The sequence below is a fragment of the Carcharodon carcharias genome, chromosome 19, assembly GCF_017639515.1.
Source record: "Carcharodon carcharias isolate sCarCar2 chromosome 19, sCarCar2.pri, whole genome shotgun sequence".
NCBI lineage: Eukaryota > Metazoa > Chordata > Chondrichthyes > Lamniformes > Lamnidae > Carcharodon > Carcharodon carcharias.
In genome coordinates, this window is record NC_054485.1 from 95,191,846 (window position 1) to 95,263,934 (window position 72,089).

Sequence of the window (72,089 nt, forward strand, 5' to 3'; positions counted from 1 at the left end):
CCTTTATCCACCAGGATGATCTTTACATTGTGGACAGATTCCACAGAGTAAAGCTCAATATGTTTCAGGCAGATCAAATCATATAGCGCAGAGAAGGAGGCCATCTATTTTTTTCCTGTGCCTGTGCTGGCTCTTTGCAGAACTATCCAATTCGTCCCACTCCCTTGCTCTTCCACATAGCACTGCATTTCATTCCATTTGAGTATTTATTCCATTCTCCTTTGAATGTTACAATGGATCAGGAAGACAGTGCCGGAGTGGTAATGCCGCTGGACTAGTAATCCAGAGATCCAGGTTAATGCTTTGGGAAGATGAGAGCACATCCCAATGTGGCAGATGATGGTTATTTAAATTTAATTAATTAATTATTCTGGAGTTGAAAGTTAATCTCAGTAATGGTGCCATGAAACTATCATTGATCATCATAAAAACCCATGTGGTTCGCCCTTTATAGAAGAAAATCCTTACCTGGTCTGGCCTACATGTGACTCCAAACCCACAGAAATGTGATTGACTCTTAACTGCCCTCTGAAATTGCCTAGTAAACCACTCAGTTTACCAAACTGCTGCAGATACCAGTCCTCTGGTGCTCCTGGGCATTGTGGTAACTTTGTGTGCCATCCTCCAGCGCCTCACAGCCATTGAAGCACAGGCCATGGAGCTGGGCAGGAGGCAAGAGGCCAGAACGGCTGGGGTTGGCACAGCTGGGGCCCAGCGGGCAGGTATTTGAGGTCCACAGTCCCATCCACTCTGTCTGCCCACCATCCAAAGCACTGATGGTTGCTGCAATCGTTAATACTGAAACACTGCTCACCCACAGACTGAGACATTCTGACGTGTGGGTCATACAGAAGGGACCCTCATCCCCTTGAGGAATCGCGTCTCCAACACCTTCCAAAGTCACCTTATCCCATTTGGGACCACTATCACCATGGTCTAACATGCCATTGGATCGCTGCTGCACAGCCAAAGAGTTATTGCACCTTAGGGGGTTTGGGACCTCCAGCACCCTTTCAGCCAGTGTGTCCCACATTACTCTGTCCAAAAGGTCCTCAGCACCTCACCAGTCAACCTCATGGCACTCAACCTAGATGAATGAAACAATGTTACTCATCCCTGTGCCAAGGGGAAATGTTGCCTTCTGCCCACCCGGTCTAGACCCCTCCTTACAGAATGAAGGCCAATAATGTGACCTCTCAAACTCCTGTGATCGACGACAAATGTCGCTACTGTTTGCAATGTTTCCTCAGCCCCGCAACTATCCAGGCCACAATGCATCCAGGTCAGGTACCTCTGCACTCTCCCCACTCCTATGGTTCATAACATGCCATGTGGCATTCCTGAGACCATCTGACCAGCCTGTCTACATGTGGGTTTAATGGTTGGGGGCTCATCTTGACTCGTTTCCACCCCACCAATGTTCTTCTCCTTAGCGTCTTGAAGGGTGAGCGACTTATGAGGCTGGGGAGGGGGAAAGGGATGACAGGTTGAACTGAATGTACGCTAACTGATGCACTGTCCTTGTTGTTAATTTCAGCATCACCACCAGAGTGAGCCGCACCTCGACCCCGCGACCACCCCCCCCCCCACCCCCCTCCACACCTGAGGGCCAACAAGTACAAGTTGCAGCACATCATTTCAGCCAGCCAGGCACCAGCGCAGCCACACACACCTCGGTGGGGACTTTATGACCCGGGACACTAGCTGACGGTAGAGGAGAGGGCACACCACGATCGCTGGAGGAGGGGCAGAGAGTGCCGATAGTGCCAGCAGCCGGAGGGCTGCAGGGGACAAGGCACATGCTGAGTCCAGCACTGATGACGTGCCTCTGGAGCTGTCCCCAATGCAGCAGCTGCAGGACAAGCGCCAGAAGTGCATTTGCATCTGGCAGGGTTGCACAAGGGAATGCTTCAGTTGCTCTCTGCGACGGAGGAGTCCAGGCAGAGTGCACGTGAAGGTTTGGCCCTCAGGGCAGAGCTTCAGCCTTCCTCCAATGAGAGATTGGCGACTCATATAGAGAGGGGCTTCAATCGAATGGAACATTTAATGATTGGGATATGCTCTGACCTGCAAGCCCTCGTAGCGGTACTGGCCACGGGTGGTCATTCCCAATGTGGGAGATGTTGTGGACACCAAGCATTGGCACTCGGTGTCCATGCATCTGCGGTGAGCAGGGAGGTCGAAAGGGACCTCACATCGGCGCAGCAGCTGCCTGTTGTCGCTGCGAGCTCCTCTCAGGGCGCTCCGGATGAGGGCAGCAGCTCCTCCGCCCCTCTGCCAGTCAACGTTTCTTCCGTTGAGGCTGCGACAACTGGGGAGGTGCCAGTTCAGGAACTGGCCACTCCCTCCCAGGCGGGGCCAGCACAGGCTCCACGGGCCAGAGGACGCCCGCCAAGGTCATCGAGGTCAACAGGACAGCAGAGACAGCAGGCTGTCTCACAACCCACTCCGAGCGATGGGGCGGCACCTAGACGTACCACCCAAAAACGTAAGCATAAGGCACCTTAGGCACTCCACGGGTATGTCACTGGTGATTGTGTTGGCCTTAGAATAGGGACCCATATTTTTGTGATCGCTAACAAGTGGTGTGTGTTTTTGTTTTGGACAAAATAAAGTCCATCTTTGTAACCATGGCTGAGGGTCTTTTGTTTGTGGTGTATTTTTCTTTTTCACATATTTATCATGAGTGTTTGAGTGGACACTAATGTTTCTGTCCTAAGCCCTTATTTACAGCTGAACAGGTGGAAGATGTGCCACATGTGGAAGTGCCAGGCAATGCTGCTCCTGCAGACTCACGAGTGTGGAGCTAGCTGAAGATTCGTTGGATTAATGCGTCCCGGGTGTCCCTGCCTCCTTGGTGTAGTAGTGCGTCAGTGTGCTGCCCCTTATCATTGCCCTGTGCTTCCTCATCCTCTGAGCCACTGCTGGATTCAGCACGTGCAGCCTTATCCACTGCGTCAAGGTCTTCATCGTCAACTGCATCCCCCCCTTTCCAGAGTGCAGCATGCTACCACTGTCACAGAGACGCGATCTGGGGGGCACTGGAGTGTGCCCCCTGAGCAGTCCAGGCAACGGAAGCGCATCTTGAGAAGACCTATGGCTCTGTCCACCACAGCCCTTGTGGTGCCCTGGCTCCTATTGTACCGCTGCTCAGCTTCTGTTCTTGGACTGCGTACTGGCGTCATGAGCCACCTTCTGAGGGGATAGCCCTTGTCACCCAGCAGCCAAACATCCAGCCAAGCCGAAGCACTGAAGAGCCCCGGCACCTGGGAGTGTCTGAGGATGCAGGTGTCATGGGAACTGCCTGGGTACCTTGCACAGACTTGTAGAATCAGTATCCTGTGATCACACACTATCAGCACATTCATGGAGTGGAAGCCCTTCCTGTTGACAAAGGCACCGGGCTCACCTGCTGGTGCCTTGATGGCCACATGTGTGCGGCCTGTAGCACCCTGGACGCGGGGGAAGCCAGCAATGGCCGCGAAGTGTCTGGCTTGCCTGGTCCCAGCGGGAAATGGATGAAGGTGGAAAGCCGTCTGAACAGAGTGTCTGTAACCTGCTTGATACAAGCGTGGACAGCTGATTGGGAGACACCGCAAAGATCACCCACCGAGCCCTGGACCGAGCCAGAGGCATAGAAGTGGAGGGCAACTCTGAGCTTCAGAGCCACTGGCATGGGGTGTCCACCCGCACAGTTAGGAGCGATCTCAGGGCTTATCATCTGACTGATATTGTTCACTGTCCCCCTTGAGAGTCGGAGCCTCCTTCAACACTGCACCTCAGACATATTGAGGTAGCTGCTTTGCCGCCTGTATACCCTGGCAGCAGGATAGTGGCATCTTCTGCAGCCCCTTCCACCTAGGACAACCTCTTGGCCCTGCGCCCCTTGTGCCTGCGCCTGGCCTCCCAAAGGTGGCTCCCCTGGAGGCTGATTGTCTAGTCCTGGCCTCCTCCTTATTCTATCCCTCCCTTCCTCCTCAGGGGAGCTGCCTCCAGTGGAGAGGTCAGAACCCGTACCCAGGCTAAATGGAGGCCTCCAGAAAGCCGCAGGCCCGAGAAAGATTACTATCTGCAGCTGGTTTCAAAGTACACAAAAAGCTCTTGGAAATCGATGAGAACTGCTAACAATCACACAGGCAACTTTTAAACACTTTCAGCAATTAAAACTTGGTGTAAAACAGGAACAACCCCTCTGAGTCCACATATCCCGACATTGCAAAAGTTTTCTTAAATAATCTCCAACCTGCCTTCCCGTTGGGTCCGTGCGCCGACCTGAAGTTCACACCGGCCCCTCAAAATCATACACAATTGGCAAGTTACGTGCCTTAACAAGCCCTTCAATTCATGGCAGGCGAACTGAGCCACCGAAGTATCGCGATGGGGTGCGCTAACGTCAGCGTGCGTCATTTTACACGCCGATGTTCGGGCTACGCCATCTGCACATCAGCCAGAAAATTCTGGCCATTGTTTCCAAAAGGCAATCATCATAAACCTGAGACTGTTATATTCAGCAGAACACTGTTAGATTGAGGGTGTGAGCTTGTGTTTGTGTACTTGACAAAAACACACAAGGGAAACTGCACAATCCTGTTATTGCAGGAATTCACCAAGGCTCCTTAGACAGCACCTTCCAAACCCACGACTACTGCCATCTAGAAGGACAGGGGCAGCAGATACATGGGAACACCACCACCTGGACATTCCCCTCCAAGTCACTCACCATCCTGACTTGGAAACGTATAGGCTGTTTCTTCACTGTCGCTGGGTCAAAATCCTGGAACTCCCTTCCTAAGAGCACTGTGGACCTACATACCCCATATGGACTGTAGCGGTTCAAGAAGGCAGCTCATCACCACCTTCTCACAGGTAACTCCGGTTGGGCAATAAATGCTGGCCCCGCCAACGAAGCCTTCATCCCATGATTGAATTTTTAAAAACAATTTCACCCTTTAAAATTAGAGGGCTAAAAATAATAAGCTGGGTGCTCATAGTTTCTAGGTATTCAAACTCTAAACTTGAGATAGTTCTTCACTGGTAGCAGAGTTCCCTCAATTTAAGCCAATTCTTCCATAATAGCTGTGCTCCTGAATTTAAAGTTGTTCTTCATTAGTAACTGTGGTTTTTAAGAAGTGTCCCTTCAGCTCCTACAGAAAGAAAGATAAAAATGTGAATTGAAATGTCTTCAAATAGCTGAAGAAAAGTTTATTTTCATTAAATGTACAAAAATGAATAAACAAATCAGTAACAATCAGTAGCCTGAATTTGATTTGCCTCTTTTTAAAATTATGCTTTCAGTTGAGTTCTTGCCTTTTAAACAGAAATATCCTGTCAAAGTCTAATAAATATGCTTACAATGGGTCATGCAGCAATATTTAGTATTTTATACATCAAATTAGATCATTACTAAACACATATCTTTCTCTACTTTCTAAAGTTTAGGTTCTTTCCAATAGGTCATTTACTGCAATTTTCAGACCATAAATTTCAACTTTCTGGTGTTAAACAATAAATATTAATTAATGTTTCATTTCCCTATTAAATGTTCAGCAGAACATAATTTAGGAGAAATAATCCCCTTTATCTGTGTATCACTGCAATTAAACACCTCCACTTGCAGTAAGAATAGTGGCATACAGCATTTTGCTCAGTAGACACAGGAATCCCTCATTCTCCACAGTAATTATTCTTGAACAGAGAATGAAACAAAATCCTCCATTTCTGATGACAAAAATGTGTGACAACTACAGGATTGTCCATTTACAGAAAACTTGAGAGCAAAGGCTAATCTGTCACTTGCATTTTGTCCAAGTACTTACAGAATGATAAAGTCCATCAGGATCTTTTACACTGGGGGCTATAAGTGGCGTTCCAGCTATTCGTTTATTCAATTTTCTATCTGTTAATGTAAACATACAACGTATTATGTTGAATGAAAGGTGAACTGAGCAAGGGCTTCACTAAATATATGATTAGAATATTAATCAGTAATATCTTTCCCAAAGCACTTTCTCCATCAATTTTTACCATGCAACCTACTAAGCTTTAGCAGCTCATATGAAATTCCCTTGCCCATTATATTATTGGCCAACTTATTTTAATGACTCTGCTAAATCCATTTCACGGGAGTATTACACTCAAAGAGCACATCCTAGTGACCACAGGTGAGTGCCAAGGTGGGCTGGTTAGGCCTGTCCCAGTTCTGTGGGACTTCATCTCAGTTGTAATAAAAGCAGTAGGCCCATTTGCTCTCACCCCACACATCCTCTCACCCTTTCCACACACTCCTATGCCCCCTGCACAGGCCTCAGTGCCAACTCAATGCTAACTCATGCCCCCACCCATGCTACTGGCTCCTCACATCACGCCAACTCGATGTCAACTCATGCTTCCATTCGACCCCATGGCCCCTCATACCCACCATGCCAACTCTGTGCCAACACCTAGTATGCACCATGGGCAGACCTTAGGAACTACGTGGAGATGAAATAAAATACATTTCTAGAAATCCAAGAGAGCTTTCACTCTACATACTTGATAGTGAAAAAAACTCCCATTCATGAAGCCATTCAGATCTTCTAAATATCAAGTCATTAGTCTCTTACAAAATCAAATACACTTCTATTCATACCCCACATCAAACTTCTATTCATACCCCGTATCAAACATAGCTAATATATTAATAGACTCTTTAAGCTGTTAATCAAACCATGAACTCAGAACCCCACCCCCCCCGACCCCCTACTGAGATAATTGTAACTTTCTAAAGTCATAATGACATAATAATAGCCCTTAAGGAATGTGAAAAATACTGCATGATGAGATGCTACACCAACTGGCCTGTTAATCAAATTAATTCAACAAAGGTAATTTTTAACAGCCACTAACAGCTGCAGCCAGTTGTTGTTTACAGTTTAAAGAGTGGAAGATTTAAAAAAATACTTCAGATCATGATAATTATACAAACATTATCTGTCTTGAAGAGCGTTTATACTTATAGCAATTTGTGACTCCCACATTGCAGATTAAGGCCCTTACAACAGCCAAAAGTGAATTCCGCACTGAGTTCAAATGGCTTTGCTGAGTTTAGGTTTCGCTGCTGTGTAAATCATGCCCTGCCCCATTTCCCCAACCACTAAAATTGGACCTGTTGGAAATGGGGCGGAGCTTCCACATCCAGGTCCCACCTGCCATTTTTAAAGGTCCAATGAGTCTTCCCAACTCCATGAAAACCAAGCATCTTGTATCCATTACAATCATTTGTAAACAACCTCTAACTGTATTAACATTACTTACATATGATGTGATGTGCAAAGAGTATAACAAAGGACACCAACAGTATCCCCACTGCAGGAATTATATTTCTTTGTAGATTGGCTGCTGGCTCACATCCTTCAGCTGCAATAGATGTTTTCATGTAACTACGTGGTTATTAAAATTATACAGAGTAACTGAAATATTATTAGAGGCCTCCTGGTTTTATCACCAGCATTAGAAATCCTTGGGTCCCAAATTCTGCTGCTTGGATTATTATTTCCAGCACAGTTGGTATGATAGGCATCTCCTTTATTTTAATAAAATGACTGGCCAGGACATTGTCCTTTAGCGCTCTAGTCTTAACTGGAAGCATGCATCATGAAGTCATGCATTTCCTGCTCCTGGTTTCCGATCGTCAATTTTAATTATCTGAAAATAATGGACAGAATTTCCCAACGTTCACTTCCAAGGCGACAAGAAACACTGAAAACTCCAGCCGCCAGGAGGCATTTCTTGCTCATCATGCTTCACATGTTTCTTTCACCCTTCCAAAAAAGACACAATATAAAGGCACTTATCCCCCATTTTAGTTGACGGTTCCTTCAGCTGCCAAGGCCCTAATCTCTGGAATTTATTCCCTAAATCTCTTTGCCTCTCTTTCCTCCTTTATGACACTCCATAAAGCCTGCCTCTTTGACCAAGCTTTGGATCATCCAATAACTCCTTACATGGCTCCATGTCCTATTTTGTTTCACAATGTCTCTTCTAGACAGTAAAGTGGAACGCAGCAGGAAAAGGTTGATCTAGGTGTAGTCGGACACTGGACATCATGGAGCTGTTGCAGGTGAACTAAAGTTGGTGTGTAAGGGTGGCACAAGCCAGATGAGTGTGACATATCATGACACCAGATCTCCTGGTAGGAGCAGCCACAAGCAGCAGCAGGAGCAGTGTCTCTGTGAAGTGCCTTGAGATGTTTACTACGCTAAAGCGCTATATAAATGTAGGGAGGAGATTGTCCAGGGAGCAAATCTGCCAGAGTCAGATTATCTGAACTTTCTTGTTTGGCTTTTGTATGAACACACCAGGCCTTTATTTGACAGCAATGAAGATGTCATGATCTAAAAACTTTAGCTCCACAGTGTAATTGTATCCACTGTCCTTGTAAGAAAAAAACACATCATCTGACATTGTACTGTGAGCAGCAGCATGGAAGGAACATCTGCTTTAATTAATACGTCTTTGACTCCCAGTGACTGTGATATAACTTTGGAAATGATAGCTGCTGATACACTTAACCATTCAGAATGTCCAAGCGCAAAAGAGTCGCTCACTGGGAACGCTCTTTGTAAATCCAGGCAGATGCTGCCAAATTTTCTGCCCATTCATTTTAATTGATGGACAGCGCATTCTTGAAATTTCCATTGAGACTTTGTGAACCAAGTTTCAATACTCTGGACTGAAACAAAAAATCGGTGTTGTGTTTGTAGAGCATTCCATCTTCTGCTATTTTAAGCGTGTGGTGGTGGGGGATTGTGGAGTGAACAAAATAATTATCTTTACACTGGATTCCCTGAAGCACTTACAATCCAGGCACTCCTAATCAGACAAGCTAAGGTGCTCAATTTACATCATTGTAGGAATTTACATACTACTTTTAATTAATTGAAGTAACCACAATTAAAAGTTTAATAACTCTTACCCTATATTTGAATAGAATGCATCATCCAAAACTCACAGCATCAAAAATAGAAATTCAAAATAGAAATTTAACCCGGTGAGGGAAGCAACAAGAGGGAAAAACATTCTTGACCTCATCCTCACCACCCTGCCTGTCGCAGTTGCATCTGTCCATGACAGTATCGGTAGGAATAACCACCATGGGGACTGCAGTGGTTCAAGAAGGCAGCTCACCACCACCATCTCAACAGCAGCTAGGAATGGACAATAAATCCTGGCCCAGCCAGTGAAGCCCACATCCCATGAATGAATTTTTAAAGGAGTGAGAGGTAATGCACTTGGTGAGGGTTAACAAGGCAAGGGTACACTATGAATGGTAGGACCATGGAAAGTACTGAAGATCAGAGGGAACTTGGCATGCATATCCACAGATCCATGAAGGTAGCAGGGAGGTAGATAAGGTGGCTAGGAAGGCTTATGGGATACTTGCCTTTATTAGCCGAGGCATAGAATACAAGAGCAGGGAGGTTATGCTGGAACTGTATAAAACATGGTTAGGTCACAACTGGTACTGCATGCATTTCTGGAATCCGCATTATAGATAGGATGTGATTGCACTGGATAGGGTGAAGAGGAGATTTACCAGGATGCTGGCTGGACTGGAGGTTCTGAGCTACGAGGAAAGATTGGATAAGTTGGGGTTGTTTTCCTTCGAGCAACGAAGGTTGAGAGGGGACCTGATAGAGGTGTATAAGATTATGTGGGACATAGATAGGGTGGATAGGAAGGTACAAGAAGGCACTTTTTCCATTAGTAGAGGGGTCAATAACCAGGGGTCATAGACTTAAGGGAAGAGGTAGAGGGCTAAGAGGGGAGTTGAGGAGAAATATTTTCACCCAGAGGGTGGTGGGAGTCTGGAACTCACTGCCTGAAAGGGTGGTTGAGTCAGAAACTCTCATAACATTTAAGAAGTATTTAGATATTCACTTGCATTGCCATAGCCTCCAGGGCTATGGGCCAAGCGCTGGAAAAAGGGATTAGTGTAGTCAGGTCTTTGTTGACTGGCGTGGACACGATGGGCCGAATAGCCTCCTTCTGTGCTGTAAATGTCTGTGAGTCTATGACAGAGTAATTCTGATAGATTAGACCATAAGACCATAAGACATAGGAGCAGAAATTAGGCCATTCAGCCCATCGAGTCTGGTCCGCCATTCAATCATGGCTGATAGGTTTCTCAACCCCATTCTTCCGCCTTCTCCCCGTAACCTTTGTTCCCCTTACCAATCAAGAGCCCATCTATCTCCATCTTAAATACACTCAATGACCTGGCCTCCACAACCTTCTGTGGAAATGAATTCCATAGATTCACCACTCTCTGGCTAAAGAAATTTCTCCTCATCTCTTTTCTAAAAGGTCTTTCCTTTACTCTGAGGCTGTGCCCGCGGGTCCTAGTCTCTCCTACTAATGGAAACATCTTCCCCACGTCCACTCTATCCAGGCCTTTCAGTATTCTGTAAGTTTCATTCAGATCCCCCCTCATCCTTCTAAACTCCATCGAGTATAGACCCAGAGTCCTCAAACGTTCCTCATATGTTAAGCCTTTCATTCCTGGGATCATTCTCATGAACCTCCTCTGGACCCTCTCCAGGGCCAGCACCTCCTTCCTGAGATACGGGGCCCAAAATTGCTTACAGTATTCTAAGTGTGGTCTGACCAGAGCCTTATAAAGCCACAGCAGCACATCCCTGCTTTTATATTCTAGTCCTCTCGAAATAAATGCCAACATTGCATTTGCCTTCCTAACTACTGACTCAACATGCAAGTTAACCTTAAGAGAATCCTGGACTAGGACTCCCAAGTCCCTTTGCACCCAAGATTTCTGAATTCTCTCCCCATTTAGAAAATAGTCTATGCCTCTATTCTTCCTACCAAAGTGCATGACCTCACCCTTGATCACGTTATATTCCATCTGCCATTCTTTGCCCATTCTCCTAACCTGTCCAAATCCTTCTGCAGCCTCCCCGCCTCCTCAATACTACCTGTCCCTCCACCTATCTTTGTATCATCTGCAAATTTAGCCAGGATACCCTCAGTTCCTTCATCTAGATCATTAATAAATTATAAAGTGAAAATTTGTGATCCCAACACTGACAACTGCAGAACTCCACTAGTCACCGGCCGCCATCCTGAGAAGGACCCCCTTATCCCCACTCTCTGCCTCCTGCTAGACAGCCAATCTTCTATCCATGCTAGTATCTTGCCTCTAACACCATGGGCTCTTATCTTACTGAGCAGCCTCTTGTGCGGCACCTTGTCAAAGGCCTTCTGGAAGTCCAAGTAGATAACATCCATTGACTCTCCTTTGTCTAACCTACTCGTTACCTCCTCAAAGAATTCTAACAGATTTGTCAGGCATGACCTCCCCTTGATGAAACCGTGCTGACTTTGCCCGATTTTACCATGCACTTCCAAGTATTCTGAAATCTCATCCTTAATAATGGACTCTAAAATCTTACCAACAACCGAGGTCAGGCTTATCGGCCTGTAATTTCCCATCTTTTGCCTCACTCCCTTCTTAAACAGGGGGTTACATTAGCGATTTTCCAGTCCTCTGGGACCCTCCCTGACTCCAGTGATTCCTGAAAGATCACCATTAATGCCTCCACTATCTCTTCAGCTATCTCCTTCAGAACTCTGAGTTAAAATCCATCTGGTCCAGGTGATTTATCCACCTTCAGACCTTTCAGTTTTCCTAGCACCTTCTTCTTAGTAATGGCCACCATACTAACCTCTGCCCCCCGACTCTCTTGAACTTTGGGGATGTCACTCGTGTCTTCCACTGTGAAGACTGACGCAACGTACCTATTCAGTTCCTCCGCCATTTCTTTGTTCCCCACCACTACTTCTCCAGCGTCATTTTCCAGCGGCCCAATGTCCACTTATGCCTCTCTCTTACACTTTATATATCTAAAAAAAACCTCTTGCAATCTTCTTTTATATTACTGGCTAGTTTACCCTCATATTTAATCTTCTCCCTCCTTATTTCTTTTTTAGTTGTCCTCTGATGGTCTTTGTAGGCTTCCCAGTCCCCTGGCTTCCCACTGCTCTTCGCCGCATTGTATGCTTTCTCTTTAGCTTTTATGCTGTCCCTGACTTGCCTTGTCAGCCATGGTTGCCTTGTCCTCCCTTTAGTATGCTTCTTCTTCCTAGGGATGAATTTTTGCTGTGTCTCCTAAATTACTCCCAGAAACTCCTGCCATTGCTGTTCCACTGTCTTTCCTGCTAGGCTCATCTCCCAGTCAATTCTGGCCAGCTCCTCCCTCATGCCTCTGTAGTTGCCTTTATTCAACTGTAATACCGTTACATCTGATTCCAGCTTTTTCCTCGCAAATTGCAGGGTAAATTCTATCATATTATGGTCACTTCCTCCTAAGGGTTCCTTCACCTTAAGCTCCCTTATCAAATCTGCCTCATTACACATCACTAAATCTAGAATTGCCTGTTCCCTAGTGGGCTCCACCACAAGCTGCTCCAAAAAGCCATCTCGTAGACATTCCACAAATTCCTTTTCTTGGGATCCACAACCAACCTGATTTTCCCATTCTACCTGCATATCGAAATCCCCCATGATTACTGTAACCTTGCCCTTCTTACACGCCTTTTCTATCTCCTGGTGTATCTTGTGCCCCACATCCTGACTACTGTTCGGAGGCCTGTACATAACTCCCATTATGTTTTTTTTTTACCTTTGCGGTTCCTCAACTCTACCCACACAGATCCTACATCATCTGACCCTACATCATTTCTTGCCAACGATTTAATTTCATTTCTTACTAACAAAGCAACCCCACCCCCTCTGCCAATCTGCATATCTTTTCGATAGGATGCATATCCTTGGATATTTAGCTCCCAGTCCTGATCCCCTTGCAGCCCTGTATCCGTAATGCCCACCACATCATACCTGCCAATCCCATAAGATTGCTTCCTAGTCTGGGAAAACAACACAAGCTCCAAGCGTTTTAAACAAATTCTTCCTCTTTTTATTTGAAGAATCGAACTACATTCAAATATTTCCCCTACTCAATGTCCTCCACACCATACATCAGCCATGGCCTAAAATGGTGAAGTGCCAACTTGATCCTGGGTGTCCAACCACTGGCGTGACCACCAATAGTGGCCCAGAATCAACAGAACTTCCCCCAGTGTCCCTCCTGTGGTGGACACTAGCTCTCAGACTGATGCATCCATTCTCTGACCTTGCTGCTCTCAATTTCCTATATTCACTGAACCCAAATAATCCAATAGTCTGAAATGCAGGAGTTGAAATCTCAAGCTCCAGATCCATCCAAATTTCATTTGGGAAGTCAGTATTGTTGATCTCTTTTTCCCTCAGAAAGGAATTATTGAACAGGTTACCTAATAGAGGTATTAAAAGTGGTGCTAGATTTTGATACGAAACACATAAGAAGTGCTTCCTTTCGTGGAAAAGGGACTAGAGGCCATCAATATGAGATAGCCACCAAGAAATCAAATAAGGACCTCAAAAGAGCCTTCTTTACCCACAGGCAGAATATAGAATGTGCTACCATGAGCAGCCGTTGAAGTGAATCATATAGATGCATTTCAGAGGAAGCTAGTGGAGAAGGAAACAGAGGGTATTGTCAATAAGATTTAGATGAGGATGGATGGGGAGATGACTTGAGTCGAGGATAAACACCAGCATGAACTGCTGGCCCATATGGTCTGTTTCTGCTCTGTAAATTGTGTCATCACTTCCAGACTATCATGGGTAAAAAGATTGTTTAGGAGTGATTTCTTTACATAAGAGTTTTTGAAGCATAAAATACTTTACTACAGGGAATTATTGAGCTGAGAACCATTACATCATTCGAGGAAAAGTGAATAAATATTTGAAGCAAATGGCATTGAGTCGAGGGCCAAGCAGTGGGATTAAAATTGGATTAGTCTTGCAAAAGCTGGTACAGACACAATGGGCCAAATAGTCTTCTGCAATGTAAACTTCAATAATTCAACAGTTTCCAGTGAAAGCCTTGGCAAAAATGACTGCATAGTTAGCTCTCCTGATCAGACTATTCCTGACGGGATGTTGCTTCTAGAATTAGTTTGTTGGCGACAATTTTATCATTAAACACTCACCAGCTCGTTTCACTGTTTCTGCAATCAGGCTCACTGACAGACCCATCACAATGATTCCACCCAGTGGACTTACTGCAACCATTAAGATCAGATGACAAGCTGAAAACAAACAAAATAGAGTCACAGAGCGCACAAATATCACACACACACACACACACACACACATACACACACGACATAGGTCCTGGTCCGTCTGCCTCCTGCTGTACCTTAGGAAATGCAACTGGTCGAGAAAAGTACAGGGATAATTTTCCTGGTCCTGAGCTTGGGATTATTGGATCACCTGGATCCAGCGAACGCAGGACAATCGGGAGGGGAGAACCGCACCTCCCTAGCAGTCTGCCAGATAGCCCATCCATTTGCAGTCAACAAATAGAAAATCAAGCGGCCACTATTATGGACATGTGCGCCTCTCTGTCTGAATGCCCTGTATTTGCTGTGACCAGGCGATCCAATAGGCCCAGGGGCAGAAACATTTGCCCCATTATCTTCCTCCACTGTGGCTGTGTTCCTGTATGCTGGACAGATTTCTCTCAGGGAATCAGGGGATATGGGGAGCAGCCACAATCAGACTTGAAAGGCGGAGCAGGATTGAGAGGCCAAATGGTCTTCTCCAGCTCCTATTTCTCCTGCTCCTGGGTTCTTGAGCATGTGCAGGTGTCAGCCATGGCTCAGCTGGGACCACTTTTGCCTCGGAATCAGAAGGTTGTGGGATCAAACCCGCTACAGAGACATGAGCACATAATCTAGGCTAGTGTGTCAATGTCAGTGGCGCTGTGTTTTGAATGAGACGTTAAACTGAGGTCCCTTACTCTCCATCAGCTAGATATAAAAAGTCCCATGGCACTATGCTAAAAGAAGGACCAGGAGGTCTCCTGGTGTCCTGGTCATCATTAATCCTTCAAACATCAAACACAATTACCTGGTCATTTATTTCATTGGTGCTTGTGGGAGCTTGCTGTGCTCAATCCAGCTACTGCTTCCTACACTACAACAGTAACGAGGCTTCAGGGGGTAATTTGTTGGCTGTGAACTGCTTGAGGTTGTGGGAGGTGCTATGAAAATGCAAGTCTTTTTATACAATTTAGAGTGCACAACATTTTCAGCCTAGTTCTGCTGGGATCACAAATACGCCCCATGAGATTCACAAACCATGTTCCAGAGAGTCGGAATCTCCTACAATGCTGGTTCTCGGTCCTTTCAAGGTAACTCCATTTAAAATTGCAAAAGCAGGGAAGAACTCGAGAAACCTCATGTTATTTTTGTCAGCCCTCGCTCTTAGTTTGTTCCTGGTCACTCAGGTGGTGAAATAAAAAAGTGATTTATGTCACCATTTTGGGTTTTTTCATTTCTGTATACTTCAGTCATTATTTATTTCACAATAACTACAACGTAGACAGAGGCCATTCAACCCATCATGCCTCTGCTGGTGATGACCTCATCATCTAGAGCGAGCAATGGAGAAACTCTATCCATCACTCATTCCTGACCTGTGCCTCCAATCCAGGGCAAGTGATGGGTCATGGCTTTATTGAGGACTGGAAGCAGTGATTTTCACCCAGAAATGAAATTTGACAGCAGCAGACTGATGCTCCAGTCGGAGAACCACAGGTTGTCCTGACTAATGATTCAAATCAAATCGGATATTCTAACACATGATGTGGGCCACATTCAGCAGAAGGTATTTGGAAACACTGGGGTAGAAATGTGTGCGCGTTGTCTGCTTCTTGGTCATGAAAACATTGCAGTGTATGCCAGTTTCTGGGCACCTGGTTCTGCTCCTAATCCACTTCTGGTTGCATGGCCACTTTCCTATTGGTCCTCTCTGTTTTTAGGCTTCCCTGCCAAATGCCTGCAATCAGCGATGGATCAACTTAAATATGAAGTGAAGGATCCAGCACCTGTTTCGGGACCCTTCCATGAAATACGCAAAATAATGGGATGGAGTAGCTGCTATGCAATTTCCTTCCAGCTTCTTTTAATAAAAGACCAGACGGTCAGCCAGCCCACACTCGGGGTCCTCCTGGACTTTCCTCTGCCCAGCTTCCAAGACTTACTGGGACTCAGCAGATCCACATCCGAGCCAGTGCATGTGCAGGCTGCCTCGTTACCCTCTCAACTCGCTCCCCACTACAGAATCTGAATCTCACTAACCTCCACACACCCCCTCCCACCCCCCACCCCCCACATTAACCATGAGGGTTTTGATAGTGTCATGTGCGTATAAAACTTGTGTCTGAACTTACGTTTGACAATCCAAATCTTATTTAACCTTGTGTCACAGGCCTTCATACGACAAGACGAAAATAAGAGAACTATCAGCAGGAGACACAAAAACACCAACGTGCACACTGTCATTTCAGAAGCTCCTGTTGAAAGAACAAAAAAAGTGAACACCATTATAAACATTCATAGATTAGAAAGTAAATGCCATTGCTATTTAATTCGCCACTGTGCCTTTCATAATGAGACCACAAGAATGTGCAGCAGCAAACGACTGTTCATGATGACGTGTAAGGCATTATCAAGGATAATGCAGAAGGTATATTCCCATTTCTAAAAAGCCTTTGATAAGGCTCCTGATTAAGGTCAAAGCATGTGGAGTCACGGAACAAGTAACAGAATGTTTGGAAAGCTGCTTGGTTTTGGCAGGAAGAATAAGGAGGTTACATACTGCTTGGAAAATAAAAACTTAAATGGGATGGAGGAGCAAGGGGAGCCAGGGGTACAGATACACAAGTTATTAAAACTCATGACAAATAAGTCCTTTAAAAAGTGCACTGGGTCCATTTCCAGAGGAATGGAAACTCTGAGAAGTTACACTAAATTTGTACTGAATTTCGGGTAGACCGCATTTGATAGAAACGCTTGTGAAGGAGCAAAAGAGATTCATAAGAATTATACCGGAACTGAAAGGTGATAACTGTCAGGACAGGCTGGGATCTTTGATAAGGCAGACACAACGACAATATTTCCACTTGTGGGGAGACAAAAACTGGGATCATAAATATAAGATAATCATGAATAAATCCAATAAGGATTCAGGTGAAACTTTGTTTTTTACCCAGAGAGTGATTAGAATGTGGATTCTCTACCACATGGAGTGCTTGAGGGAAATAGTGTAGATTCAACTCCAGCAAAGCATATGAGGGAGAAAGGAATAGAAGGGGGTGGAAATTGGATAAGTTGAAGAGGGTTGAGAAGAGGTTCATGTGAAGCATAAGTGCTAGCATAGACCATTTGGGCCAAATGGTCTGTTTCTAGGTTGGTCCTCACTTTAATCACAGTAAATTATTTCCTCAGAGGAGCCAATGGGCAATGTTCCTAGTGTACAGACAATGTAGAGAAGTAGAATTGGACTACACTCCATGCCAGCATTCCCGATTTCAGACCATGCAGTCCCCAACAGGCGGTAATTTATAGTACAAGTACTATAACTCTGCTAATGCTAACACCAATGGGCATAGAAAACACATTTCTATCCTGTTGACTGGTTAGGACGGTCTGTTCTTATCTTTCTTTATCGAGGAGGAAGCTGAATGAGGTTATGCTGAACTCCGTTAATCTTTCTCCAACTGTTATTGGTCAGTATCAGCACGCTGCTGCATTGGCAGAACATCTCAGACAGACCTGAAATTTGTACTATGGAGGACAGAACATTGACCAGCCATCTTGTGAACTCCAGAAGAGTCTCAGTAGCTGATAACATCATACAGGCATGGGGCCAATAGATGGTAACATTGCCTTCTACTTCCCAATTTTTAATAAATTATGTACTTTTTGAAACAAAACTTAATAGATAGGGTTTTACCGTCTGCGAGCAGGGGAGCGGGGCCCGCTCGCCGACACATAAAATGACGCGGGATGATGTCGGGCGGAACCCCCAATGTCACCGCGCCCCATTTAAATTTTCAGGAAGGCCGCGGCGCAGCAAAATCAGCTGCGGGCCCGCCGGCCTGTCAATGGCCAATTGAGGCGATTGACAGCATCGATTAACCAATTAAAGGACCTGCCTGTCCAACCTTAAGGTTGGCGGGTCAGCCAGGAGCCCCGGCGGCATCTAGAAAAAACATGAAACCTCGTCCAGCGGCCGGATGAAGTTTCACGTAAGGTTTTAAAAATTGTAATAAAGTTGTTATTGAAATTATGAACATGTCCCAACTCATGTGACATTGTCACATGAGGGGACATGTAAAGGATTTTTCTCTTCTCTATTTTTAATATTTTTAAAACTCAAGGCAATCTCCCTGAGGCTGCACTTAGCCTCAGGGAGATGAGAGCGCTTTTTCGTGCGCATGCGCAAAAGAGCGCACTCACGGTTTTAGGGATTCCACCCCCCCCCCCCCCCCCACCCGCACAGGGAGTGCATAGCACTTCCCGGTGGACGCCATGCTGGGCGGGCCTTAACTGGCCCACCCACGTAAAATGGCGGCGCGGCCCCAATCACTTGCCATGATTAGGTCAGGCCCGCCCACCCGATGAACGGAAAATTCAGCCCAATGTTTACCCCATTGAAGTTATGTCCCATATAATTTTAAACAAAGGTCAGGCAAACTCAATCACAAAGCTCGAGGGATTATAAGTGACTGATTTACTGCTGTAGTACAGAACAGCACTGGATAATCTCACAACAACTCTGAAAACCCTTACATAAAACTAGTGCACAGATTAAGAGTTAAGAAATCTGTTATTTTTCCTCAAAAATGTCTAAAGGAAATCTTTTAACCACTTCATTGATAATTTACTGTACAAAACAGGTCTTGGTAAGCTAATACAAAAACAGAATTACCTGGAAAAACTGGTCTGGCAGCATCGGTGGAGAAGAACAGAGTTGACGTTTTGAGTCCTCATGACCCTTCGACAGAACTTGAGTTCAAGTCCAAGAAAGAGTTGAAATATAAGCTGGTTTAAGGTGTGGTGGGGGGGGATCGGGGGAGAGAGAGAGAGAGAGAGAGAGAAGTGGAGGGGTTTGGTGTGGTTGTAGGCAAAAGCAGTGATAAAAGCAGATCATCAAAAGATGTCGCAAACAACTGGACAAAAGAACACATAGGTGTTAAAGTTGGTGATTTTATCTAAACGAATGTGCTAATTAAGAATGGATGGTAGGGCACTCAAGGTATAGCTCTAGTGGGGGTGAGGGGAGCAAAAAAGATTTTAAATATTTAAAAATAATGGAAATAGGTGGGAAAAGAAAAATCTATATAATTTATTGGAAAAAAACAAAAGGAAGGGGGAAACAGAAAGGGGGTGGGGATGGAGGGGGAAGCTCAAGACCTAAAGTTGTTGAATTCAATATTCAGTCCAGAAGGCTGTAAAGTGCCTAGTCGGAAGATGAGGTGTTGTTCCTCCAGTTTGCGTTGGGCTTCACTGGAACAATGCAGCAAGCCAAGGACAGACATGTGGGCAAGAGAGCAGTGTGGAGTGTTAAAATGGCAAGCGACAGGGAGGTTTGGGTCATTCTTGCGGACAGACCGCAGGTGTTCTGCAAAGCGGTCGCCCAGTTTACATTTGGTCTCTCCAATGTAGAGGAGACCACATTGGGAGCAACGAATGCAGTAGACTAAGTTGGGGGAAATGCAAGTGAAATGCTGCTTCACTTGAAAAGAGTGTTTGGGCCCTTGGACAGTGAGGAGAGAGGAAGTGAAGGGGCAGGGGTTGCATCTTTTGCGTGGGCATGGGGTGGTTCCATAGGAGGGGGTTGAGGAGTAGGGGGTGATGGAGGAGTGGACCAGGGTGTCCCGGAGGGAGCGATCCCTACGGAATGCCGATAGGGGGGGTGAAGGGAAGATGTGTTTGGTGGTGGCATCATGCTGGAGTTGGCGGAAATGGCGGAGGCTGATCCTTTGAATGCGGAGGCTGGTGGGGTGATAAGTGAGGATAAGGGGAACCCTATCATGTTTCTGGGAGGGAGGAGAAGGCGTGAGGGCGGATGCACGGGGAGATGGGCCGGACACGGTTGAGGGCCCTGTCAACGACCGTGGGTGGAAAACCTCAGTTAAGGAAGAAGGAGGACATGTCAGAGGAACTGTTTTTGAAGGCAGCATCATCGGAACAGATGCGATGGAGGCGAAGGAACTGAGAGAATGGGATGGAGTCCTTACAGGAAGCGGGGTGTGAGGAGCTGTAGTCGAGGTAGCTGAGGGAGTCGGTGGGTTTGTAATGGATATTGGTGGACAGTCTATCACCAGAGATTGAGACAGAGAGGTCAAGGAAGGGAAGGGAAGTGTCAGAGATGGACCACGTGAAAATGATGGAGGGGTGGAGATTGGAAGCAGAATTAATAAATTTTTCCAAGTCCCGACAAGAGCATGAAGCAGCACCGAAGTAATCATCGATGTACCGGAGAAAGAGTTGTGGAAGGGGGCCGGAGTAGGACTGGAACAAGGAATGTTCCACATACCCCATAAAGAGACAGGCATAGCTGGGGCCCATGCGGGTACCCATAGCTACACCTTTTATTTGGAGGAAGTGAGAGGAGTTGAAGGAGAAATTGTTCAGTGTGAGAACAAGTTCAGCCAGACGGAGGAGAATAGTGGTGGATGGGGATTGTTCGGACCTCTGTTTGAGGAAGAAGCTAAGGGCCCTCAGACCATCCTGGTGGGGGATGGAGGTGTAGAGGGATTGGACGTCCATGGTGAAGAGGAAGCGGTTGGGGCCAGGGAACTGGAAATTGTTGATGTGACGTAAGGTGTCAGAGGAATCACGGATGTAGGTGGGAAGGGACTGGACAAGGGGAGAGAGAAGGGATTCAAGATAACGAGAAATGAGTTCTGTGGGGCAGGAGCAAGCTGAGACGATCGGTCTACCGGGGCAGTTCTGTTTGTGGATTTTGGGTAGGATATAGAAGCGGACCGTCCGAGGTTGGGCGACTATCAGGTTGGAAGATCCCCAGAGGAGATGAGGTCAGTGACAGTCCTGGAAACAATGGCTTGATGTATTATTTCCATTATTTTCAAATATTTTTAAATCTTTTATGCTCTCCCCACCCCCACTAGAGCTATATCTTGAGTGCCCTACCATCCATTCTTAATTAGCACATTCGTTTAGATAATATCACCAACTTTAACACCTATGTGTTCTTTTGTCCTGTTGTTTGTGACATCTTTTGATGATCTGCTTTTATCACTGCTTTTGTCTACAACCACACCACCCCCCTCCACTTCTCTCTCTCTCTCTCTCTCTCTCTCTCCCCCCCCACCACCCCACCTCCCCCCCACCCCCCCAAACCCCCACACCTTAAACCAGCTTATATTTCAACTCTTTCTTGGACTCAAACTCAAGTTCTGTCGAAGGGTCATGAGGACTCGAAACGTCAACTCTTTTCTTCTCCACCGATGCTGCCAGACCTGCTGAGTTTTTCCAGGTAATTCTGTTTTTGTTTTGGATTTCCAGCATCCGCAGTTTTTTGTTTTTATCTTGGTAAGTTAATGCTATTTTTCATTTTCTGCCCACTTATGGAGGTTTTTAATTTAAAAAAAAACAAATATTTAGGTTAATAGAGGTTAGTCTAGACTAATAAAAATAGAAAACATTTGTTTTTCTCTCTCTACATATGTGGCCTGACTTGCTGAGAGCATTGGTGTTAATATTTCAGGTCAACGACCTTTCACCAGAGCTTAGGCTATGTAGTGTCCAGCTATGCAACGATTTTTCATCTTATTAATGCTGAAGTGTTTTACTGGCTGCCTTTGTTGGCCAATCCATCTTTTGTGAGCTGTGGAGAATGCAGTGATATCGTAGTCTCGCCCTTGCCTATGTCTGTTAACTACCCCAGCCCTATATTCCTCCAAGATCTCTGCGCTTCTCTGATTCTGGTCTTCTAGGCATCTCTGATTTAATCCCTCCACCACTAGTAGCCATGCCTTCCACTGCCTAGGCTCTAAGCTCTGGAATTCCTCCCTGATTTCTCCTCTTCCCTACCTCCTCCTGGATACTCCTTAGAATCTCTCTCTTTGGTGTCATATTTTGTTTGGTAACCCTATGAAGTGCCTTGGGACATCTTACTCTGTTGAAGGTGCCATATAAATACAAGCAGTTGTTACTGAGCCTAGATAACATTGAGTCTGGGGTTGACAAGTAATGGGCAACATTCATACCACATAACTGGCAAGTAACATCACTGAGGAACAGGAGGGAGCTCGGTCACCAACCCCTTTGTTCATGGTTTAAATCAGGAAATTTCAAACAGTGCACAATGTGCTGTCGATCAGGTAGAATGACCAACATTTTTTGTTACTCGTTCTTGGGATGTTGGCGAGGCCAGTATTTATTGCCGATCCTTAATTGCCCTTGAGGAGGTGGTGGTGGGGCCACCTTCCTGACAACTGAACGGCTTGCTAGGTAGTTTCAGAGGGGAGCCGACCACATTGTTTGGGTCTGCAGTCACATATAGAGCAGTCTGTTCAAAGGTAGCAGGTTTCATTCCCTTAAGGACATTAGTGAGCCAGATAGCTTTTTATAACAATTTAATAGTTTCATGGTCACCATTACTGAAACAAGCTTTTCATTCCTACTTTATTGAATTCAAATTCAATTGTCATATTGGGATTTGAACTCATGTCCTCAGGTAATTGGTCCAGGCTTCTGGATTATGTATCCAGTAACAAGCACTCTGCCTGATCTCTCCTTCTCAGGGTTCACAATGAATTGCACCTCGCCTGGCCAACTACTCCCTCAAATCACTGGACACGAAGCCAATTTGGCTTTGTTAAAGGGAACGCATCCTCAACCTGTCGGTGGTTTACTGATGTGCGACTGGCCAGATAAAGGGAATCATGAAGATTGAAGTTTGTACCGATTCTCTGTGGAATGAGGCTAATGTGTCTCCCAGGTGGAGGGAGCGAGGAGTACAGTCACAAGAATTACTGGGCATGGGACCAATAGTGAGGATCTCAGCATGCCACTGAGAGAAATGGACAAGTTGTCAAAGTTGATGGACAACTGTATGATGCACATTAACATGGGCTGAGTTTGCAAACTCTGAAGGTCATGAGGAGCTGATGACATGGGGCTACCATGGCTTCGTCACATTTAACAGGTGTAATGTCTGAGAAATCCAAGTTACTCAGCCTGAGTTTGAACATAAATGCAGAGGGGTTACAAGAAGCTGCTGACACAATTTAATGAAGGGCTAGCAAGTAGCACGTGGCCAGGCTGGCAAAGTGTGCAGAAACATTACCTTAGCTTACAAAGATCAGGATGGTGTGATGCTTGGGGATGATAGGCCAGAGAGAGCTGATGCGGCCAGACCAATCAGTTACACATACGTTTTGCAGGGATTGCTGTTGTCAGAAGACTGAGGGCAGATGGGCAATACTCATTACAGCTGATTCCAACATCTCCGGAGCTGTGGTGAAGTTATGGGAATCAATGGCTGCAGCTCCGAGTAAATTCCCAACCTTAGTGAGCTGGTTCGGTTTTACAATGAAGTGTAAATTTTTTGATGCCAGCCACTTAGATTGGCAAATTTATCGAACTTAAATTCACAATTTGAGGGTCCCAAATTAGAACTCATCCGAGTTCTCCACCCAATAATGGATTAAACTGGAATTTAATTTGTCAGAGGTACTGCATTGTAGAAATACAATTACCAACTGGGAGTAAAGAAACAGGAACACATGCAGTACCTTCACCCCATATCCAACACACAAACGCACCGATAAGAAAGATAAACTGCAAGGCTCGTAGCTCAAGTTGAAGAAACTGAAGACCTGGAACAATAAACAAATTCATGAAGGAGGGTCATACGGACTCAAAACGTTAAATCTGTTTCCCTCTCCCCAGATGCTGCTAGACCTGCTGAGTTTTTCCAGCATTTTCTGCTTTTGTTTCATATCAACATTACCCCAGCAACTAATAGTCTCACATTCAAATCAAGCACACCATACAAAGAACCAGAATTTAAAATGACATCGGTGTCACATTTAAATGTTTCACAGAGTCTCTAACATTAAACCACAACAGCTTAAAATTTTCAACACTAAAGTTGCACAAATAATATGTTTTTCTTACTTATTATTTTGGCCAGAAACCAGGATGATATTATTTTACAAGCCAAGGCAGCAGCAGCAGTGATCAGCGCAGTGATGGATAATATCTTTGTGTAGCGATGCAGCAGGGCAGCACCTGAAATAGAAAATTTATTTCAAACTTATGCTACTTTGAAAGCAGTAAACAAATTGCAAACAGGTTCGTCTTTGCCTGAAAGTGTTGTTATCAAGGATCTTGCAAGTTGGAAATAGAAACTTCCCACCAGACACCCTCACCCCTTCAAGGTGAAATACCATGTGCTTAGATGCCAGTGAAAAGTACTCTCTGTTCTGCCCCAACCTCGAATCTATGAGTGAATCAGAATGCAGTGTTTCGTTTCCCACATCTGGTAAACTGGCTGCACTCTTCAGGAGAATGCAGACTTAAACTGTGATTTTCCACTTTGACCCTCTCAGTAAATGCTGGGAAGGTACATAAGAACATTAGAAAAAGGAGCACCAGTAGGCCATTCAGCCCCTCAAGCCTGCCCCGCCATTCAATAAGATCACGGCTAATCTGCCCCAGGCCTCAACTCCTCTTTTATGCCAGTTCCTCATAGACATCAACTCGCTGATATTTCAAAAATCCATCTCCGTCCTCAATAAATACGTTCAGTGATCTAGCCTCCACAACTCTCTGAGGGAGAGAATTCCAGATATTCATACCCACTGAGGGAAGAAATTCCTTCACATCTCAGTTTTAAATGAGTGCCCCCTTATTCTGTAACTGTGTCCCCTAGTTTGAGATTCCTCCCCTAGTGGAAACATCTTCTCAACATCTACCCTGTCAAGTACATCAGGAAATTGTACACTACCAGTCTACAGTTTTCTACTCTACTCCTCCTTCCTGCCATGAAAAATATATAATGTTATTCCTATGTTAACATCTTTGGATAGACTAAGTGTGAGGCACTCCAGTGGAATATAGATTTTAACTAATCAATGGAATTGACTGACAGGCATGACTCACCGTAAATAGTAAGAGAATATGAATAGTTTTTCTTGCTAACAGGGTTCTCCACGGTGCAAGTATAGATTCCACAGTCTGATTTGCTGGCTTCAGAAATAATCAACTTGCTGTTGTTTCGCACCAACTGATAATGTTGACCATTCCTTATCACTTCAGCATCTTTCCTCCACAGAATGGAACTCGCTTTCCCCACAGACACTTTACAGGTTAGTTCAATGGTGGTATCCACAAAGGTAACATTGATCAAAGGTTCTGCCAGTGGCTCTGTGGAAGAGAAAAAATGGTCAGATAAGTAGGTCTGAATGTGAGGATGTTATTGCTACACATTATGTTGGTGTAGTTAATTAACGGGAGCTCTGTCCTTCACAGGGTTTTTTTCTTGTATTCATTCCTGAGATGTGGGCATCGCTGGCTAGGCCAGCATTTATTGCCCATCCCCAGCTGCCCTTAAGAAGGCGGTGGTGAGCTGCCTCCTTGAACCTCTGCTTTCCATGTTCTGTAGGTACACCCACAGTGCTGTTAGGCAGGGAGTTCCAGGATTTTGGCCCAGCGACAGTGAAGAAACAGCAATATGGTTCCAAGTCAGGATGGTGAGTGGCTTGGAGGGGAACTTCCAAGTGGTGGTGTTCCCATGTGTTCTCTGCCCTTATCCTTCTAGTTGACAGAGGGCATGGGTTTGGAAGGTGCTGTCTCAGGAGGCTTGGGGAGTTCCTGCAGTGCATCTGTAGATGGTACACACTGCTGTCACTCTGCGTTGCTGGCAGAGGGAGTGAATGTTTGCGGATGGGGTGCCAATCAAGCGGGGCTGCTTTGTCCTGGATGGTGTCAAGCTTCTTGAGTGTTGTTGGAGCTGCATCAGGTACATCATAATATTTCAATCCTAAACTGAATTTCCTGACACCTTAATCCGATCACAAAGGCTGTCTACCTCCAACAGCACCTGACTCTGCCTCTACTTCAATCCAGCTGCTGCTGAGAATCTCACCCATCACCCGTCTCACCCCCAGACTCCACTATTCCAATGCTCTCCTGGCTGCCTCCCATCCTCCAACTTCAGCTCATCTATACCTCTGCTGCCTGCATCCTGTCCTGTACCATGTCCCAGTCCCAACACCCCTGTCCTCGCTGGCCTGCATTGGCTCCTGTCCATCAATGCCTTAAATTTAAAATTCTTGCCACATGTGGAAATCTCATCATTTTTTTGACTCTCTGTATCTCTGTAAACTCCCCCAATTCTTCAAAACTCTTCTTCCACCCCAGCTCCTCCCACTAAAATCATTCCTCCCGCTCTGGCCTCTTACACATTTCATCATTGGCGGCTGAGATTTCAGCCACCAATGCCCCATGCTCTGGAATCACTCCCTTGATAGAATGGCAGAATAGGTTTGAGAGGCTGAATAGCCTATTTCTATTCTTATTCTACGACAGAGTTCGCAAGTAGTAAACAGTACACGAGCTGAAATGTACATCAAATGTATTTCAAAGTAATAAAGTATTGAAATCACTTACCAATAAGACTCAAATCTGTAATCCTTATCAATTTGTCATCTAGAATGATGGTATAAACTCCTTGGTCACTAGGATTTAAATGATTTAATATCAGTGACCCAGTCGATGAATTGAAATGTAAGCGAGATTTGAAATGGTTATTTGGCTCCTCCATTGGGTGGTTTGGTACATAATCCAAGATCGTCACAAGGTTCCCATTGCTGCCAGTGAAATTCCAAATAATTTCACTGTTGCTGAGATTAGCTTCATGTTCAGGATCCAGTAAAACCGATGAACCAATGGCAGCAAACACTTCTCGTCTTCCAACTGGTTAACATAAAACAATCAATTTATTCCTTTAAAGTGTGACAGTGAAGCAGTGAAATTCAGCAGTGATTACGAAGAAAATTGTACACATTATGCCAACAGATATCTAGAGGGAATGAGAGGCAGATTCTCATTTATGTAAGTGTCCTTCACCACCTCAGAGCACCCAACTCCCTTTCAGAGCCAATGAAACCCTTTTTTGAAATGCGGTCATTGTTGTATTTGTGCACAGCAAGCTTCCATAAACAGCAATGTGACAATGACCAGATGACCTGTTTTTGTGATGAATAAGTGGGATAAATACTAGTCATGACACGATTGACTACCCACCGCCCCCCACACTTCTACTGCCATGAGATCTTTTACATCCACCTAAGAGGGCTTAACATCTGATCTGAAAGCATCTTTGGCAGTGCAGCACTCCATCGGGAGAAAGAAGAGACGAGGTGAAGTTGGGGGAGGGTTTGCTGAGGGGCTGGAGGGATGGTGGGGGAAGCTAGGTAGGGACGGGAGAGAAAGAGCCCAGAGGAAAGGGGAGATGGGGCGGCAGAGAAAGAGACTGAAGTAAAGGTGGTGGTGGGGGGGGGGTGGCGGCGGGGAGAGAGAGAAGAATCCCAAAGCAACGTAGTGAGTCAGAAAGAGCTCAGGCTGAAAGGGGGGGGAAAGAAAGTGCCCAGAAGGAAGAAAGGAGAAAAATACCCCAGAGAGAAGGGGGGGAGAGAAAGAGCCCAGGGAGAGGGGAGTGGGAAATGGGGGGAAGATCAAAGGGGAGGGCAGGGATTAGGGGCATGGAAGGAGTTGGGGGAACTGGTGGAGAGGGGATGCAGGAGCTGGGGCGATAATGGGAACATTCTGTACCTGCAGCATGTGGGATCCAGAACAACCACATCTGTGATAAGTGTCTGCAGCCCAAAGTTGCTGCATAAATTGTCAGGCATCATAGAGAGGGAGAGTTACTTGGACACTTAGTGTCAAGCAGTCACACCCATATGATTAAGTAGGACTTTGGTCAGTGGTCAGGGGCAGGAGGGTGTGACTGCATATCAGGCAGGATTCAGAGACACTGGCACCTGTGCTGGGCAGAGAGGGAGTTCTTCCGTTGGGATGAGCTCCACTTAAACCGGGCTGGGGCCAGCATCCTGGAGAACTGTATAACTGAGGCTGCAGATAGGACTTTAAACTAAAAGGTGCAGGAAGGGTAGGGTGACTGGAAATGTAGAAATCTAAAGAGAAAAGTCAAGGCAATAAAACAGTGTAGCAATCTGAGTAAAGACAAGCTGACCTGGGACAGAAAAGGACGGAAAGTTTAACAGAATAGCGCATCAGCGAATAAGGTCCATGCAAAGAATATTGGCGAAAAAAAATTCAAGCTTCCTTAACTGAATATACGAAGAATGAGTAATAAAATAACAGCACAATAAACCAGCAGCACAAATAGAGATAAATGGATTTGACCTAATCTCCATTACAGAGACATTATTATAAAGTGACCAAGGGTGAGAAATAAATATTCCAAGGTACACAACATTTCAAAAGACAGACAGAATGGAAAAGGAGGAGTGGCCTTGATAATAATGATAATAATGGTAAATAATGGTATAAGGACAACAGTAAGAAAGCATTGTGGTTTGGGGGGCCATGAAGTAGAATCATTATGGGCAGAAATTAGGAATATTAAAGGTTCAGAAAATGCTTGTGGGAGTGGTTTATAGGCCTTTTAACAGTAGTTGTAATCTGGGCACACAATGTGACTCACTTACACTTGCTGGAAGCTGCATATATTCACACACAGAGCCCGGTCCTCTGCAGGCAAAAGGAATTTGTCCAGGCATTGAGCCTTTTTCAATTAAACAAAAGCTTGGGGGATAATTATTCCCTGGTGCATTCTCCATGGCAATGCCTCGACCAATCAGGGTCAATCTGCCTTGTTTAAATTTAAACAAAAGCTTGGAGGATAAACATTCCCTATTGCTTTCTCCATGGCAACACCCTGACCAGTCAGAGCCCACTTGGCAACCAATCAGCACCCTTTTTTTTCCATTGAGTATAAACTTTTGTTCCATTTGAAATTTGAGTATTGCTGAAAAAATAGACTTTTTTGTCGAAACAACACAAGTAACAATCATCACTAACAGGATGCTGCTGTCAAGCCAAAAAGACGCTATGCCTATTACACGAATGTGTAATGCGGTATATGAATTTCAGTGACAGTCTGATGCCAGGTATGTAGGCCGTATGTCCCAAAGACTGGCGGATCATATCAAACAGCACGTTCCTTCTGCTTTTTCCAATGGGCAAGGTGCAGCCCCTGCTTGCAAAACTCAAAACACAATGTCCAACATTAGATGTGATTCCGTGATTGGACCATATTCGCTAAATAATCCTCAGTGTGCTAAGAAATGCACTGACAACCAATTTAAGATTGTCCATCAGGCTCGCTGTGTGGCACATTTGCATGTACTGGAAGCTACATATGTTAACACACAGGGCCCTGTTCTTTGCGGACAGAAAGAACAGCTACACACATTGTGCCTGTTTCAGCTAAGCATAATAAGTGACAGCTAGTTCATCCGCAGGGCAATGCCTTGACCAATCAGAGTCATGCTGCCTGGTTTAAATTTCAAACAATGCTTGGCAGTTAACTATCAGTCACCATCAACTGGTGCATCCACCATGGCAATGACTCTACCAGAGTCCACTTGCCAACCAATCAGCACTCTCTTCTCACTCAGTGTAAATTTGTTGGTTTCCCTGACATTGGTATTCTTGTGAATTGTCCTGATGAGTGCAAAACAAAAAGCTTCAACAAAAAAATATCCATTTTTTCAGTAATTCACAAGGGTGGTATTTTATGGCCCCTTCCACCAGTGGGAATTTCTGGTGCCGCTGAAGCCAACAGACTTTTGAATGGCTTGCCACATTTTACAGCCCCACCCATGCCATGACGTAGCCATAAAACTCTGCCCCTGGAAAAGCTCTGAACTGGAAAACAACCACTTGAAATTTGGTATTCTTGCATTTGTCCTGATAAGTGCAAGTTAATAAGCTTTAACAGCATGTCTCTTTTTACAGCCACACTCAATTTAGCAAGAGTAACGCTGTAACTCAAGAAAGGAGAGAGAGAGAGAAAGCAGGGAATGACAGGCCACTTAGCCTGATATCAGTCACAGAAAGTTAGTATGCTGGTGCTGCATGCAACTGGGGAAGCAAACCACATGCTGCAAGGGAGTTGGGATACAAGAATAAGGAAGTATTATTATTATTTTTGTTGAGAGCACATTTGGACTACCATGTGCAGTTTTGGTGTCCATACCTAAGGAAGGATACACTCGCTTTGGAGACAGTACGATGAAGGTTCTCAGGATTGATTCCCGGGATGAAAGGGTTTTCCTATGATTGGGGGCCAAATGTCCTACTCCTGTTCCTATTTCTTAAAAAACGCTAGATGCTGAGTAAATCGAGCCTATATTCTCAGGAATTCAGAAGAATGGGAAGTGATCTCATTGAAATATATAAGATTCTGAAGGGGCTTGATAGACTAAACATAGAAGATCTATTCTCTGCCCGGGGAATCTGGAAAGTGGGGGCACAGCCTCGGGATAAGGGGCCGATCATTTAGGGCTGAGATGAAAAGAATTTTCTTCACTCAAAGCGAATCTTTAAAATTTGATACCCCAGAGGGTTGTGGATGAACCATTGTTACGTACATTTAAGGTTGGGATAGACAGATTTTCAACGCAATAAAGGAATGGAGAGCAGACGAGAAATTGGAGTTTGGGCAGAAGATCAACCATGAACATGCTGGGTGACAGAGAAGACTCAAGGGACAGTAGGTTCTACGCCTGCTCTTATTTCATCCAGCTCTTATCCGGGGTGGGGGTGCTGGTTGTAGGGAAGGAGGAACGGGAGAATGGAAGTAGCACGGGGGTGTGGGAGTGATGAAGGGGGAGAGGAGAAGGGGCTACGGGAGAGGAAGGATCTGGGGGTGGAAAGTGAGGGGTGGCAGAAAGGGCAGGGGGCACAGAAGGGGTAGAAAGGACAGGGGTGCAGAATGGCTGGGGGGCAGGGGGTGGGGGGCAGAAAGGATTAATAATCCACGGGCTACTAATGCTTTGGCACCATGAGTTCAAGTCTCATTCCAGCAGCTGGCGGAATTTAAATTCAATTAATAAGTAAACCTGGAATTAAAAACTAGTCTCATCAATGATGATCATGAAACTGCTGGATTTTCGTAAAAACTCATTAGGTTCATTAATGCCCTACAGGGGAGGAGATCTGGGGATGGGCGTGGAGGGGTGTAGGAGGAGAGGTTGGCCACGGCGGAGTGGAGTCAGGTAAGGGATTGGAGGGGAGGGAGAAAGAACACAGAGGGAGTGGTGGAGAGGGGTGAGAATGAGCAGACAGGAACTGACACTGAGCCGTATGGAGACTGGGACATGATTTTTTTTTCATGATGAAGGTAACGTCAGGCAGAAATTTACTTGTTGCCCCACTGATGGATTTGTAAACAGCGGGGGGAAGGGGGGGACTTAAACATAAAATTTCCCGTGTAGCCTTCCCACTGGAATCCCAACCTCACCATAATTTTACACTTGGATGGTCGAGGCATAGGCCAGCCCTGCCTGCCCTTGCCCCAATTGAGGGCCTTAAGTGGCTAATTATTGGGGGCACTTCAATAAGCACCCTCCTTTTAACATTGGCTGGCTCCACCCACCAAACCCCGCCCCCCCACACCACCTCAAAAGGTCTGGCCCCTGCAGGTGCCCCCTGCCTTCTCCACCAACACCTCCATCCCCTCTCTGGCCACCACCACCCCACCCCGGAGCTCACCTCCCCAAGCCGCCCAAGAGCCTGAAAATCTACCTGTCTACCTGGGTGCTGGCTCCTGGGACGTAGGATGGAATTTTATGGCCCCAGTGTGCCGGGGGCGGTGTCAATAAATGCAGCGAGCTGTTCACATGCAGCAAGTAGTGAAGAAGGGTAATGGAACGCTTTCCTTTATTGCAAAAGGAATTGAACATGAAATTAAAGATGTTATACTTCAGTTATACAGGACATTGGTGAGGCCACATCTCAAATACTGTGAGCAGTTTTGGTCTCCTTATTTAAGGAAGGATGTAAATGCTTTGGAGGTGGTTCAGAGGAGGTTTACTAGATTGATACCTGGAATGAATGGGTTGTCTTATGAGGAAAGGTTGGACAGGCTGGGCTTGTTTCCATTGGAGTTTAGAAGAGTGAGGGGTGATTTGGTTGAAGTATACAAGATCCTGAATGGTCTCAACAAGGTGGATGTAGAAAAGGATGTTTCCTCTTGCGGATGAGTCAAGAGCTGGGGACACTGCTTTAAAATTAGGGGTCGCCCTTTTAAGACAGAGATGAGGAGAAAGTTTTTCTCTCAGAGGTGAGGTCATAATATTTTTAAGGTGGAGGTGGATAGATTCTGCCTACCTCTTTAAAGAAGTTCTGTTCCTCTCTGCGCTCTCTCCGCCCCCCCCACACACACACCTTAAACCAGCTTATATTTCAACTCTTTCTTGAACTCGAACTCAAGTTCTGTCGAAGGGTCATGAGGACTCGAAACGTCAACTCTTTTCTTCTCCGCCGACGCTGCCAGACCTGCTGAGTTTTTCCAAGTAATTCTGTTTTTGTTTTTGTTTTGGATAGATTCTTGTTAGGCAAGGGAATCAAAGGTTACCTGAGGTTATATGTGGGATTCAAAACACAAACAGATCAGCCATGATCATGCTGAATGGTGGAGCAGGCTCAAGGGTCCGATTGTCCTATTCCTGCTCCTATTTCCAATGTATGCTTGACCCTGGCGTCTTGACCATTGCAACCCCTAGCAGGGACTAGGGAGATATGAGCCAATCGGATTGGCCAGCAGGTCTCTAAGGTGCAACTTCCTCAGCCAGTGAGGGGGCAGCAACCCCACCTCCAGCCAATTAAGGCGTGTTGAGGGAAAAACAGAAAATGCTGGAAAAACTCAGGAGACCTGACAGCATCTGTGGAGAGAGAAACAGAGTGGAAGTTTGGAGTCCATATGACCCTTCTTCAGAGCTAAAGAGAAGTAGTAATGTGATGAAATTTATACTGTTTAGGAGGGAGGAGAGGAGCAGGTGAAGCTGGATAGAAGGCCAGAGATAGGTGGGGGCAAAGGAGAGATTGACCAAGGTGCCATTGACAAAATGACAAAGGGAGTGTTAAAGGTAGTGGCAACCGCTAAAGAAGGTGCTGATAACTGCAAAGGTAAGAAGGCAGAATGTGATAATAGCAGAGTTGGAGCATGAAGTGACTGTGGGGCAGGCAGGCAGAATCAGCAGGATATATTCTGGTCCAACTCCTCGGATAGCAGGAGTGGAAAACCAACCATCCTAAAAATCCCGGCCATCCTTTGCAGTGGTGAAGGAATGAAATCTTTGCAACAATAACTTCCAACCCTGAACTTGCCCGAGAGATCCCTCTTCTCAGTTACTCTGATATCCCCCTGCAGGGGTGGAATGTGACCAACCCCCCGCTCCCATTCCCCATCCCCTTTCCCAGACCCTGCGGGAATCCCTCTGTTTCCCCACTCAGTCCCTCACCTTCCGCATGGAGCGGCCGCAGCAGGAAGAGGCCGAGCAGCAACAGGGGAGGCAACGTTCGACCCATCCACAATTCAAACTTTCAGCCCCCGGCCAGTGATCCGCCTGGATCCGCCCGTCAGACTCTTCAGACCCGGGAGTCTGCTTCAGGTTCAATCCCTCCAGCAGCGACTCTACCACAAACAAAACAAAAACACCCGCTCTCAATGCGCCCCAGGAGCAGCCTGACACTTCCTGCTCTGTGAACACGGGGATAGGGTGAGGGGCGGAATGAGCGAATCTGCATCAAACCCGGAAAAACTCTGATCAGACTCAGCCTCTTTCACAACATCTCGCGGAGAGAGTTAGCGTTTCAGCTCAGACTCAGAACTCAGTAGCCAAGGAGACCAGTCAGCCCATCTCTCTAAGCAGCAATCCACTCCCATTGCCCTCCCACACCCACACCCACACCCCCTCTATTCCTGTAACTCTGCAAGTTTATTTCTCTCAAGCGTCCAACCAATTTTCTTTCTCCCCTGCTTCCAACATCCTGGTGAGCAGCCTCATTCCCTCCGGCTGCATTCAAAAAAATTCTTCCACACAGCACCACCGCCGCCCCACCCCCCCCCCAAACGCCTTTCCCAATCCCCCTATCCCTTGCCCAAAACCTGAAGTCTGTGCCCAATTTAAACAGAGGGGAGGGGGTGCGTGGAACTGAGTCTATGTTCACCTGTAAACAGGGGGGATGGAGCTGAGTCTCTGTTCACCTGTAAACAGGGGCTTGAGTGAGTGTTCACCTATAAACAGGGGGTGGGGCCAAGACTGAATCAGTCTCTTCATCTGTAAACATGGGCTGGCTCAGCCTCTGCTCACTTGTACAAAAACTTTGCAGCACTAAAACCTGAACTCATTCTGAGGCTATCCTGGGTCTTGAGAGACAATTTTAAGCTGACTCATGCGTCCCCGTGTCAAAGCAGCATCACACCCAACCGATGGATTTCCAGTCCAGAGAGTGAAATTAAAATTACCCCATTCCCGCTACAGGAAGCAACTTGCGGCTCACAGAATGGGAGCAAGTGTTTTCGATTTGTCAGATCCAGCCTCAACAGTTGTCGCAGCCCAGAGGAGCCAGCAGTGCCTGTTGGTGGGTTAGTATTTCTGAAGGTGACCACTCATGAATTGTTGTGCTGGTCTGAACTGGAGGGCTTTCAGAGTCAAAGCAAGGTGAGAGTCCGCTCACTGCGGGGGCCATGTTCCCACAGTAGCCTGGGTTTTTTTTTGATAGCTCTTGCAGGTCCATTTTTTCCCCCTGAAATCTGGAGTCTCACATGGCGCTATAAGGGTGCCACATACTGGTACCATGCAGTTCTCTATGGAGTGGTGTCTGGCAGAACGGACTGGACAGTCCACCACCTGCTTAATTCGGCTGCATGAGCATTTGGTCAGCTTTAACCACTGTGCTGCACCTACACGTGCCTCTACATTGAATTCTAGACAACAGCATGGATGCCTATAGCGCCGTTAATGCAAAAATTTCCCAAGGCACTTTAAAGAGGCGTTATCAAGAAAGGACACTAGGCCAGATAAGAAACTCGGCTAAAGAGGTAGGTTTGATGGAGCGTCTTAAAGGAGAAAAGAGAAGTACAGAGATAGAAGCTTCATTTAAGTGTGTGGTATCTTTAAATATTTTTCGCACATCTGGACGACTTCTGCACGGTAACTTCCAGGTCGCAGTGCGACCAAATGACCACAAAGCTTAGAGGGACCATTACTCTCTGTCCTGATGTCCACTTCCCTCATTTGCAATTGCAGTAATTGTATTCATCAGAAGTGTACTTGTGATTCAGAGCACTTCCCTTTATGAGGGACAGATTGCATTTAAGAATAGGTAGACCCTGAAATCTGGATCGCAATGCACGATTACCCTGCACCCAAAGTGACGCAGGCAGAACACAAACTTCCCACCCCTCCTCCCGTCTTCCTAACACCAAGAGATAATTCCCCAACTTTATGCTCCTTTCCTGCAGGACCACCACACAAATAGAGTCAGAGGAGGAGGAAGATGATTAGAAAAAAGAAGGGGAACCAGATTTAAACACCTCTGAGTTAGCTACAATCATGATGAGGAGGTTGAGGATGAAGAGAGAGATAAAAACAGACCGGAGCTCACCTATGAGTTCCTCCACAGACCCCCTGACCCATGTTCCTCTGCCCCAAGCCCCTCAAAAATAGTCCCTTCCTTGTTGCAAGGCACCACCTCACATACTGTGACCTATGTGTGCAATGCCGCACAATCCCCACTCGGGCCAGTGCTCCTGCCTCCGGGTACCAGCTTTACAGATTTTACTTGCCCCTGCGCCTGGTCACACCTGCAGTTTCACACTTATACCACTGGATGGTGGTCATAACAAGTTGCCTTATATGTGAATATTGCACTCCTGGGGGAAATTAACTTTGACCTGCCTTTAGTGGGCAAAGCCACAGAAGATATTGTTTATCTTGTTGATTTCAATTGATGCAATGTAACTTTCAGACAAAATTGGTCCATGGCAGTCAGGTGAAACTGATTGAACTGGACCTCAGTGTGTTTTGTACCCCAGCATATTTCACTGCCTTGCAGATTTCCTATTCAACTGAAATCAGTGATAAAGAACATTGGGCGCGTTGCAAAATTGGCAGCCAAGTCATTATCAGTCAGTTTTACACTATTAGCCCGAACCAATTTCCCTCTGTGAATTAAGGGGTACTATAGACAGCCAGATGGAGGTGAAATAAATAAAAAAAGGAGCTGCATTTATATAGCACTTTTCATGTTCCCAGGATATCCCAAAGCACCTCATTGCCAATAGATTACTTTTGAATTGTTGCCACGTTTCCTATATTACAACAATGACTATCAATTTGCACACAGCAAGACCCCACAAACAGCTTGGAATGGTCTTCACCTGAATCACGCTGGGACCAGTGTCCTGGTGAGCGGTATAACGAGGGCTGTGGAGAGGGTTTTGATCTTTTTCTGATCTCGCCCCTTCAGGCTTAAACCTTGCTGGGTGTGCCTGCTTTTCTTGGGCAGCAGCACAGCCTGAATGTTGGGCAGGACCCTGCCCTGGGCTACAGTGACCACCCTCCTCCCCCCCCCCCCACCTCCCAGTCACTTGTTGAGCTCCTCGTCATTGCGGATGGTGGAGCTGCAGGTGGCAGAGGATGAGGTGGGTCGTCTTGTTGTCCCGGGCCGCGTTGCTGGCCAGCTCGAGGATCTCAGCGGTCAGGTAGTCAGGGTGCTCCGGCCCCAACATGCTTGGCATAGTGACCCTTGTGCTGCAGCTGGTGAATATGGCTAACAGGGAACTGGAGGCCGGCTCCAGGGGAGGGAGCCTCACCCAAAGCGTGCCCTTTCCCTCCAGTTTTTAACCATAGCTGGGCATCATGTAGTTGACCCTGCTGAACACCTTCACCAATCTTCAGATCATTTGAAGGGGGAATTGATAAAGAGAAGGGACGAGGCAATGATACAGAGTCACGATACGGGAAATGGTAAACAGGATGTGACAGGAAGGGCCAGAGTATACAAATGTAAGAGTGCACCAGCAAGTATGGTCAGAGTAGGGGAAAATGGCTATAAACTAACAAAGAGGTAGGTAGGTTCAGGTGAAGGGCGATTTAGAAATCAAAAATATGAAAAAGAGGCAATAGAAAAGTATATTACTGTGGGTAAAGACAAGTGGGCCAGGAAGGGAAAGAGATTCTAACAGTAATAGTACTACAGAGAGGACATTGCAATGAGTAATAGTAAAACATTCATATTAAAGTCACTTTATCTGAATGTATGGAGTACCAGAAAAAACATAGATGAACTAGTGGCATTAATTGTGATAAACGGTTTAGAGCTAGTCGTCATTACAGGGACTTGGTTACTAGGTGACCAAAATTGGGAAATAAATATTCCAAGATACACAATGGGCTGGATTTTAAGGGCACCATGATTTCCGTCCCCATTGGCTATAACGTCGGGAGGGGAAGCCCGTCCATGATATTGCTGGCTGCATCGCAGCAATTTAAGACTTGGAGCAGCGTTCATTGCTGAAAGGAAGCCCCACCATAGAGAAATGCTGGCTAATTGGATGTTCTGGCTGCAGCAGTGCCGGGGAGGAATGGTGGCCATTGCTGGGACTACAGGAAGCCAGGCAAAAAAGACCCAGACCGGGTAAGTTTAAGGTGTTGTCGGGACTGGGCTGAAGTGGGTAGAGGGCTGCATTAGGGAGGCTGGTGGGGTCAGGATAGGGGAGCCTAAGACATGTGGTTGTCCCTATGGGGCTAAGGGACCTGCCAAGGAAGATCCCTGCCCCACTAGCCTGCGACCAGCCCAAGCAACTGAAGCTGCCAGGCTTTCCACATGGCTTAGGCTTCCCCCCGACTAGCCAAGGGTAAAATGGAGGAGGGGGTGAGCTGAGCCTCTTAATTGGTAAGTAATTGGCTAGTTAAGGGCCACAGGAAGGCCAAGGGTGGATGACAACTCCACCGGCCCCCATAAAATCTCAGGTAGGTTGGGGATGGACTAGTAAAATGTCGGAGGGCAAACCACTGGATCTTACAAGCTCCCTCACCTTCAAATCCACTGGCACAGGCATGTAAATCCAGCCCAACATTTCAAAAAGACAGGCAGAATGGAAAAAGGAGGGGGTGTATCCTAATAACAAAGGATAGCACGAGGATGCTAGTGAGAAAGGATCTTGGCTCAGAAAATCAGGACATTGAATCATTATGGGTGGAGATTAGGAATAGCAAGAATAGAAAAGGCTGGTGCGAGTAATTTATAGGCCCCTAACTGTCGTTATATCTTTGGACAGAACATTAAATAAGAAATTATTGGAGCTTGTAACAAAGGCAATGCAACAGATATGGGGGTGGAGGTTTGACCTTCATTTAAACTGGACCAATCAAATTGGAAAAGGTGGTCTGGAAAATTAATTTGTAGAATTCTTTCAGGACAGTTTCTTGGAGCAATACATTGTGGAACCATTAAGGGATAAAGCTATTTTAGTTCTAATATTGTGCATTGTGGCAGGGTTAATTAGTAATGTCAGAGTAAAAGATCCAGTGGAAAATAGTGATCATAATAGCACTAAATTTCACATTAGCTTTGATAACAACTTACTGTGTTCCAATCACAAACAAGAATCTTAAAAGTAAGCAAAGCCAATTACATAGGAATGTGGAAAAAACTGACTAAGGTGGACTGAGAAAATAAAATTAAAGATATGATGATAAACAAACAGTGTGAAACATTTCAAAATGTTCAATGAAAATACATCCCATTGAAAAACACAGACTCAGTGAGAAAGACCCATCTATTGCTTACCAAGGAGGTTAAGGTTTGTATTAGCTAAAAGGAAGAGGCTTATAATGTTGCAAAGAACAGTAATAAGTCTGACAATTGGGTATGTTTTGGAAACTAACAAAGGCCCACCAAAAAGTTAATAAAAAGAGAAAGAAATAGAATATGAGAATAAACTAGCCAGGAATATAAAACAGATTATTAAGAGCTTTAACAAGTATATAAAACTAAAATAAATGTTGGCCCCTTCGAAGCAGAGACAGGAGAAATTAGCATGAGAAATGTGGAAATATAAGAGACATTGAACAAATATTTTGTGTCTGTCTTCACAGTAGAAGACACAAGTTGCCTTCCAGAAATGCAAAGTAACCGAGGGGCTAATAAGAACAAGGAAATTAAGGCAGTTAAAATTAGCAGAGGAAAAGCACTGGAGAAAATGAAGTGACTAAAATCTCACAAATAGCAAAGACCTGATGGCCTATATCCTGGGGTTCTAAAAGAGATAGCTGCAGAGGTAGTAGGTGCACTAGCTATAATTTTTTGAAATTCGCTAAATTCTGGAACAGACCTAGCAGGTTGGAAGTTAGCAAGTGTAACACTATTATTTGAGAAAGGAGGAAGAAAGAAAACAGGAACATACAGGCCAGTTAGCCCGGCATCTGTCATAGGGAATGTGTTGGAATATATTATTAAGCAAGTCTTAAAAATGCACTTACAAATGCATGTTATGATTAGAACAAGTCAACATGGTTTTACAGAAGGAAGATCCTGTTTGATAAATTTGTTAGAGTTTGTTGAGGATTTAACTAGTGGGTAGAAAAGGGGGACCAATAGATGTAGTATATTTGGACTTCCAAAAAGCATTTGACAAGCTGTCACACAAAATGTTGACACACGAGATGAGGGATCTTGGAGTTGAGAGTGATATATTGGCCTGAATAGAGGATTGTTTAACTGGCAAGGACGAGAGAATAGGGATAAGTAGGGCATTTTCAAGTTGGCAGCCTGTGGCTAGTGGAGTGCTGCAAGGATCAGTGCTGGGCCCTCAGCTATTTACAATCTATATAAATGATTTAGACAAAGAGATAGAAAGAAATGTATCTAAAGTTGTTGATGATACAAATATAGCTGCGAATGCAAGCTGTGAGGAGGATACAAACAGACTGCAAAGGGATAGGTTAAATGAGTAGGCAACAAGGTGACAAATGGTGTAAAATACGGGGAAGTGTGAGCTTATTCACTTTGATCGTGTGACCAGAAAACAAAATATGTTTTTAGATGATGTGAAATTGTAAATGTTGCTGTACAGAGAGACTTGGGTGTACAAAGGCCAGAATTTTACACTCCCCCACCAGCGGGTTTTTAGGCAAGGAAGAGATGGGATTCTCTCCAGGTTCCCACCTGCCCTGGCCCCACATATGGCTAGCGCAAGCAAGGCTTTGGAGGAGTGGATCATCCTCGCCCCAACTGAGGCCCTTAAGTGGCCAATTCTTGGACACTTGAGGGCCGTTTGCCTTCCAGCCTCAATTTTTAGGCTGGCGGGAGGATTGAACTCGCATGGGAGAAGGCTGAAATTAAACGGAGTTAGATCCTGGCTGGGAAGGGGGAGGGAGGTGCCTCCATGAGAAGCCCCCTCCTGAAGTCAACCCCTCCATTAAAGTCTGGTGGTCCCCAGACCTCCCTCCCTACCACTCACTCCTGGCCTCTCTCTCAGGACCCCAAACACCCCCTCAATGTCCTCCAAAGCCTTCACTATCCTCCCTGCCCTGGGACCTCTTGAACTTACCTGGGTCAATGGTGGCCAGACTTGATCTCAGGTGCCCTCCTGCTTTTCTTCTTCCGTCCACTGCTGCACTGTCACCGCAGGGACTAGAGAGCTGCTGGCCAATCTGATTGGCCGGCAGCTCTCTAAGGTGGGACTTCCTCCGGAGTGAGGGGTGGAAGTCCCGCCTGCAGCCAAATATTCAAGTATGAAATTGTTGCGGGACACTGGGAGTCGGCAGGGACATGTACCCCATTGACTCTTCAGATGTCTGGAAGCGAGACCCCACCATCCGAAAAATTCAGGCCAAAAGGTTAGCATGCAGGTACAGCAAACAATTAGGAAAGTAAATGGAATGTCGGCCTTTATTGCAGGGGATTTGGAGTACAGGAATGAAGAAATCTTGAGACCATTTTACAGGGCTTTAGTGCACATAAAATACTGTGTACCCTTCTGGTCTCCATGTTAAAGGAAGGATATACTTCCACTGGAGGCATTACAGCATATGTTCACTAAATTGGTCCCTGGGATGAGAATATTGGCCTCTGACAAAAGCCTAAGTAAATGGGTCTATATTCTCTGGAGTTTAGAAGAATGAAAGGAGATCTCATTGAAACATTCAGCGTTATGAAAGAGCTTGACAGGGTAGATACTGAGAGGTTGTTTGCTGTGGCTGGAGAATCTAGAACATGGGGGAAAGGTCCCAGGATAAGGGGCCAATCACTTAGGGCTAAGGTGAGGAGAAATTTCTTCACTCAAGGGGTTGTGAATCTTTGGAGTTCTCTATGACAGAGGGTTGAGGATGCACCATCATTAAATATGTTTATGTCTGGGAAAGACAGATTTTTGGCTTCTCGGGGAATCAAGAGATATGAGGAGTGGTTGGGAAAGTGGAGTTGAAGCCAAAGATCAGCCATGATCGTATTGAATGGCAGAGCAGGCTCAATGGACTGTATGGTCTTATCCTGATCCTATTTCTTATATTCTTATGTTGTTAGCAATGTGATAATGACCAGATCATTTGTTTCAGTGGTGTTAGTTGAGTCATAATTATTGGCCAGGACAAGGAAATCCCTATAAGGGAGAGTTCTGAGGGTTTGAACACAACACAGCATTTGGCAGGACTTATCCAGCTCTGAAAGGGGACAGGAATTAGGGGAGCCCTATATCAAAAATCTCACCAGGAAGCTTTGCCAGTTCAGATGCCCAATTTCATATCTTAGAGTCATATAAGTGTCCAGCACCAAAGGAGCCCATTTTGCCCATCTTGTCTATGCAAGCTTTTTGCTGGAGCGATCCAAAAATAATCCCACTGCCCCATGCTATTCCCATAGCTCTATAGCTCCTTCTGCTTTAACTGCTTGTTTAATTAGAAGATAATTTGGTGGCATAGTGACAATGTCACTACACTAGTAAGCCAGGGAACCAGGTGAATGCTCTGGGAACTTCGATTCAAATCCCACTGTGGCAATTGGTGGAATTTAAATTCGAATAATAAAACCCGGAATTAAAAGCTGGTCTCAGTGATAGTGATTATGAAACCATTGTCAACTGCAGTAAAAACCCATCTGGTTCACCAATACCCTCTAGAGAAGGAAATCTGCCATCCTTACCTGATGTGGCCTACAGCAATATGGCTGACCCTTAACTGCCCTCTGAAGTGGCCTATCAAGCCACTCAGTTCAAGGCCAATTAAGGACAGATAACAAATGCTGCCTTGCCTGTGATGTCCACATCCCATGACAGAATAAATAAAAAAATACTGTGATCTCTACAACAACCATTCTCTGTGGCAAAGCACTCCATGACCCAACAAGCCCCTACATGCAAATTGCCCCTAAGCTCTCTCCTTACCCCTACTTAGAGTCATAGAGTTATACAGCACAGAAACAGGCACTTCGGCCCATCATGTCTGTGCCAGCCATCAAGCACCTATCTATTCTAATCCCATTTTCCAGCACTCGGCCCATAACCCTATATGCTATGGTGTTTCAAGTGCTCAGCTAAATACTTCTTAAATGTTGTGAGGATTCCTGCCTCGACCAGTAAGTAAACTTATTGATTACTCTAAGTTGATAAAGCCTCACATCAGGGCTCTGCAACCAGATAAGGTCAGGATAGCTTTTCAACAATGCCCAGGCATTAAAGTGCCATTACACGCATGTTGTCCTGATAGAAACCACTTGACTTTCATTTCTATTGCTTCAATGAGAATATAATACATGTGGTCATATAACAATCTGCACACTAGTTTTACACCTGGGCAGCAAATTGAAAATCAATCCCACAATCTTTCTCACCAGTCCGAACAAAACCTTTCATAATCTTATAAAAACTCCAGCCCTGACTTCCCCCATTTAGCTATGCTGTATGACAGTTTCCTTTTAAGCCAAGAAATTTGAAGTATGCTATTAAATATGTACGTCTATGAAATAGAGGAACTAATTAGAAAGGATTGGGTTTTATATTTAGGGCTAGAAGACCAGTTATAGTTCAATGCTTGTAGCCAACATTGTAATTTTCATACTTTTAATGTAAATTATCAGTTGGTACGTTTTCGCAGAATGATCCAATATAAACAGCGCAATCATTATTTTACGATCAGTCCCTCAATATCTGAATCCGACCATGTTCAATATTCTCATCAGTAGCATACGTCTTCCTTCCCATAGCTCCTGTCGATTCAGCCAACTTCATCTCACTGCATAACACAGCAGGATCGCTTGTTGTTAACTTCTGCTACCAAACAAAAATACATTGAAGAACGTTAAATAGAAGCAAGATACTACGGGATGCTGGAAATCTGAAATAAAAACAGAAAGTGCTGGAAATACTCAGCAGGTCTAGCATCATCTGTGGAGAGAGAAACAGAGTAAACGTTTCGAGTCGAATGTCCTTGAACACATAATCCCTGAATGACAGGTGAGAGTGCTCCCTGCTCAGCCATAGCTAACACCTCAATGCTCACTGACTTAACATTTATAGGGCAAGACTTTAGATGCATTTCTTTTAGAGCAGGGGACTTAGATGCTGATTAGGATATTTAGCTTTGTGTCACTGTCAATAGGAAATACAAACCTTTAGTGTTGTTCTGTGGATGTTACCGCTGAGATGTATACATATATTTTCTTTCTTGCTGGCATCCTTTCCATCTACAAAAGATGAAGGACATGCAGCAAACATGGGGTGTCTTCGTTTGGTGCACCTTTGTTGAGGGCTAAAGAGGCCAATCCTTGAGAGGCAGGTTCCGCACGTAAAGCTGCCAAGTATCAATGTGGATTGTTGATTTTAACACTAGCAACTGTTGCCAAACCGCTATAGCCATTAGTCACCGTGGTGGTGCATGCCAGCCCTCAGAAGGTGTCGCCATTTTCCTGTGTTATCAGCGAATGACTCCCAGGTGTGATAATTGACATTCAGGGCCTTCATCTCAGGCTTGCACGCGTTCTTAGAGCAGAGCTTCGGGAATCCTTTTGGTTGTCTGGCTCCACCAACCTCACTGCACAGAAAGTCCTTGGATATGCGATTGTCTTCCATCCGAATGTGCCCAAAGCCAATGGAGCCACCTCGGTTAGATGAATACTAACAAACTTGGAAGCTCTGCCTTTGTCGTCCATGATATGCCCATAATGTGCCACAAACAGTTAAGAATAAAATTTGTTGAGCTTCTTTTCCTCATAGCTGTAGCGCAGGCCTTTAAATCCATCAGCTTGGTCCTAAGGGTCTGCTTGACGTTATTTCATATGCCACACACTTACTATTGGCGCAATGCTTGGTCACACTTTTATTTCAACATCTAACTTGAATCTGCCTATGTAAACATTCAACCATGGAAATTTTGTCTGTAAACCATTGCCTGTAACACAGGATACTGGTTTGTCCACTTGAGTACGTTTTTGAAACCCCTGTCCCAACTCTCAGTGGGTTGTGAGTCTATAGAACTCTCTTCCTCAAAAGGTGGTGGAAGCAGTCTTTGAATATTTTTAAGGCAGAGCTAGATAGATTCTTGATTAACAAGGGGTGAAAAGTTATCGGGGGTCAGGCAGGAATGTGATGTCAGGGTTACATTCAGATCAGCCAAGATCTTATTGAATGGTGGTGGAGGCTCAAAGGGCCAAGTGGCCTACTCCTATTCCTAATATGTTCGTACGTATGTTTATATGTTCACATGTAATTCTCTGGTTAACTTGCATTCAGAAACTGACTGTAGGCAATGTCGCAAGGTGTTTACCTGTGTGGCAGGACTAAGCTTTGTGAACCATTCAAGCTTGATATGTTATTGCTTTCTTCTGCGGGGACGAATGAAGGAGGTGTCAATTTCATGTTGTGCAATGGCCTAAATAAACCTCATCAGCCTCATTTCTTCCTGTGCAGAATGTAAAATTCTTCAATGTTTAAGTCAACACAGATATTCCAGCTGCCATTGATTGAAGAAGGCTGTTCCAGAGTTTAATCTGTATTTCCAGCTTTGAACTGTCCTGAAGATTTGTCCCTTTCTCCTGAATTGAAAATTGCAGTGAAAGAGGAAGGGAGAGATTTAAGATGAGATCATTGTCAACAATTGTGTTGTAAGGTGGAGGCCTGTTTAAACAGGGTGCATTTTTTTTTATGTTCATATTCTGTAATGAGGCATAATCAATCACTTCAGTGGTCACTCAGCTACCTCTCAGCTACTTTCTTGTTTTAAAGCCAGTTGGTATCTGTATACTGCGTATCAGGCTCAGCAGTTGAATAAACAAGAAACAGAAATAAAGATTAAAATCTGACACAACCTCCACTCGATAGCAACTGGAACATATGTGGTCACATAACCATTGAAGAATTAACACCTAATGCTCTGGCAGGAAAGGCTAAGAAATTATCTGTCTGCAAGCATTGATCAGAAATTTAAATAAAAGGGTTTTTTTAGATAGTTCGTCACAGTCAGAAGAATTTCTCAGATGTATGAGGCAGGATAAAAATGTTACTATGATTGAAAAATCTAATAATGAATCATATGCCAATTAGATAGCTCTTACCTTTCAGCTGTAATGATCGTGATTCTTAGCCACATTGTGTAAAAAAGAAGGCTGCACTCACCCAGTTGATTCTTGGTGGATTTCCTCCTTTTGACCTTTTTAAAAAGGCAGCTGCTGAGATATGAGAAGTGTTCAACGACTTAAGTCTCCCCATTAATGACAAAAGCTGGAGATGCAGCTACTGCTCGGGGGAGGATTGGTGAAGGATTTTGTTCTTGATGACATTGTGTGAGACACCAAATCTTTTGTATGTGGAGTTGAAGAGGTTTAAGGTGGTCAGGTTGTCGCCTGCAATGTGGGCCACAGTGTGGGCATATTGTAAGTTGTGGATATACTGGAGGGCCACCTTAGTCTTGGCTCTCAGCCTGTTGAGATTGAAAAGTTTCCCATCGAGTTGAAACTCAATCATGACCCCCTCATGGAAGTTGGTCGCAAATGAGCTCCATGACCAGGCTGAGATAGATAGCAAAGAGAGTTGATAGAATTTCGCAGCCGTGCTTGATGCTTATTCAGATACAAAGGGTTCAGCCTCCAGTCCACTGTAAAGGTTGTTGTCTTATTGCCATGCAGGAGTTGCAGAGTAGTAACAAAATTTGCTGGACATTCAAGTCTCTGGAGGAGTTTCCAAAGGGCTTCAGAGTTAATGGAGTCAAAAGCCTTTCAATGATCAATAAAGGACATGGAGGACCCTCTATATTTTCCAGGCATTTGTCTGTGATTTATCAAGTGACAAAAATCATGCCTGTAGTTCCCCTGGAGGGCCAGAAACCATGGCCTGAATTTTTCAGGCAGTGGGTGGGCTGTTCAGGAGTGGGCAAGGGTGGGCACGAAGCTGATCTGTGGCTGCATGCCACCATTTTACATGGACGAGCCAATTAAGGCCAACCCAGTGTAATGTGTGGCCGGTAGCGCTCAGCGCTACCTGTGCGGGCGGGGGAGAGGAGGGAGAGGAGGGGCCTGCGCTGTCTCATGCATGCGCGCTGAAAGAGTACAGAAATCTCCCTGAGGCACAGAGCTGCTTCAGGGAGATCAAGTTAATAATACAAGCTTTTCAAAAATAAAGTTAAAAATTATTTAAACATATCCCCTTATGTGACAGTGTCACACGAGCCGGGACATGTCTGTGATTTCAGCAAATTTTATTTCATGATTTTATAAAACCTTCAGGAAATCTCATCCCTCCCGTGGATGAGGTTTCCTGAAAAATGCAAAGGCCGTCTGGGCTCTTCACTGTCCGCCAGCCTTAAGGTTGGATGGGCAGCATTGTTAATGAGCTTAATTACTTTTTAAATGGCCTTAATAGGCCACTAACAGTTCGGCGAGTGCGCAACCAACTCCGGTGTGCACCCGCCGAACGAAAGATCGAAATGACACTTGATGACATCAGCATGCACGCCTGACATCACCTCGCGTCATTTTACGCGAAGGCGTATCAGGCCTGCCCCTGCACCCTGACAGCAATATTCTGACCCGTGCAGAAAAATGTCTTTGCTGAAGTGTAAGGAGGTGGGGCTTCAACAACAGAGACCTCCTTAAGAAGTCAAAGGCTTTGTTCTACAATGCTGTTGTTGTCACCACCCTTCTACATGGCAGTGAAACTTGGGCCACTGACCAAAGGCACCCCCAGGCACCAGCAGCAGTGTCTCCACAGGATGCTCAAAGTCAAGTGGCAGGACAGGCAAGCAAACCCCAGCATCCTCCCTGAAGCCAACTCCTCCAGCATTGCAACCATGGTCAAGCGAAATCAACTCCACTGGTCTGAGCACCTCATCCTCATGGCAAATAATCATCTTTGGAAGCAGATTCTCTTCACAATTAAAGGAAAGCACCTGATCTCAATCCCCTGGAGCACAGAGGGAATGTTTTATGGACACTCCGAATGCCTCATTAAAAAGGGGACCATTGACATCTGTATGTGGCAGGAGCTTGCCTTAAACCCTGTCATGTGGCAGTGCCTCATCCAACAAGCTGCCACATGGCTGGAAGCTGGCTGCATAAACCCTGTGGCACAGAAGCTAGGAAAGCAGGAGAGAGAGCAGACCCTGGCTTGAGAAACAACCATTCCCCAGAGCAACTCTTATCCTCTCTGCCCAAAGACCTGTGGCTTCAGGATTGGTCCTGGTGGGTCACCTGAGGACACACAATTCATGGAGCCTAGCAGGCAGCATCCTCAATTGAAAGGGCTGACCAGACGACGGTGATAAAAATGAATATGGGTGCCCTCTTTGCCCATGCCTGACAGGAGCAGCCTGAGCTCAAGCCCAGACTCCAAATCAATTCGACAGGAAAAATCCTCCCACCCAACCTCAAGCATCTTCCTTACATCTCCGTCCCATACGGCTCAGAGAGTGAGGATGCTGGTGATCCACTGCTCAGACTGGAGGAGTCTGGTTCCACACAATTCACTATCTCGCAGATTCCACGGAAATCATGACAGGATTGTCTGCAAGATTAACCTCCAAAGTCTTATTCAAAATAAGATGTGAATTACCAATAATAGAGTGTGGTTTAAAACTTCTTTGTGGTGACATTGATGCAAAAGCACGACTCCTTTATGTGATGATGCGATCATGCAATCGTTGGGCATCGAATGAGCGCGTGTGTACTTTGTACAATGTTTGGCACAGGCAAGATCAGTTTGGTCAGAAAGATTACATGACATTAATTGAGGCATTAGTTAACATAGCCTGAAGATGATGTTAAAATACGTTTCAGTTCAGATTGTTCCCAGCAGGAAACTTGTGCGCAAATGGCGATTAAACATTTGTTCCCCTTGCAATGTAACTAGATTTTTTGAGAAAAGCTCACCATGGAAATTCAGAGTCACACGTTACATGTAAATCGACCGCAAGAGCTCCTGCCCAAAACAAAATTCAAGTGACAGTGGCCTCAATGTTTATAAGAGCAACTGTTGTCTATATTGTGTGTTCACCTGTGAAATATTTGTGAATGTTGCTATTTACGCCCTGGCAGTCACGTGAAACACATTGAATTCCTCCATAATTTAAGTAGATCCTTACATGGGCGTAGAATCCTTTCGGGCCAGTGCTTCAGCCATTTTGGAAAAGCTGTAGGATTGGGAAATCTTATTTGAAAATCAATTTTTATCCAGTAGGTAAATCTTTCCACAAAATATTCCACTCACCTGACCAGCCTGAGCAGCATTGTCCTTTTGTGTTTGTTTCTGAGTTTTCTTACAACCTGAGTGAGAAAACCCTAGTTATTTTCCTTTGGGACTGAACAATTGTTGTTTTCGGAAAACACAGTTTAAATCAACACTCCCATGTTAGAATAATAGCACTTTTTTACAAGTTGAAATCGTATGGAGGTAAAGTTGAACATCAAACATTCCTATTCATTTTTATAGACTATTTATCTGGCTGATTGGATGTCACAGGTTCAGCAGTGGCCCTGTATGTTAACTATGTTATAAAGTAGGATTTTCTCTTCTGCGTGATCACAATCAGTATCTCAGAATTTAGCTTGTTTTTTTAGTCATTCGTGGGATGTGGGCTTCGCTGGCTGGGCCAGCATTTATTGCCCATACCTAGCTGCCCCGGAGATGGTGGGGGTGAGCTGCCTTCTTGAACCGCTGCAGTCCATCTGGAGTAGATACACCCACAGTGCTGTTAGGAAGGGAGTTCCACGATTTTGACCCAGTGACAATGTGGGAATGGCAATATGTTTCCAAGTCAGGGTGGTGAGTGACTTGGAGGGGAACCTCCAGGTGGTGGTGTTTCCATCTATCTACTGCCCTTGTCCTTCTAGATGGTAGTGGCCGTGGGTTTGGAAGGTGCTGTCTAAGCCTTGGTGAGTTCCTGCAGTACATCTTTTAGATGGTTCGGACTGCTGCTACCGTGCGTCGGTGGTGGAGGCAGTGAATATTTGTGGATCGGGTGCCAATCAAGCGGGTTGCTTTGTCCTGGACAGTGTCAAGCATCTTTAGTGTTGTGGGAGCTGCTGTCATCCAGATAAGTGGGGAGTATTCCATCACACTCCTGATTTGTGCCTAGTAGGTGGTGGACAGGCTTTGGGGAGTCAAGAGTTACTCGTCCCAGGATTCCTAACCTCTGACCTACTCTTGCAGCCACAGTATTTATATGGCTAGTCCAGTCCAGTTTCTGGTCAATGGTATCCCTCAGGATGTTGATAGTGAGAGATTTGGTGATGGTGATGCCATTGAACATCAAGTGGTGGTGGTTGGATTCTCTCTTGTTGGAGATGTTCATTGCCTGACACTTATGTTGCACAAGTGTTACTTGCCACTTGTCAGCCCAAGCCTGGATATTGTCCAGGTCTTGCTACATTTGGACATGGACTTCTTCAGTATCTGAGGAGTCATAAATGGTGCTGAACATTGTGCAATCATCAGCGAACATCCCCACTTCTGACCTTATGATGGAAGGAAGGTCATTGATGAAGCAGCTGAAGATGGTCAGGCTGAGGACACCACCCTGAGGAACTCCTGCAGTCTTGTCCTGGAGCTGAGATGACTGACCTCCTACAACCACAACCACCTTCCTTTGTTCTAGGTCTGACTTCAGTCAGTGGAGTGTTTTGCCCCTGATTCCCATTGACTCCAGTCTTGTCAGGGCTCCTTGATGCCACACTTGGTCAAATGCTGCCTTGATGTCAAGGACGGTCACTCTCACCTCACCTTGGGAGTTCAGCTCTTTTGTCCATGTTTGAACCAAGGCTCTAATGAGGTCAAGAGCTGAGTGGCCCTGGCGGAACCTAAACTGGGCATCAGTGAGCAGGTTATTGCTAAGCAAGTGCCGCTTGATAGCACTGTTGATGACCCTTCCGTTACTTTACTGATGACCAAGAGTAGAATGATGGGGCCATAATTGGCCAAGTTGAAGTTGTCCTGCTTTTTGTGTACAGGACCAACCTGGACAATTTTCCACATAGCCAGGCAGATGCCAGTGTCGTAGCTGTACTAGAACAGCTTGGTTAGGGGCGTGGAAAGTTCTGGAGCACAAGTCTTCAGTACTATTGATGGAATATTGTCAGGGCCCATAGCCTTTGCAGCATCCAGTGCCTTCAGCCATTTCTTGATATCACATGGAATTAATCAAATTTGTTGAAGACTGGCATCTGTGATGCTGGAGACCTTCGGAGGAGGCCAAGATGGATCACTCACTCGACACTTCTGGCTGAAGATTCTTGCGAATTCTTCAGCCTTATCTTTTGCACTGAGGTGCTGGGCTCCTCTATCATTAAGGATGGGGTTACTTGTGAAGCCTCCTCCTCCAGTGAGTTGTTTAATCGCCCAGCACCATTCACGACTGGATGTGGCAGGACTGCAGAGCTTAGATCTAATCCGTTGGTTGTGGGATTGCTTAGCTCTATCTATCACTTGCTGCTTCTGCTGTTTGGCACGCAAGTAGTCCTGTGTTGTAGTTTCACTACATTGATACCTCATTCTTAGGTATGCCTGGTGCTGCTCTTGGCATGCCCTCCTGCACTCTTCATTGAACCAGTGCTGATGGTAATGGTAAAGTGAGGGATACGCCGGGGCATGAGGTTACAGGATGAGGTAGGGTACAGTGCTCCTGCTGATGGCCCACAGCGCCTCATGGATGCCCAGTCTTGAGTTGCTAGATCTGTTCGAAATCCAGCCCATTTAGCACAGTGGTAATGTCACACAACATGATGGAGGGTATCCTCAATGTGAAGTCGGGACTTTGTCTCCACAACGACACTCCTACCGATACTGTCATGGACAGATACATTTGAGGCAGGCAGGTTGGTGAGGATGAGCTCAAGTATATTTTTGCCTATTGGTTCCCTCACTACCTGCCGCAGACCCAGTCTAGCACCTATGTCCTTTAGGACTCAACCAGCTCGATCTATAGTAGTGCTACCCAGCCACTCTTGGTGATGGATATTGATGTCCCCCACCCAGAGTACATTCTGCGCCCTTGCCAGCCTCAGTTCTTCCTACAAGTGGTGTTCAACATGGAGGAGCACTGATTCATTAGCTGAGGTTAGACGGTACGTGGTAGTCAGCAGCAGGTTTCCTTGCCATGTTTGACCTGATGCCATGAGACTTCATGGGGTCCGCAGTCAATGTTGAGGACTCCCAGGGCAACTCACTCCCGACTGTATACCACTGTGCCTCCACCTCTGTTGGATCTGTCCTGCCGGTGGGACAGGCCATACCCAGGGATGGTGATGCTGGAGTCTGGGACTTTATCTGTAAGGTATGATTCCATGAGGATAGTTATTGGTCAGCAAACGTCGTGTTTGCTTAAGCCATGCAGCTAATGTTGGTGTTCGGTAGAATGGGAGCTCTTTCAGGGTTATTTAAGGATTTATAATTCCCGTTTAATGAGAAAACCATTCTGGATAATGCAATATTTTGTCATTTTTATCTGCATTGGAAACACAGGATATTTGGGTTTATCTGTTGTGTTACTTCTATCTCTCACAGGACAATTTTAACCGGGGTCACACGGCGGAAAGCTTAGAGGATATAGTCCAACGCTGGTTTTACGTCTCTTCTGAGTTTAATCCCCTTAAAGGCAACAGAGAAAATAGTTGGCAGGTCGTAAAGCAGTCATTCCATCCCATCCCTTTGGATTCCCATCCAACCAGTTAGGTTAAAATCCCACCAGTGCTGCGTAGTACTTCGGATAAAAGAACAAAAGATTGGAGATAAAATGGACGATATTGCTAAAGCCAACAAGAACCCAGAAAGAATTCAAATGCTCTTTTCGTATAGCTGAACTGAGCTCACTTGGAATGGGGCAATAAATCCTTCATTGGTTTCTATAATCCACAGAGGAACACCTTTTAATTAACATTGTAATCAGAAATGCAGAGACAGCATAGCTAAGGGTAGCTGAGACTGTCTCACAACATTACCACTTACCTTTTCGTGTTTTCACAGTGAAACACAGGAAGAACACAATTAGAATAAGGCTTAAATATCGAACTTTGGCTTCAACTCCTGGCGTTCGTTTCTTGTCTGTATCTGTGCAACAAGCAGAGGTTTTGTCATTACATTGAAATTGTAGGAACACTTGCTGTTGGTAATTTTCATTTCAAGGCATTCTTATGGGGACATTGGAAAGTTCATCTACATTAATGTTTACATTACTAGGTTGCTAGTTACATCCTAGGTTGCTGTCCTGACTGAATTAAAGGCTTCCAATGAATTATTTACACAATTGCTAATAAAGATGAGAACCTTGACCTTTTCTGTTTACTGTAGCTTTTATCTGACCCAGAATGTAGGCTGCTTCTGGCACCACGGAGACTGCAAAGTTCTGTAGGCTTTAGACGGTTAATTAGAGAGTTAAATATCAGTGGACAAAATGAATTCCATTACATAAAAACACAAGAAATAGGAGCTGGAGTAGGACATTTGGAAATTTGGACTCGGTCTGCCGTACATTAAGATCATGACCGATCTTCAGCCTCGCCCCCACTTTCCAGCACTATCCCCATATCCCTTAATTCCATTCCTACACAAAAATCTGTCTTGAACATCTGTAGTCCCTGGGGTCGAGAATTCCAAGGATTCACAACACTTTGAGTGAAGAAATTTCTCCTCACCTCAGACCTAAATGGCTAACCCCTTACCCTGAGACTGTGACCTTGTGCTCTCAGTTTCCCAGCCTGGAGAAATGTTTTCTCAGCATCTATACTTAAGAATTGTGTAAGTTTTTATTCAATCACCTCTCATTCTTTGCAAGTCCCTGGGAATATAAATCTAATATACTCATCTCACCTTAAAGGACAAACCCTTAATCCAAGAACTAGTATAATGAACCTTCACTGCACTCCCTCTAGTGTAAGTATGCGCTTCCTTAGGTAAAGAGACCAGAACGTCACACACCAGTCCAGGTGTGGCCTCACCAATGCCTTGTATAATTATAGTAAAATAATTTTAACCTTATACTTCAATCCTTTTGTAATAAAAGGTTAACATACCATTTGTGATCCTAATTGCTTGTCGTACCTATGTGTTAAGTTTCTGTGGTTCATGTGCAAGGACACCCAGCTCTCTCTGAATTCAAATATTCCCAGTCTCTCACTTCATTCATTAATTTTTTGGCCTTTTTATTTTTCCTATCAAAGTGGACAGCTTCACACTTTACCACATTGTGTTCCATCTGCCATATTTTGCTTACTGTCTTCATCTGTTGATATTCCTTTGCAGTATCTTTGCATATTCCTCACCACTTACTTTCCCAACTAACTTTGTATCATCATGAAATTTGATGTGTTACTCTTAGTTCCCTCATCAAAGTCATTCATATAGATTATAAATAGCTGACCCTTGCAGTACACCACTAATTACAGTCATCCAACCTGAAAATGTCTGCTTATTCCTATTCTCTGTTTTCTGTCTATTCTGTATATTCTGTCTAGCCTCAGTCCATGCTAATCCCCAATCGCATGAGTCTTAATTTTGATTAATAACCTCTTACTGAATACTTGTTGAAAATCCAAATGCACTTCTCCTTCCTGGTGATTATATCTTCAAAAACCTCTAACAGATTTGTAAAACGTGATTTCCATTCCGTAAATAATGTTGACCCTGCTTCATCATATTTTGATTTTCTAACTGCCCATTATCAAGCCTCAAATAATAGATTCAAGCATTTTCCCGACTACTGATGTTAGGCTAACTGGCCTACAATTCCCTGTTTTGTCTCATCCTCCTTTCTTAAAAATTGGGAATGTGTTTGTTGCCTTCCAATTCTTGGGAACAGTTCTAGAAGCTAAGGAATTCTGGAAGATCAAAACCAATGCATGCATTATCTCTGTAGCTCCCTTTCTAAAACCATGGATTGCAGGATATCATGCCAGGGGTTTTTTTGCCATTTAGTTCCACTAATTTCATCAGGGAGAGAACTTTCCACCCCCGTTGGGGGATTGTGTGGGGGCGGGTGCTCCCAATCGGGTCACCCAGAAGCGCTCCCTGTGCGGGTGCTCCCTGAGTTGGGAGAGCATAAATCTCCTGAGACACAAAGGTGCCTCAGCGAGATAAGTTTTAAGTTTTAAAAATTTTAATAAAGAGAAAAAAATATTTAAGACATGTCCCCTCATGTGACAGTGTCACATGAGCTGGGACACGCCAATGAACGTCAATGAAAAAATTTATTTAATTTATAAACCCTTCATGAAACCTCATCCCGCCCATGGATGAGGTTCCATGAAAAATGCGAACCTTAAGGTTGGACGGGCAGCTTTCTCAATAGCCTTAATTAATTAATTAATGGCCTTAACAAGCCTTTGAGAGTTCGGTGGGCACGCAGCCGAGCCGAATTGAATATCTAAATGACGTGCAGTGACATCGGGACGCACGCCTGATGTCAACCTGCGTCATTTTATGCCTCGGCACGCAGACCCCTCCCCCGCTCGCTGAGCCAAAAATTCTGCCCCAGGAATATTTCTGTACTTTTAGTGATTTCTTTAAGCTCCTTATTTTCCCTAGGCCCTTGATTCCCCATTATTCTGAATTTTTTTGGGTCTTGCAGTTCGTGAAGATAAACACGTAATATCTGATTAATATCTCTGCCATTTCCTTATGCCCCATTCTAATTGCACTTGTCTCTGTTTCCAATTGCTCATTTTACTTTCACTAACCTCTTTCTATTTAAATACCTAACAGAATATCTACAATGTGTTTCTAATTTTTCATAGGATATGAGCCCATCCCTAACTGTCCTTGAGAATGCGATGGTGAGCAGCCTTCTTGAACTACTGCAGTCCTTCTGGTGTAAGTACACCCACAGTTCAGTTAGGAAGGGGGTTCCTAAGGTCCAAATCAAGATGTTGTATGGCTTGGAGCAGAACCTACAGGTGGCGGTGTTCCCATGGGTCTGCCTTGTTCTTCTACGTGGTAGAGTTCATAGGTTTGGAAGGTAGAAGGTACCTGCTGCTGCCATTGTGCACCAGTGGTGGAAGAGCGAATGCTTAAGGTGCTGGATGAGTCCTGATCAAGCATGCTGCTTCACCCTGGATGGTGTTAACCTTCTTAAGTATTGTTGAAGTTACACTCATCTAGGAAAGTGGAGAGTATTCTATTACACTCCTGACTTATGGATGGTGGACAGGTTTTGAGGACACAGGAGGTGAGGTACTTGAACTTCCAGCCTCAATCACAGTGATGGTAATGCTGTTGAATGTCAATGGGAAATGGTTAGATTGTCTCTTTTTGGAGATGGTCATTGCTTAGCACTTGTGTGGTACAAATGGTATTGACACCATGCAATCATCAGCGAACAGCTCCATTTCTGTTCTTATGATGGAGCAAGGATCATTGATGAAGCAGATGAAGATAGTTGGGTTTAGGGCACTGCCCTGAGGAACTCTGCAGTGACGTCCTGGAATTGAGATAATTGATCTCCAACAATCCTAATCATCTTCCTCTGTGCTAGGTATGACTCCAACCATAAATAATTTCCCCCTGATTCCCATTGACCTCAGAATTTGCTAGGGCTCCTTGATGTCACACTTGAACAAATGCTCCCTTGGTGTCACTTGAGACAGTGTGCTTGCACATGAACAGGGGAGAGAGCTCATCCTGAGTGAGGCACAGCTAGAGTGGGTATTGGCAATTTGGTGCACAGTGAGAATTAGGTGCATAGGGGACGAGGTGCTCTTTGCATTATTTCCTTGTTATCCAACTACTTAAATCTTCAGAGTGTGGGTCTTGCCCTGCTGCAGCAATAGAGGCTACAAGGGAAAGGAATCACTGGTAAGTAGTGGGTGAGGTATTTGCTACTTTAATCGCTTATTATTTAAGGTCTTTTTGTGGTTTACAATTTGTATATTCTACAGTAATGAGGATCAGGAAAGAAGGGCCTTAGAGTAATTGATTTAAAAGGTTTAAATTAAAGGGATAAGTCATGGCAGGAGCGCTCAAAGCCGTGGTGTGCTCTTGGTGCTCCACATGGGAAGCCAGAGACATTTCCAGTGCCCAGGACCAGCATTTGTGCAAGAAGCGTGTCCAGCTGCAGCTCCTGGAAGCTTGGGTTTAGCACTGGAATGGTTGCTGGGGACACTGTGGAGCATCTGCGAGTCTGAGAGCATCGTGGATAGCATGTTGAGAGAGGTGGTCACACCGCAGATGAAGGGACTTGAGGAAGGAAGTGAATGGGTGACCACCAGGCAGTCCAAGAGAAACAGGCAGGTTGTTCAGGAGCCCCCTGGGGTCCAGCTCGCAAATCAGAATTCCATTTTGGAGGCTGGTTCCTCCAGCGAGTGCAGACAGAGCCAAGCTTCTGGCACCACAAGCAGCCTGTCTGTACAGGAGGGGAGGAAGGGAGAAAGATCAACAGTAATAGCAGATTCTATAGTCAGGGGAACAGATAGGTGCTACTGTGGCCTGTGTCTCCAGGATGGTATGTTGCCTCCCTGGTGCCAGGGTCCGGGATGTCACTGAATGGCTGCAGGGCATCCTGAAGGGGGAGGGTGATAAGGCAGAGATCATGGTGCATGTTGGTACCAATGATATAGGTGGAAAGAGGGATGAGTTCTTGCATCAAGAATTCAGAGAGTTAGGCAGTAGACTAAAAAGCAAGACCTCTCGGGTTGTAATCTCTGGATTACTCCTAGTGCCACGTGCTAGCAAGCTCAGAAATAGGAGAATAACACAGATGAATACGTGCCTTAAGAGTTGGTGCAGGAGGGAGGGTTTTGGATTCCTGGATCGCTGGGACCATTTCTGGGGAAGGTGGGACTTGCACAAGCGGGACAGTCTACATCTGAACCAGAGCGGGACTAATATCCTTGCGGGCGGGTTGCTAGTGCTGTTGGGGGTGAGTTTAAACTAATTCAGCAGGGGGAGGGGACACAGAATGTTAGCAGAATAGGGGCACATCACTATACAGTAAAACAATTAAGTCCGAGGGAGTACAGCTACATTAAGTTTCCAAGGAGTAAGGCAAGGCTGGATGGCCTCTACTTTAATGCTAGGGGTATTACAGGTAAAACGGATGAGTTAAGGGTGAGGATTGACACGTGGAATTGTGATATAATAGCCATCACTGAGATGTGGTTGAGGGAGGGGCAGGATTGGGAGCTCAACATTCCGGGATATAGGTTATTCAGGTGAGACAGGGGAGGGGGTAAAAGAGGAGGAGGCATTGCATTATTAGTTAAGGAGTCAGTTACTACAGTAAGGAGAGATGATATCTTGGAGGGGGCATCAAATGAAGCTTTGTGGGTAGAGCTTAGGAATAAAAAAGGGGCAGCCACATTGTTAGGTGTTTATTACACACCCCCAGATAGTCAGCGGGAAATTGAGGAGCAAATATGTGTACAATTTGTGGAGGTGTGCAAAAACAATAACAATGGGGTAATTATATTAGGTGATTTCAACCTTCCCAACATTTTTGGGATAGACATAGTGTTAAGGGCTTGGATGGAGTGGATTTCTTGAAGTGCGTACAGGAGAACTTTTTAGGTCAATATGTAGAGGGTCCAACAAGGGACGGTGCAGTGCTGGACCTAATTCTGGGGAATGAAGCTGGACAGGTGGCTGAGGTAATGGTGAGCGAGCTTTTTAGTGAAACCAACCACAACATGGTGCAGTTTAAGTTTGTTATGGACAAAGAAATCGACAAATTGCAAAAAAAAAAGTTTTGGATTTGGGGAGAAAGGATTTTAGTAAAATATGGCAGGATTTGGCCAAAGTAGACTGGGAAAAGTTACTTGTGGGGAAATCTACAGAGGAGCAGTGAAAGGCGTTCAAAAAAGAAATGGGGAGGGTACAGGCTCAACATGTTCCCTCTAGGATGATAGGAAGGAGTAACAAGCCCAGAGAAACATGGATGACCAGATATTCAGGTTACGATAAGAAGGAAAAGAGAGGCTTTTAGCAGGTGCAAGGGAAGCAAATCAGCAGAGGCATTAGTGAAGTACAGAAAGTGCAGGGTGGAGCTTAAGAAAGCAATTAGGAGAGAAAAGAGGGGATGTGAGAAAGCTCTGGCTGGTAAAAGTGGAGAAAATCCCAAGATATTCTATAAGTATATCAATGGGAAGAGGATAACCAGGGAAAGAGTAGGGCCCATAAGGGACCAAGGGGACAATCTATGGGTGGAGCCAGAGGACATCGCTAGAGTGCTGAATGAATACTTCACATCCGTCCTCACCCAAGAGAATGACGATGAAGGTATGGAACTCAGGGAGAGAGGCTGTGAGGTTCTTGAGCAAATTGATATAGGGTGTGACAAGGTATTGGAGGTGTTGGCAGGCTTAAAAGTGGACAAATCTCCAGGTCCAGATGATTTGTGTCCCAGACTGCTGAGGGAGGCAAAGGAGGAGATCACAGGGGCTCTGACCCAGATTTTTAATTCCTCTCTGGCCACAGGGGAGGTGCCAGAGGACTGGAGAACCGCTAATGTGGCTCCGCTATTTAAGAAGGGTTGTAGAGATAAGCCAGTGAGTCTAACATCAGTGGTAGGGAAACTATTGGAGAAAGTTCTGAAGGACAGTATCTATCTCCACTTGGAGAGGCAAGGTATGATCAGGTTTAGTCAGCATGGCTTTGTCAGAGGGAGGTCATGCCTAACAAATTTGATTGAATTTTTTGAGGAGGTGACCAGGTGTGTAGATGAGGGTAGTGCAGTTGATGTAGTTTATCTGGATTTCAGCAAAGCCTTTGACAAGCTCCCACATGGGAGACTCATAAAGAAGGCAGATGCACATGGGGTACAGGGTAATTTGATAAGGTGGATTTAAAATTGGCTTAGTTTTAGGAGACAGAGGGTGATGACAGAAGAATGCTTTAGTGACTGGAAGCCAGTGTCCAGTGGTGTACCACAGGGATCTGTGCTGGGTCCCCTGTTATTTGTCATTTATATAAATAACATAGATGACTATATGGGGGGTAGGATTAGTAAGTTTGCGTATGACACAAAGATTGGCCAGGTGGTTAACAGTGAGGCTGAGTGTCTTGGGCTACAGGAAGATATAGACGGGATGGTCAAAAGGGCAGATGAGTAGCAGATGAAATTTAACCCTGAAAAGTATGAGGTGATACACATTGGAAGGAGTAATTTGACAAGGAAGTATTCAATGAACGGCATGACACTAGGAAGTTCTGAGAAACAAAGGGACCTTGGCGTGTGTCCATAGATCTCTGAAGGCAGAGGGGCATGTTAGTGGGGTGGTGAAAAAAGCATATGGGACACTTGCCTTTATCAATCAAGACAAAGATTACAAAGGTAGGGAGGTCATGTTGGAATTGTATAGAACCTTGGTGAGGCCACAGCTGGAGTACAGTGTGCAGTTCTGGTCGCCACATTATAGGAAGGATGTGATTGCACTGGAGGAGGTGCAGAGGAGATTCACCAGGATGTTGCCTGGGATGAAACATTTACGTTATTAAGAGAGGTTGGATAGACTTCGGTTGTTTTGGTTGGAGCAGTGAAGGCTGAGGGCCGACCTGATGGAGGCGTACAAGATTATGAGGGGCATGGACAGGGTGGATAGGGAGCAGCTGTTCCCTTTAGTTGAAGGGTTAGTCATGAGGGGACATAAGTTCAAGGTGAGGGGCAGGAGGTTTAGGGGGGATGTGAGGAAAAACTTTTTTACCCAGAGGTCTGGAATGCGCTGCCTGGGAGGGTGGTGAAGGCGGGTTGCCTCACATCCTTTAAAAAGTACCTGGATGAGCACTTGGCACATCATAACATTCAAGACTATGGACCAAGTGCTGGTAAATGGGATTAGGCAGGTAGCTCAGGTGTTTCTGGTGTGTCAGTGCAGACTCGATGGGCCAAAGGGCCTCTTTTGCACTGTGATTCTATGATTCTGAATCTCATCTAGCCTCTGGAACTCAGTTATTCTATCCATGTTTTGTCCAAGGCTATAATAAAGTCTGGAGCTTTGTGTCCATGTCAGAACCCAAACTGAACAGCAGTGAGCAGGATATTGCTGAATAAGTGCCACTTGAAAGTACTGTCGATGACGCCTTCCGTCATTTTGCTGATGATTGAGAGTAGATTGATGGGGCAGTAATTGGCAGGACTGGACTTGTCTTGCATATTGTGGACAGGGCCATTTTCCATGTTGTTGAGTAGGTGCTAGTGTTGTAGATGTAGTGGAACATCATGTTTTGGGGTCTGGCTTGCTCTGCAGGACAAATCTCCAGTCATAAAGCTGGGAGATTGCCGGTACCATTGGCTTTTGCAGTATCCAGTGCTTTCAGCAATTTCTTGATATCACGTGCAGTGCATCAATTGGCTGAAGATTGGCACCTTTGATATTGGAGACCTCAAGAGCAGGATGAGATGGACCACCCATTGGGCACTCCTGGCTGAAGAGGATTGCAAATGCTTCAACCTTGTCCTTTGCACTGATGTGTTGGGCTCCCCAGCACTGAGGATGGGAATACTTTTAGAACCCCCTTCTCTAATTAGTTGTTTAACTGTCCACCACCTTTCAAAACTGGATGTGGCAGGACTGCAGAGCTTTGATCTGATCTGTCATCTGTGGGATCGCTTAGCTCTGTCTATCGCATGCTGCTTCTGCTGTTTAGCACGCATGTATCTTTTTTATGTCTTTTGCTAGTCTATTCTCATGTTATATTTTCTCTTTGGGCAGAATTTTGCCGTTGGTGAGCAGGGGGCGGGGCCCGCTCACCGATGCGTAAAATGATGCGGGATCACGTAGGGCGGAACCCCCGACGTCACCCCGCCCCATTTAAATTTTCAGGTAGGCGGGGGCTCAGCAAAATCAGCTGTGGGCCCGCCAACCTGTCAATGGCCAATTGAGGCCATTGACAGGGTCAATTAACCAATTATAGGACCTGCCCGTCCAACCTCAAGGTTGGCGGGTCAGCCAGGAGCCCCAATGGCAACTAGAGAAAAGCATGAAGCCTCATCCACTGGCAAGATGAGGTTTCATGTAGGATTTTAAAAATTTAAGAAAGTTATTATGTTAATTATGAACATGTCCTATCTCATGTGACATTATCACATGAGGGGGACATATTAGGGAACTTTTTTTCTATTTTTCATATTTTTCAAAATGTAAGCGATCTCCCTGAGGCTGCACTTAGCACGAAAGAGTGCATTCTCGCATTTTAGGAATCCGCCCCCCCGCCTCCCCCCACCTGCTCAGGGAGCGCATAGCGCTTCCCACTGGATGTCATGCAGGGCGGGTCTTAATTGGCCCACCCATATAAAATAGTGGCGGGGTCCACTTCTCTGGAGATTGGGTTAGGCCCGCCCGCCCAACAAGCAGAAAATTTTGCCCTTTATTTCTCAATGCCTTGGTCCTCGTCTGCTGAATTCTAAAATCCTCCCAATCATGATAAGATTCTTCCAATGATCAAACATGTACTCTTCATGATAGCCACAGTTTTACCATTTTTTTCCTCTGGGGTTTTTGTGTCTTAAACAAATATATATTTGTTGGAAATTATGAATTAGAGCTTTAAATGCTAGCCATTATGTGTCTCCCCGCATATCATTCAATGTAGTTCCCAAACTACCTTAGCCAGCTTGCTATTCCTACCTGAGCAATCTGTTTCCTTTAGGTGTAAGACTCCAGTTTTAAGTTTAATGAAATTATTTCAAACTCAAAAAAGATTCTATCACATTATGGTCACTCTGCCCCAGAGGCTCCTTTAGTACAAGGTTATTCATTTCTCCTTTATCATTGCACATACTAGATCCAAGATAGCCTGTTCCCTGGATGCTCAACATACTGATCTAGAAAACTATCTGGTACATATTCCATGGGCTAGCCCTGCACAATATTACTGCAAATTTTCTTTGTCCTGTCTATTTGGAGGTTAAGGTTCCCACCTTACTCTATTACCCTTGGTACATGCACCTCTAATTTCCTGAGCTTCACTCTGCCCTGAAGTACAACCACTGTTAGGGGGCCTATAAACAGCAGAGGTGTCCAATATCATGAGGAGACAGAGTAGATAGGGAGAAACTGTCCCCAATCATGGAAGGATCAAGGACCATTGGACACAGGTTTAAGGTGATGGGCAAAAGAACTTTGATGCAGCGAGTGGTGAGGATCTGCAATGCATTGCCTGGGAGTGTGGTGGAGCTAATGGTGGCATTCAAAAGGGAATTGGTTTATTATCTAAAAAAGGAAAAATTTGTAGGGTCATGGGAAAAAGACGGGGTAGGGAGAGTAGGTGAATTGCTGTTGCAGAGAGCCAGCATGGACATGACAGGCTGAATGGCCTCCATGATTCTATGTTGGGGGAATGTCAAAGAGGTTCAAGCATATGCATGTTGGAATTATTCTGGCCAGTTGTAATTGCGGTTTCATTTTGAATCAGACATAACAAATAGATCATTTAACCCCTCGTGCCTCTTTGAAAGAGATTACAGAATTGCCCACTCACCACCATCTTTTTCGCTGTTGCCCTGCATGTGTTTATTTTTCTTCAGTCGCCAATACCAAAAAACAAAATCGAGCAAAATGATCATTTGTCAAAAACGGCAACTGAAGAACGTGTAGACAATAGGTTTGTCAAACGATCATTCCACCGAACTGACATCAGCAAATGTATTACCCCGATAAATGCTCCAACGGGAACTGTTTCACAATCCCAGTGAATGTTAAAAGGTACATTTTAAATCGTAATTGTGGCAACACTTACTGATCAAAGCAAAGAGATTAAAAGTGTAAAGATGGACGCTATCCATGCTTGAAGACCCATTTCCTTTAAGTGACATCTTGTTACAGATTCTGTTTAACTGTTTCCGGTTGAGTTTTATCAGAAGGACTATTTAGTCACTGCCAACATGGAAAAATTAACAATGATACTGTTCAAATCTGTTGTGTGCACAACTGATGTGGTCCAGTTGCAAAGCACCAAAATCCAGCCCTTAACTTACAAATCGACCATGCTTTAATCTGTGGTCAACTTCAGAGGCAAATAGACAGCATCATGATATTGTTCTGTTGAAGAGTCATACAGACTCGAAACATTAACTGTGTTGCTCTCCGCAGATGCTGTCAGACCTGCTGAGTTTTTCCAGGTATTTTTGTTTTTGTTTTGGAATTCCAGCATCCGCAGTTTTTTGCTTTTACCATGATATTGTTTCCTGCTTGCTAAAAAGTGGTTTTAAAAGTTAATTGTCGCCTTAGGCCATAGGTTTCCAAACAGTAGTCTCGGTATCAGGCGGTAGAATTGCCTCCGGGGTCCCCCGTCAATTCAGATGAAGCAAAACTACTTCTGAACATTGAATAATGAATAGGCCATTCAGCACCTCGAACCTCTCCTGCCATTTAATTAGATCATGACTGGTCAGTATCTCGACTCCACTTACTCGCCTGGGTTCCAAATCCTTCAATAATATCGTGGCCGATCAAAAATCTAGCCGTAAAGTAAAAGCGAAATACTTTGGAGTTTTCTCTCCACAAAAATCTAGTCATGTCTGTCAGGAATCGATGCTGGGGCCACTGCCATTCACCACTAATATCTAACTGATTTGGACCTGGGAACCTGAATTATAATATCAAAATTTGTGGGGGCAGATTTAATACCCTGCCAAAATATTAGGAGACATTTAAAAATTACAGAATGGAAGTGTAAATGGCAAAATAATTCCAACGTAAGTGTAAGGTGTTGTCTTTTGGGTGGAGGAATAAGGAGGTCGCAGACTCCATAGAGTTTAAATGGGTAGAGGAGTAAAGGGATTGAGGAGGGAAGATTCACTAATCATTAAAAGTAGCGATGCAGGTTAACAAAGCCATAAAATGGAGGTGGGGGGAGGAGGGTACAGTTGGTTTATTTCTAATGGAATAGAATTCAAATTGAGGCATGCTGTGTCAATTGATTAGCTCACATTTAGAGTATTGTGGAGTGTGGTCTCCACATTGCAGAAATATAGATGCTCTGGTGGAAATGCCGGAAAGACCTCCAAGATGATATCAGAGCCAACAGGCTGCAACTATTAAGAAAGTCTGAACAGGCTGGGGCTCTATTCTCTAGGAAAGAGAAGACTGAGTTTTCACAGAGAAGCACAGGAAGATAAAAATAAAAGACCATCATTTCAGACTTTGGCTGATGTTCGTTTCTTGACTTATCTAAGCAGCAAATATAGGTTTATTCATTTCACAAAAATAGTAGGAACAAACATCACTATTAATTGTTATTTCAATACATTCATTTGGGAAGTGAAGATGCTCTCATCTGGTGACATTTGGGACGTCAGCTCTTTATTATTAGAGTTGATTTATTCATCCTAATCCATTGTTACGACTTGAGTTAAAGGTTTCCAGTTAATTATTTACAATTGTTAGTAAAGATATAAATCTCCATATTTTCCAATTACTATAGCTTTATACCTTGCCACGCAAGTAGGCTACTTCTGACTGTGTGGAAACTGCAAACTTCCACAGGCTTTTAACTTTAGGCTCTTAACTTCAACAACTAAATATAAGGTGGACAAAATTGATTCCTTTACTAGCTCTTGATCACGATCTTTAATGTCTCCACCCAAAGCAAGTCCAATGTCCAGGAAGTAAAAGTTTCCCCTCCATTGCGTGACAAGATGATTGCTCATTCAGTGAGCCAGTGCAGACACAATGGGCCAAATGGTCTCCTTCTGTGCTGTATCAATCTGTGATTCTGAGGTTAGACTCCATCAAAGTATCTTATATGTACACAATGCATTGCTTAATTCTTGCTTATACTTACTATATAAAATCTACATTCTTATTTGGTCATGGAAACCATTACATATATGCTTAGCACTTGTTCAGTCATATAATTCATCACAATTCTAAGTCGGGCCGGGGGAGGGTGCAGGAGCAGAGGGACCTTGGTGTATATATATATATATATATAGACCATTGAATATGGCAGGACTGACAGCTAGAGCTGTTAATAAAGAGTACAGAATCCTCAACTTTATCAATAGCAGCATAGAGTACAAAAGCAAGGGAGCTATGTGTATTGGAGTATTGTGTCCAGTTCTGGGCACCACACTTTAGGAACAATGTGAAGGCATTAGAGAGAGTGCTGAAAACATTCAAGTGATTGGCAAAGCTTCCAGAGATGAGGAATGTCAGACTTGCAGATAGATTGAAGATGTTGGGACTGTTCTCCTTGGAGAAGAATAAGGTTGAAAGGAGATTTGACAGAGCTATTCAAAATCATGAGGGTGCTGGACAGAGTAGATAGGGAGAAACTTCCTGTTGCAGACAGGAAGGATTGAGATCCAGAGGGCACAGATTTAAAGTAATTGGCAGAAGTAATGAAGACATGAGGGGAAAGAAAACGATTTCAGGCAGTGAGTGGTTGGGATCTGGAACTCACTGCCTGAGGGTGTGGTGGAGGTAGGTTCAAACGAGGCATTCAGGATGGAATTGGATTCTTACCTGAAAGAGGAGATGTGCAGGGCTAAGGGGAGAAGGTGGAGGAATAGCCTGAGGTGAATTGCTCATTCAGAAAAACAACTACTGGCTAAATGGCACCCTTCTCTGCTCTAAACTCTCTATGATTTTCTATGATTCTATATTTCATATCTCCACAACATAAAGCATGTTCTCCTTCCTCAACCAGATTATTATTACTGTGAGTAGTGAAGTAATCTTACCCTATTACTACATGGAAAATCCAGAATGGCTTGTAGCCCATTATTTAATTTATCCCTGTCCATTGCTCCTGCCTTCTGTTTATTGTTTTAGCTGCATCTCATACTTGGCCATGCCATCCCTGCTGGGAGAGCAAAGCTCCACATTTCAGTATTTTACTTCAAATGGAGAGATAGAGCATTGATCGGTGAGCCGGTCCCTTAAACAATGAAATATTGCTCACACTTTATAAATCACTGGTGTAGGCTTCAGCTGCAATATCGTACGATTCTGGACACACTGTGGAAGGGGCATGAGGACTTTGGAAAGTGTGCAGGGGAGAGTTGCCAGAATTATACCAAGGATTAGAGATTTCAGTTATATGGGGAGAGTAGAGAAACTGGAATTATTCCCACAGCAGGAAAGGTTAGGAGATTTAATCGAGGGGTTCTAAAATAGTAATAGTTTTGATAGTATAAATGAGTAGAGTAGGAAGGTCATTAACCAAGGGAGACAGGTTTAGAAATTGGCTAAAGAAGCAGATGAGAAATTAGAAGAATATATTTTAAAGCAACGAGGGATGGTCCATTAATGCTACACCCCCACACCCAGCAAAGCCCAGATCCCGTGAATGAATAAAAAAAAATTGTTTTAATCTGGAACGTACTGCCTGGCAGGGTGGATAATACATATCCAGTAATAACTTTCGAAAGGGGATTACACACCTGAAAAGGAAGAGATTGTGGGGCTACCAAGAAAAGGTGGGACTAATTGGATAAAACTTCAAATGTCCGGCCAAGTAACATTGGGTCGAAATGGCCTCTGTGTGTGCGCTGGAGGATTCTATCACTTTGATTGCACCTTAGTTCTGAAGGCACCGGACAATTATAACCTGATAAAGAGAAGTGGCAACGCATCATAATCCTGAATCTAAAGTCTCATGTCGTGAGCCTAAATAGAACTTGTCATCCCTTGTGCGGCCTGAACTCCATCAGACAGTGGCTTCAAAAGCAGAAGAGGTTAAGTGGACAATGTGGCGGAGATCCAGTAAGTAGTCGCCCATTGAGGATTGAAAGGTCCTGTGGTAATTAGTATAAGAGACGGTTTTAATTCTACAAGATAGACAAATTAGTGATTCATTTTGAGGCCAAAGCCGAGATTTAAGTAACTACTGGGCGATGTGAGTAGCCTAATGCTTGTTGCGTTCCCATGGTCCCTGTATTTTGAAGGTGAGATGGACGAATCGAGTTTATCCCTCCACTGCTCACACTGGAGACTCGACCTGCCGTGGGGTAAATGTTAAGAGATTTTCCTCCGTTACTCCGACTGCAGGAAAATTCCAGCCCAGTTTTTGCGTAAATGAACATTTGCTGACTGCCGATTTGAACTGACCTCTTCCGAATTCAGTCCTAACTTTAAAATGAATCGGTCAAAAACGAGATTCAAGTCCTGGCCGGTCAGAGGAATAGGTTAATATTGTAAATTCATTCCAGTGGTCTGAGCAGAAAAGGGTCTATAATTTTGAGTTAAGGGGGTTGCTGAGCCAGCTCAGCGGGTTAGAATGAAATGATTCCCATCCCTCCTATATCTACAGCTCCCTCCCGCAGTGAAATCTGTGCTCCCCACCCCCCAACCCCACCAATTCTGAACGCTTGACCATCCTCGACCATCATCATTGACAGTGGCGCATTCAACTGGCTGGACCCTAAGTCTAAGAATCCCCTCCCTAAACCTCTCACCTCCCTATATCTTTCTCTGTCCCCCTCCAGGTCCCCCTAAAACCTCTCTCTTTGACCAAGCTTTTGGTCACCAGTCCTATTATCACCTTCGGTAATCGCTGCCAAATCCTGCCTGATAATTCCTTCTGTTAAAAGCCTCTAGGGACATCTTTCAGTGTTGAAGCGCTGTATAAATGTGAGCTGGTGTTGTTGATCATTTCAAATGCTGGAACAGAAAATTCAACAATGGAAACATTTTGTGTCAGAGGAGGCAATCTTAGCGCTGCTGTGTTTAAAAACAAATAACATCCATAGACTTCTGAACCTGGCACCAGGTCAAGTGAACATTGGTGAACAAATTATTGCTGGAACAAAAATAAAAATACCTGGAAAAACTCAGCAGGTCTGGCAGCATCTGCGGAGAGGAATAGAGTTAACGTTTCAAGTCCGTATGACTCTTCAACAGTTCAACGTTAACTGTATTCCTCTCCGCAGATGCTGCCAGACCTGCTGAGTTTTTCCAGGTATTTTTATTTTTGTTTTGGATTTCCAGCATCCTCAGTTTTTTGCTTTTACATAATTGCTGGAAATGTTCTTTTTTTAAAAGTACCTACCCATTCCATCCCGGGCTGTGTCGGGCTGGACTGTTAACATGAACCTGGCCACCTCTGTTCCCATTGGGTGACTAATGGACAATTCATAAGTCCCGCTGTCGTTGAGATGTAAATCCTCCAGCAACAATGAAGCATTTTGTGGGAAAAGGACACTCCTGCGTTTGTAGTCGTCAGGAACAGGTAGGTAGTGGCAGCGCTCAGTGGAGATGTTGCCTCTCTTCGTTGTGCATCTATAGTCCACAATTCTACTCCCAGCTTTCGTCCCAGCTTTCATCCATCGGATCCGAAGGTAACCGTTTGGGTCTGAGACTGTGTAAGAGGCGGGTAGGAGCACAGGCTGATGAACGGTTCCATTCAGACTGTCCTGGGTCACTCCTAGTGTTACAGCGGCTTAAAGATGAAGATAATAATTGTTTGAATATAAAGTGACAACACCTAAACGATCAGTACAAAATTTGTTAAAACTGAGGTAGATAACTATATAATTGAAACGGACATTCGCAGTGCCTTGCATGACCACGTCATGATGGTCCTGGATCCATTAGGTACAATGCTGGGAACATTCTGCTCCCATAGCTTCAGTGTCACTGGGGCACTGGGGTCTACTCCCCACACCAGTAGCATTTCATGGTAACATTTCACGATTTGTGGAAGGACTAACTCACACAACATTTATAAACCTTTTCATCACAGTTATACACCAACTGCTGAAAACAGTCATGATATTGGGAGAATGTGGAACAGTGTCAAATACATAATGGTAGAACCTAGTGGCTATCCTGCAAACACAAATTATTCTGACCAATGTTGACTCTACAAATGGTGATTGCTTTTGGAGTCACACAGAACAGAAGGAGATTATTCAGCCAGATGAGCCTCTTTAAAATAAATATCAGAATTGTCCTCCTGACCTATTTTTATGTTTTCCTTTCCTCAAACTGAACAACTGTTAAAAATCAAATAAACACAATTCTAATTTGGCCAGAGCTGCAACTGTTGGATATATAGCTATATTTTTATAAGCATTGGTTCCACTGAACATTTGATGCTGATGTGTTATCTCAGATAATCCTTTCAGCTTTATTACAACCCAAACAGATGTTAAAAGACACATTTTACGTATTAACTATAGCAACACTTACCGATCAGAGCAAAGGGATTAAAAGCAAAAATCATACACCCTGGAAATCCCATTTCTTTTAAGTGGCATTTAGTTACAGATACTGTTTGACCGTTGACAGTTAAGTTTGGTTGGCAGGATTGTTCAGCCACTGTCAGTGTGGAAACATCAGCAGTAAATTCGATTCAAAGCTTTTGTCAGAGAAGCTGATGAGGTTCAAGGGCAAAAGTTGAAATGAAGCCGTTAACTTAGAAATCAGCCTTGCTTTAGTATGTGGGTCAACCTTACACCAAATCGACTAGCATTTCCTGTTTACTGTCAAGTGCCCTTAAAGCTTAATGGTCATCTTTAGCAATTGACTTTCAAACTGTGGTCTTGGTATCAGAGGGTAGAATTGCCATTGAGGTCTCCGGATCTTCAGCTGTAACCTCTGACGACACATAAGAACATTTGAACAAAGGAGCATGAATAGGTCATTCAACACATCAAGCCTGTTCAATCACTCAGTTAGATCATACCTGCCTTGTATCTCAACTCGCTTTACCAGTCCCTGATTTTGTATCTCTTAAAACCCTGACCAAAAGAAGCAATCTCATTACGTTCTGCAGTGACTGGTGCTGGGACTGCGGCTGATCCCAATTTACATAAATGATTTGGGCTCAGAAACCTAACGTACAATATCAAATGTGCAGATGATGCCAAACTGGGAGTAGGGTTAATGCAGGGAAAGTCTGTGGCCAACTATAGGTCATCTGGAAACTTGCAGAATGGGCTGTTAAATGGCAAATTAATTCCAGTGTACACAAATTGAGATGTTGTATTTGTATAGCAGAAATAAAGAAATCAAACATATTTCTTTGGAAGTAGGAGTCTAAATGGGGTATAGAGCAAAGAGATTTCGAGATGCAGATCATTAAAAGTGGCAATGTAGGTTAACAGAGCCATCAAATGTGCAAATAAAACACTGAAGTTAATTTCTCAAGCACTAGAATTGAAAGCGAAACAAGCTATGTTAAACCTTTGTGGCACCATGCCTATTCCAATGTTTAGAGTGCTGTGCACAGTTCTGATTTCCATATTGACAAGAAAATATAGAAGCACTAGAAAAAGTGCAAAAAGAAATTCCAAAACCAGACCAGAACTATTAGGGTACTCCTTGAGTTATTTGCCCAAAAGCAGATCTGACACACAGTGTCACAATGTCCACCACAGCAGGCTAAGGAGGCAGATCCCAAATCCACCCCACCAGAACACAAAGCAAAACTCTTCTGTCCCTGTCAACTAAACCCTCCCTCACCCCCCCCACTCCCCCCACCTCCTCCACCTCCCGCAAGGAGTTCAAGTTGCTGTGGCAACATAGACTTTTAAATACATGTTGTAGCCTGGACCTATGGATAGTGATGGGAGAGGTTACAATTTCTTCTCATCACATGGCTGACCAGGAATCTCTCCCACTTGTGCTGCCTGCTGTTGATGTGTGTGGAGAGATTTCAAAGCTGCTAATCAACCTTTTTGGCCACATCGTGAACACACCTTCCTTGGCCATCCAGTGGGGGCAAAGACACTGCCCATCAGAGAAATTACCACCTGAGTGCTTAATAGGGAAAAAGAACTGTTCATTGGCATAAAGGCAACACCAACTATATCAAGGCACCACCCATGTGGTTAAAAGTACAACCATTCCCGGACAGTCAGAGCCCAGTGTGACCCTGAGCCTTGCAGGATGGGGTGGTCTTCGGTTTATTTCTGTCTTTGCTGGATTAGCTGATCTCAGCAAAGTTGCAGCAGTTCAAAGCTACAGCTGACCACAGGTCCCTAGGATTAGAAGGACCCCACTGAAGTTTTCCATTAGAAGATGTCTTACAAAGGTCTTCATATTTTAAATGCTCCACTAATGAATTCCCAGTCATTCCTTAAGGCTGAATAACTTCTCAAGAATGTTTCATGTCAAAGTCCTTCACTAGACTATACACAGATGGTAAATTACCTTAGATTACTTATTTTCTTTACTAAAATCCAATTTTCTCCACTGTGGGGGATAGTTTTGGTACAATTCTCCCAATCTGCCACTGTAACTTCTCTTCTCATTCCACCACCCATCTTCAGTCCAGATGGAAATTCCAGATGTGCATGTTTATATGTCGAAGGACTAGTTACTTGATTCCTGCAAAAAGTAGTGAGTGTTACTGACTTTTCAGTTTAGTCTGTGATTAACTGTCTCTTCTGTATTTTTGACCCAGTTACTTTGGTCACTGCATCAGGGACAGTGTTGGTCACTGTTGTGTGGAGGACAGGAAATCTGCTTGTGTGTGGTTAATATGCACGCAAGCTGCTTTTCTATTTATCTTAAATGGTTCTCTAGTTGTCATTCAGAACAGAAACACTTGTTATTGAGTATCATTATGGAAAATAACTGCATCTCACACACGCACACACACGTTTACAAGTCCACCTGTCAATACACCCACTCACAATCACTACTCTTTCTCTTTAAAGACAAAATAACATAGGAATACACAAAAAATATACACAATAAGAGCAGGC

At 44.7% G+C, this 72,089-nt stretch overlaps 1 protein-coding gene across 3 annotated transcripts; it reads right to left on the reverse strand.

The window, feature by feature from the left end:
- Positions 1-4,879: 4,879 nt before the first annotated feature.
- On the reverse strand, positions 4,880-33,802 carry LOC121291877 (hepatocyte cell adhesion molecule-like). Of its 3 annotated transcripts, XM_041213520.1 has the most exons (10): positions 33,483-33,802; positions 26,596-26,901; positions 25,087-25,350; positions 24,100-24,213; positions 23,715-23,798; positions 16,335-16,457; positions 14,089-14,187; positions 7,294-7,395; positions 5,817-5,896; positions 4,880-5,144 (listed from the first exon to the last, which is right to left on the reverse strand). In XM_041213520.1, the coding sequence occupies exons 1-10, from the start codon at positions 33,547-33,549 to the stop codon at positions 5,091-5,093; spliced, it is 1,293 nt and encodes a 430-aa protein (XP_041069454.1). In that variant the 5' UTR covers positions 33,550-33,802; the 3' UTR covers positions 4,880-5,090. The 3 variants fall into 3 exon arrangements, with proteins under 3 accessions (XP_041069454.1, XP_041069455.1, XP_041069456.1); XM_041213521.1 differs by lacking the exon at positions 23,715-23,798; XM_041213522.1 differs by lacking the exon at positions 7,294-7,395.
- Between the last annotated feature and the right edge of the window lie 38,287 nt (positions 33,803-72,089).

What these genes read in the sequence shown, in the direction of transcription:
- LOC121291877 (XM_041213520.1), bottom strand. Translation starts at nt 33,549, where the DNA reads ATGGGTCGAACGTTGCCTCCCCTGTTGCTGCTCGGCCTCTTCCTGCTG. An exon ending in TAAGATTTGGATTGTCAAAC is followed by an intron (nt 14,188 to 16,334) that starts GTAAGTTCAGAC and finishes GTTTGTTTTCAG; the next exon opens with CTTGTCATCTGATCTTAATG. An exon ending in AGAAACAGTGAAACGAGCTG is followed by an intron (nt 7,396 to 14,088) that starts GTGAGTGTTTAA and finishes CATCTATTGCAG; the next exon opens with CTGAAGGATGTGAGCCAGCA.